Here is a 60948-nt window from a genome sequence, read left to right on the forward strand (position 1 = left end):
GGATTTATGCTGCTTTTCAGATTCAGAATCTTGGTTTGCATATACAATGTATGTATTGTAATTTATAAATAATCAGAAATAGTCATAATTGCACAACATCAAAGTGCAGCATAGTGCTCTGCAAATCATTGTCATCACTTAGTAATTTTCATCAAACTGACCTACTGTATTTCAACATGTCTCTTCTCTGAGATCACAGCCAGGGGGAGCCATGGTGTCCTTGAGGGATATAAGAGACTGTGTCTGTGTTACATATACTTTAATGTTGTTAAAGACAGTGGGGCATACATACATTAACTTCCTCTGAGCATGCCGCTTACTGTATCTGGACAATTCCTTAGTGCATCTCATCAGTGATCACACATCAGAGGTTCGACTGTGTACAACCAACTCTGACAGTTATGTCCTCATTCCAGTGAGCACACACCCTTCTGGGCATTTCTGAGTTATAAAAGACGTTAGCATGTGATAGAACAGACAGACATAGAGTGTTGGCAAAATTTACAAGAAAGGGATGAAAATGTATAAGGCTTACACTGACCATAGAGAGTGTGTGTAAATGTTGCTCTGATTCTCCATTAACTCCTAAGAATATTAAATCAGTGCTCCAAGTCACTTTATTATCCAGGAAATCCACTTCCCATTCTCTCATCATCGCCTCATATGAAAACAGCACCTTTCCCCCAGCCTTTTTCAGATTGTTATTTGTACATATCCTGCAGGTTTAAGATACATCACAGTTCACATGCTGAGGTTGAGGTGAGATGTTTCAAACTATTAATGCTCCAGACATTGACCCATCCACCATTAACATAAATAATAAATGACAACACAGTCAGAAGTAACAGATTACATGTAATAGTGTTATGTAAACAGGATATAAAAGATGGTAACTGTAATCTGTTTCAGTATAGGGGGAAAATGTAATCAGATTACTGGTATGTTTTATACAAATGGGGGTTACTGGGCAGGATTACATTTTTCAAATGAAATGCAACAAGTCCCAGACAGGATAGTGCACAAGCAATGCCACATTTTACAACACACTACAAACTACGACGATCACCCGCGTCATGCTATCCATGCCACTGGACCATGCCCATGGGTCTGGCATGTACCCACACAGCCGATGCCCGTGAATCAGCATCACTGAGCGTATGACCACGGCTGATAAAACTTCGCTCTGACTAGACCCTTGATGCTACTTGGCTACTTGGCACTCTAATTAAGTCAAAAGCTTCCCATAGCAGACTCTGACATATACAACATGCAAATCTCTTTTCTCTCTTTTTTCCCTAACTGAATTTGGAGCCAAGCCATGCTGGTGTGCTCTAAGGACCCAGAAAAGTATCAATCAGTTCATTGTTCTCCAGGTGACAAGTCAGTCTCTGTACCACAACGCTGAAGAACACCTTCCCCACACCCCCTTTAGGCAGACTGCCTATGAAGGTTCTCAGTCAACCAGGTCATGGTAATCCAAAAGGCGTTAGAAGAAAGGCAACTGGATTATCTTCAAAAGAGAGCCCTTTGTCCTTTAAGTGGAGCGCCTTACCACTTCTTGAATCTCTTTCTCCCTTGGTCGGCTGTCATAGCACTGACTGCCTATTTCCCCAACAGGTGGAATATCAGAGGGAAGTGCCAACTTTCCTTATCTTTATGTACCTCCTTTTAGTACTGCTCAAGTTCCTGTTCGGTACCGTCAGGCTACCAATCTTCTCCTTACCTAATAGCAACTTCACAGATCTAAATGGATCCCAACAGGATGCTATTGTAACCCGCTCTTTCCTTTTCCTAATTTACTAATATTCTCCACACTTCTTAATGCTGCCAACCAATCCTACAATCAATGCCTTTTTTCTCCTCTCCCGTCCTTTCTTCCTAGATCTAATTTCTTATGTTTCTCACCAATAAATACACTGAGCTGATGACATCTTCTGTACGCTTTTGTCTTTATTTGCATGTTTGGGATTTAAGTCATCCACATGTAACTAAAAGTAATCAGGTACATTATTTTTATATTGTAATACTTGTAGTAAATTACCAATTACATTTTTAAGTAATTGTACTGGTTTACAAAGTAACCTTCTCAACCCTCGACATATTCTAAGTGATTTGGTTGTTATTAAAGAGTCCAATCTGCCATTTTGGTTAATGTTCAAACATCTGACACTATCATGTATATCATGTCTATATTAGTATTCAAGTCAAAGACCAACTGCTCTCTAGTTGTTGAGTTTCTGGCTGAAGACTCAACCACTTCCCTTTTGTCTGAAATCACATCCTATTTGAGATTTGTCTGCTTCTGTGTGCGCTGTGTCTGTATGGTTGCAACCAGCAGCACACACCTGAAAACAGACACCTTCGCTCTAAATATCAAAAGAACAAACTCCACACATCAACAAATAATAATAAAAAAATTCTCCATTCATACCAACACAATGAAAAAATTCCCTAAAAAACACTAAAAGAATTCTTTAAATGTTTTGTATTTTAAATGAGAGTGTCACTATGTCTTGTATGTATCAGTTTTTTCTAACTGTGGTACAGTTGATCAATATATTAGATAAAGATCTCTTCGGTGTTTTGTTTCATTTGACAAAAGCGAGTTTAACAAACGTCTGCCTTTCTGTGGCTTGTTCATGTGCCTGGCTTCTGGTCTTGTGGTTTCCTTGAGAACAACCTTTTTAAAAAAATCTCAGAGCCACAGTAGTCAGACTACAGAGTAGTGTAGTCCATCACATAGTTCAGCTTCATCATGGCTGGGAACCTGCAGCTACTCATCCTCATGTGTGAGTTTAAACTTATTCTCTGCTTCTTTTCTTGTTAATGTTGCCTATTGTTTAATGTAGGATACTCAGCCATGTGATGACACTCATGTCACTGACTTCTGTTACTGACGTATTTTCTTACACCACTATAACAAATTAGAGTTGCTGATGAACTATTGTTGAATCTGTTTTGAATTTTTAACATTTCCTCCACCAGGTTTCTTTTTTGAGCTCAAAGCACAAGGTCAGTCTCTGAGTTTAATGTTTTCTCTATTCATTTTTAATTGGAGCAGTTTGACTTCAATGTATTTTTTTAGTATATTATGAAAAGCCATTGGTTCATCATGTAATTCATGTAACATCCATTTACCTCTAACATTTCAGACCTTCCTCCTCCTGATTTGATGGTGAATCAAACGGAGATTGAAGAAACAGACTCAGTGTTTCTCAACTGTCAGACTCCATCATCTGTTAATGTGTCTCAATGTTATTCCAAGTTTTTAAGAGACAAACCAGCCAAACTTTTGTCCTGTCAGGAGACACTTTCAGCAACTGAACTTCTGTCACTGACACAGCAACGTTCACCTGCTACAGTTGAAGTGACATGTTTTTACCTTGAAGGGTTTTCATCTCCAGAGAGTAACATGTTGACCATCACCATAAACAGTGAGTCCAAACTACTGAGAAGTTAATTATCGACTAACTAACTAACTAACTAACTAACTAACTAACTAACTAACTAACTAACTAACTAGCCCATCAACATTATGGCCGTAATATTAATATGCTGCATTATAAATAAATTTACGTCTTAGTGTTCAATCTTCAACTAAAATCATATCATCAGAAAATACTTCAGATACATCTTAGTTTAGTTTAAAATCTGTATCTAATGTACTTTTATTTTTCAGAGGTTCTTCCACCTAAACTGACAGTGACTCCACAGCTGATCACAGAGACAGACTCAGTCTCTCTGAACTGTCAGCCTCCATCATCAGTTCCTGTGTCTCAGTGTTATTTGTACACTTTTATTGCATCTAAAGGAATTATTAAAGACTTCCCCTGTGTGAAGACACTGACAGGAATTGAGCTTCTGGACATAATACAAAGCCTATCACTTGCTGTGGTTAAAGTCAACTGTTTTTATGAAGTCCAAACTGAAAGGTCTCCATACAGTGACTCCAGCACCATCACCATACAGAGTGAGTGACTTTAATATGTTGTTATATTTTTAGAGTCAGCACAAATCAGTTCAATTTAAGCTGAATTTTAGTTAAGTTAATGTTGGATGTATTGTAGTTTAAACCTGTCTAAATAATATTTGTGAATAAATGTTTGAATGCTTCAACTTTCAGATCCTCCACCCAAACTCACCGTCAATCCACCAGTGATCACAGAGACAGACTCAGTCACACTGAGGTGTGAGCCTCCATCGTCTGTTTCTGTGTCTCAGTGTTATTTCTACACTGTGAGTGGACGAAGAGTCAGAGACTTTCCATGTCTGAAGACACTGACAGGAAGTGAGCTGCTGCAGATGGCAAATCTCACATCACCTGCTGAAGTCAAAGTAAAATGTTGTTATACTGTAAAGCGTCAATCTCCATACAGTGTTATATCCTACATCACCGTACAAAGTGAGTATCTGTCACTTTCATCGTTTTATCTTGACATCAGCACATGAAGTAATATTTTATTCATGAATTTGTCTTTAGGAACAAACAGAGACAAAGATAGAATCACTGATTTAACAACATCCACCCCCAGTAAAAAGTCACCTGCAGGCAGAGATGAAGCAGGTATCATTTTTATTGGCTGAATATGATGTTTTTTTTTTTATGGCAGAATATGTGTGTGTGTGTGTGTGTACTTGCACAGCTATCCTTCTGAGAACCAGTTTAAGTTTTATATCAGCAGATTGAGGACATTTGTGTAAAGTGAGGACATTGTTGCCTGTCCTCACTTTTTGGCTGTTTTGAAGGCTAAAACTCAGTTTTAGGGTAAAGGTTACAATTAGGTTAGGGTTAGGCATTTAGTTGAGATGGTTAGGGTTAGGGTGGGCTAGGGAATGCATTATGACAATGAGTGTCCTCACAAAGATGGTCATTCAAGAATGTGTGTGCGTGTGTATGTGTGTTTTTTTCAAAAATGGCAGTGACCCGTTCATATGAATATTAAAGTTGCACTGATTTTGGATGATTCCTGATGCATATTGTGTTTATCCACCAGATCCGACTGCTGCTATGCCACATAACACTGTGAGCTCCACCACCTCAGCTTCCCAGACAACAATGAACCCAGCATCAGGTAACACATTTGCTAAATTTGACTCATGATTCACATACATTATTATACAAAAAGTTTAAATACAGACTGTGTCATTCATTGCATGGTGTCTAATATGAAAACGTACTTTGCCCCGACAAGCCCACTGATACAGCGGGCAAAATAAGTATTGAACACATTGCAATTTCTCATAGTAAACACATTTCTAAAGGTACTATTGACATGAAATTTCCATCAGGTGTTGGTAACAACCCAAGTAATCCATACATAGAAACCAAAACAAATAAGTTCAGAACTGAAGTTATGTGTGATAATGTTAAATAACAGAGGGGAAAAGTATTGAACACACACAGAAAGGGAGGTGGAAAAAGGCATGGAAAGCCAAGACACCAGCTGAAATCTATCAGTGATCAGAAAGCCATCCTGCCCCTTGTCAGTGCAAATGAACATCAGCTGGTTCAGTCCAAATTGATGGCCTATAAAAGGTGTGTCATTACCAAGGTGTCACACAAGGAGCATCTCATGATGGGTAAAAGCAAAGAAGACCTGAACTCTCTGAAGACCGTCACAACCTTATTGTTGCAAAACATTGTGATGGCGTTGGTTACAGAAGGATTTATAAACGTCTAAACGTTCCAGTGAGCACCTTTGAGGTCATAATCCAGAAATGAAAAAAAGAACATCATTCGACCATAAACCGGCCCGACCAGTTGCTCTTTGCAAGATTTCTGACAGAGGATCAGAAGAGTGGTCCTAGAGCCAAGGTCCACTTGTGGAGAGCTTCACAAAGACCTGGAATTAACAGGTACAATTGTTTCAAAGAAAACAATAAGCAATGCACTCAACAGCCATGGCCTGTATGCAGGCTCACCACGCAAGACTCTACTTCTGAAGAAAAAGCATGTTAAAGCTTGTTTAAAGTTTGCTGCACAACATTTGGACAAGCCTGTAAAATACAGGGAGAACATAGTCTGGTCAGATGAGAGCAAAATTGAACTCTTTGGATGCCATAACACACACCATGTTTGGAGGACAAAATGCACTGCACATCACCCCAAAACACTGTGAGACAGTGAAGTTTGGAGGCGGGAACATCATGGTATAAGCTGTTTGTCTGCATATAGTACTGGCAAACTTCATATAACTGAAGGGAAGATGAAGGAAAAATGTACTGAGAAATTCTTGAGAGAAATCTGCTGCCATCTACCAGAATGAAGATGAAATGAGGATGGACATTTCAGCAAGATAATGATCCCAAACACAGAGTCAAGGAAACTCTCAACTGGCTTCAGAGAAAGAAAATAAAGCTGCTAGAACGGCCCAGTCAATCACCTGACTTGAATCCAATGGAAAATCTATGGAACAAACTAAAAATTTAGCGTTTCCTTTAGAAATGTGTTTACTATGAAAACTTGTGACGTGTTCAATACTTATTTTACCTACTGTATGTCATGTCCACAAATCCATTTGGATTCTTTTACCTAAACTATATTGTTTTCCTTTCTCATTCATGTCCTGTGCTCTAGTATTTGTAATACTGAAGATTTAAATGTCATCAGCTTGTGTGAACATTGTGTTTATGTAAATGCTCTGTTGTTCAATCACATAAAACAGATACAAGGAGAAGGGTCATGGTTGTGATCATGACTGCTTGTGGAGTAACTGTTGGTGTTGTGTTACTGGGGATTGGACTTGTGTGGAATCAACAGAGAGAAGGTGGGAACAATGCTTTTTAGTTTGTTTTTTACTAATTAAACCTCAACACATTTATTGAGTCTGTAGATTACTTTTTTGGCAAAAAATATAAAACCTTTACAGGATGTACTTTCACAATCATTGCATCTAAGTATGTAAAGTCAAAGTGTATACGTGCACTCTGACTATGTGCAGCTGCAATAGGAAACCAACAGCTCAGCAAAGACCAGGGTTAAAATTAAACGCAGACCCATTAGTGAGAAACCACCTCTACACTGATGTAGCAAGTCTCTCACATGTTTCCCCTGAAAGCAAGAGCTGCTATAATTGGCTGTTTTCAAAAAAAAGCATGAGAAGCAGCTTAGGTATCTGACATTATTAGATTCTACATGTTTAATTAAGTCAGATGTACAGTGGTAGAAAAAAAGTTTTTGGACACCCATACATTTGTGAAATATTGCATTAAGGATCACTCTTAGAAGTAAACAGCCATTAAAAACTTAAAATTGACTGATTCCATAAAGTACTGTGCTTCGTGTCAATTTAAAACCAGGACATTTGGAAGTTCTTCAGAGACCAAAATGGCTAAAACAAGAAACCTAACGCAGGAAACACGCCTGAAGATACAGATTCTCAGACAGGAAGAGTACAGCCAGAAAGTACAGATACAGTCCAGTTGGATCCACTCTGCAGAAATACAGACAAACCTTCAGCTTAAGGTCCTACAAGTGTCACCGACCAGAATATCAGTAACCGGACACAAACAAGGGGACAGGCCGTAGACCGTTGTTGTTTACAGAAAAATAAAGAAAACATCCACCCAAAAGAAAATACGGCAGTGGGACTGATTATAAAAAAAGACAAATATCAATCACCCACTTACATAAATCATCATGACATCAAAACAGTACATTGAATTAACATAAACTTAGACAAGATGCCATGTAACCTAGAGCTGGCTGAATGGGACTGATGCCTCCTTTTATATATCAGTTAAACAAGATAAAAAAAATAATAATAAAAAAAAAAAAAAAATCATCCTTCATCCTCTCCACATTGATGCTCGAAAAGTGTAGCAATTGGCTAACACTGTTAGCAGTACCTTATACACACCGATGCACACTGTCGGACGGCCACCAAACACCTCACAGCAACACTACACAGAGACAAATACACTCAGACACAGGAATGGCTTGATTTGCGATCGCCACCTGGTGGCCACAGTGCAAGACTACAACACATAGTGAAACTGCACAACATAAGTATTTCTTTAAAACTGAAATAACCGGCTCAACCATCCAGTCTCAGAACTATTATACTATAACTAACTATTATACTATACTTTTATACCCGGTTACTATCTTTAATCTCTTCCTTCTATTATCTCTGGCATGTACAGTACCTAACGTCAAACATGGTGGAGGCAGTATCATGGTTTGGGGCACATTGAACTCTGAAATATTGTGTCATTCTCCAAACCCACATGCTCCTTTCTGCACATGCCGCGTTCGAACGAGGTCCAAACTGGATGTTTCAACAAGATAATGCCCCTTGCTACACATCCAGGGCAAGTAGAACTTGGCTGCAGGAGGAGCAAAGTATCCAAGTCTTAGAGTGGACAGGTCAGTCCCCATTGAAACTCTGTGGTGGATTCTCAAAAGGTCTGTTTCAAAGTGAAAACCAACGTATTTAGAAGAATTAAAAGTAACAACAACAGTGTTAAAGGTTTATGAAGAACATGGCAGCCAAGATTAGAGCTCTACTGTGTGAAGAGGTACTAAATATTAATTTGGTGATGTGATGGTTTATTTATTTTTTGTTCAGTTTTGAACACAATCTCTGTTATTTGTTGATACGAACAATGCTGAGAACTGACATATTGAAACTGTTAAGAATTTCATTTTGTTAGTTTTCTTGTAAACAATAAACAAGATAAATATAATTTGTTTGTGTCTGTCTAAAGCAATTTATCTTTTAGATGACTGGAAATCTTTGGTAAGTCTCACAACAAATTGTGATGATGGTGGCAGGTTTATCTTCATACAATAACTATTCTGTCTGTAGATAAGACTGTCCTCACTCTCCTTTCCATCTAACATCTTAATAAATCATTTGCAGGCTGATTATGATGAAACCTACAGTACTGTCACCTATGAGTGCAAAAATGGTGAGTTGCTTCATTCTCTGGATGTAACAGTCAAGGAGATTATTCACTTGGTGGTGAAACGTTTGCTGAAATTTACAGTGGCTTGAAGTTAATCAGAAACACATAACATGTCATTACAGCTCCAAATCAATGAAATGACTGAGGGCACTAAAGGAAGTCAATTTATTTGTCTTTGTTTCTTCTCTGTAGTGTGACAGCAGCAGTACCTCAGACCCTCTGCCCTTTGGACCAGCTCCAGATTTATTGCACATCTCTCCAAATCATTATTTTTCTTGCATGCTAGTTCTTAGAATAGTGTAATGGCTTTACATAACTGCAGTCTCAGTCAATGCCTACGTTTGTATCGACAATATTTTTCCAGCCCAGTTTAAATAATTCTGATCAGAAATTACAACTGAAGTGTTACTTGGATGCTAAATAAAATAATTTAATGAAATATACTGTACATGTTTTTATTTACCTGGAAACATGAGAATATATTTGTGGCCAGGCAAGAGGCAGCACTCTAAAATAGAAATAATAACAAACAGACACCACCAGGGATAATTAAAAGGGCCCTTGGACTTTGTAAAAAGGCTCATAGTTTTTTTTTAAATCAGGGGACAAGAGTTAAGAACCAAGCAGGAGACAGAACTTCCAATTAAAACTAGATATACTGCGATAAAACATGGATGGTACCACCCGAAAATAAATTTACAATGAAACACTAAAAACACTACAGTTGTTGAAAGTCATGTCAACTGCAGCGTGCTGCTCCCATCTGCTTGTACTTCCTCAAACGTCCTCATAGCTACCAGCTACCTCCGAGTCGGAGCGATGAAGCCCATGTGGAAGTACAAAATTGCAGTTCATTAAGTTAATTCTCCAAAGGGAGAAAATCCTCATAGACCTCAATGTTAAGAAAAAAAAAATTACAGCAATATTAAACATGTTTACAGCCTGCTACAAAAAACACAGTTTTGGCCTCAATTGTTTATTTCACTATTCATGACAACTGTACAGAGTTTTTTTTTTTCTTCTAACTCATTAGTTTATTTTTTAAGGTTTAAAGTTTGTCATAATTAAGGGAGCTAACAGGTAGTGGAGAGTGGGTGGACAGGTCTCAATGTCTGACACAAAACCTCCATGTCCATATTTGAAGTATCCAAGTATCCAATGGGTGACATCATGATGGGTTTGTCCACAGTATAACAGTCAACGGTGGCAGCTGACTGCTGGTCCAGGGTGACCTCCTTCTCTCACCGGCTCCATAAAATCGTGCCAGTCCTTTGTCCCTAGTGTCCCACACCTGTCACTTGTTTGGTGATTAGTTCCTGATTGGGGGTGGGGCTTCCCAGGGGTCACTGACAGTTAAAACAGCATGCGTGACTTAAAAGCACAAAATAAAAATAAAAATGTATAGTAAAAACACACAGCACTCAGATAAAAAAAAACATTCAAACTTTTGACCGTGTTGTGTTCCCACTCTCTTTCGCCCATGAGCAATGGTGTTGCATTGTCCCTGTGGACTCAGCTACCAAGATCACCTGTCTGCCAGGGAGGTTTTCAGGCCACTTTATGCTGTTTTTCTGCTGCCAAGGTGTGAAACACATTCAACCAGGTCACAAGTCACAAAGTTGCTTCATCAATTCAGATTCAAAACTTGGACATTGGTCTGGATAAAATGACGCTGGACAACCAAATATTTGAATTGTATGGGACCAAATTGCACGCACAGTGGGGTGAACATGTCTGTCATAATGAGGATATTCTAGTAGATGTCACTTAGCCAGTGCCACTACCTACCTAAGAGTATGTAACCTTGATGGGGCACAAGGGGGCTCAGCCCTGGGCTCAGCTCAGCTCACAGGGCTCCTCCCTGAATACACAGTCACTTGTATCAGTGAAGCAGTCCAGCCACCCCAACATGCAGTGTTTTCCTGTCATTTCCTGTCATATAATACATTATGCTCACATACTGTATTGTTCACTGTCTGTGGTCTAATAAAGCACAGACAATGTGTGTCAGTCTCACTCTGGCTAGTGTGTTTCACCAACTTTATTTTGTTTACCTGAACTAACCGCACCTTAGCGCACGTTGCCTACGTCATCATGTAGAGGACCCATAGCAATGCCCAAAATACTACATCTCCTTTCTTTTAAAGAACAAAAGACAGCTGCAAATTTTAAAGCAAGGTTCAAACATTCAAACCCGGTTCAGTTACTTTAAGACAGTTACTCCTATTAGGTCTGCATAGGCAGTGTATTACTGAAACAGAACATGTCAGCAATGTATTCAGTTTTAAACATTACTGGGAATCTTAGCAGTACTAAAATAACATTTGTAATATTGACTTTGGTATTTTCTTAAGTGCATTATCAGAACAAACAGTTTACCATCAATCTCATATTTTCGAACATTTTCAACATCTCTTTTTTCGTTTTTTTTTTGTTACACGTCTAGTACAGCTCTTGGCTTCACTATGCGACCTGCTTTAGTGGTGATAAATGACTGTTAAGTCACTGACTCATTCTTCTCAGGATCAGGGTCACGAGCTGGTGTTTCTTTGTTGGTGTTGTTCTCAGTTTTAAGGAGGTGACGCCGGTTGCGTCTCAGCATCTGACCTCCTCCTGTGAGGATGCTGTGTGGCCTTGGGGCACCTGCTGAATCTACAACTGTTGCAGGATCCCATTTTCCATTCCACTGTTAGTTTTTTCCTTGCCTGACAAACTTCCCTCTGGCTGTGAACTGTGCTGCGGCAGACGAGCTCTGGTTCAAGTTGTTTCTCGGGAAACACATGGGAGGATGGAGCGCAGACGCCTGCTCATCAACAGCTGCAGTGGCGACTTAAGTCCATTGACCGGGTTGTTCCTATATTCCAATAGATCCAGGTAGAGGTCTGTCCGCTGTGCATGTGCTTTGTCCATGAGGGTATTTGGCTGTTTGGACAGTCTTTTCAGCTAAGCCATTGCTCTGTGGGTACAGTGGGCTGCCTGTGATGTGCTCAAAGTCCTACACATGAGCAAAGTCTTTGAACTCCTGTGAGCTATAACAAGGCCCATTGTCACTGATTAGTGTCTGTGGTTTTCCAAACCTAGCAAAGATAATCTTGAGTTGTTTGATGACTGTGTTTGATGTGAGGCTGGTGATATTTTCCACTTCAAAATATCTGCTGAAGTAGTCGACAGCAACGATGTAATCTGTGTTGTTCCTTGTGAACAAATCTGTGGCTATCACCTGCCAAGGTCACTCTGGAACAGGATGTGATATCATCGCAACGCATCTCGTTACCCATCCCAGGCCAGAACAGTACATCTCTCACTCATTGCTTGTGTAACCCCGGTTAGATATAGAACACTCAAAAAAAATAATAAAAAAAATACTGGTTTTATTGAATGCATCGTAGTCTCTCATATGGTAGTTTTCTCGTCAAGCAATTAAATTTTGGGAACTCACCCTGAACACATCACCTGCAGCTCTCGGTGTGTGTGAAGGTGGGGATGGAGAGGAAAAACCAGGAGGAAAAGAGAGGCATTAAGCAAATTGCTCTCCGGTCACCATATGATAAGAGAGTTTTAATGAACATCGGTGAGAGAACTGTTGTTGGCAATGAACCGCGAACGAGCACCTACCTCGTGGGCACAGAATCCATCGTCGGAGTGTCTTTCAGAACTATTAGAACTATTCTGACTGTTTTCTTGTTGAGGGACGATTCAGTCTGTGCCATGTAAGAAACTGCTTCATCGTGGTCCAGGGCTTCATTGCTGCTTGTGGATGTCTTCTGTGTGTCAGGATATTGGTGTGTGGATGTTTGCCGTTCCAGGAGGGCGGTGGGAACCAAACAAAAGGGAACCTATCTGAGGGCCGCTTTATTAATTTTTTTTTGCACTTTCTTCCTCCTGAGATTCAGGTTGCTTTTTGTTCTCTCTGTCCAAGATAACGCAATAACTGAACTGACATAGCAACCTCAAGGTTAGCAATTGATAAACATTGAGAACTGTGAAGTAGTGCCACATTCATTATTTTTTCATTTCTATAACAAGGTGCACTTCTCATAATTGTCGGGGTATTGAGATATTTTATTTTTGTTTTACATTCATTGAGTGTTAAAATTATTTTTGTGGTATATTTGAGTTAATCATTCTACACGAAGATATTCCTACTTCAACAAGATAAAAAGCTAAATGGAGCTGAACAGGATATTTACATAAAGATAATTTTCCGTTTCATAAACCTGTGGTCCTGTGCGTTGTGTGAGTTAGAGGTCTATTTACTCTCTTGTTTTCCTGCATAATTAAGGGCGTTCCCGCTTTGAGTGACAGGCGCTGCCAGAGGCCGCTAGCTGCTAGCTGCTAGCCTTGGTCTCTCTGCTAGTCCTCACCTGAGCTAATGACAACCTTTCGGCTGAGTTTGAGGTTTTGGTCCATTTGGATCATTTTAAATAAAAAATAATAGTTGTCTGCTTTGCTGCACCTCCCACAAGATCATCTGGTAAGTGAATTTGGAGAATTATTCTTATGGTCGGTGTCGGTGCCCAATATAGTCAGTCCGGTAGCTGAAGTTAACTATCTAATTAGCCAGCTAATGAATAAACCTTAGGCTATAAATATAATAAAAATGTTATATTACAGTATGGGTTCATACATAACGTTACGTTTGAAACGACGTTTATATGTTACTAGCAGTAGTTTACTGCAGTCACGCCATCTGAGCTTCGGCGAGGCACGGTCCATCTACACCTGAAAATCGAGTGCCCGTCTACATCGCATCGGACGGTAAAGCGTTTGAGCGGTTTTGTGGTGCATTCAAGTGCATACCGTAAACTCAGAAGTCTATATTTTTCTTCTTATTTTCATTTGTTGAAATTCATATATCAGTCATTACTTTGTTGTTATTTCACTACAGTCTATTTAATGATTAAAACTAAATGATAGAACAAAATTATTGATGAACATTCAGAATCCAACTCATTTCTGCATAATCAGATTTGAAAACTTAATTAAGAAAAGAATCAAATTGTTTTCCGCATACTCTACAGCTACCACTGTGGTGATTTTCAAGTTAATTCACTGCATCATTTTCTGATAATCTGATGATGAAATCATACCCAATGAATGATGTATATGGGCAGATTAAAAAAATAATTAAAAAAACAAAACAAATAGTTTTCTGCAAACTCCACCAGATTCTTTTTCTACAAGCTATTACTGTGGTGATTTTCAACTTATTTCACTGCATCATTTTCAAATAATCTCGTGTTGAAATCACCGTTGACGTTATTAGTTGAAATTTTTTGATAGTAAAGTGATGTAATATGCATATTCAGTTCGATACATTACAATGTTTTTATTGAATAACTTCTGAAATCTTCCAGAAACAACTTTCAATATCAGAACATCATCATATAGCAAAACTGAAGCAACCAACAACAGCAAAAGGCAACACATGAACAGAAGCCCCATGAACACACCACACCACACACACACACACAACACAGAGTGAACAACTTATCTGACCAGGGCCAGGCCCCACAACTTTCACTCTTGATCTCTGCATCTTTTACAGTTCCACTCTTCTGCAGTACTGTCCAAAGCTTGGTGTGGGACAGACACACAATTGGGGTGGTACCAAGCACTGCAGTTGCTGTACTGCACCATCACCTCTCTGTTGTGTGAGGTCCTGAACTGAGGCCCTTTCAGGCTTTGCCTTTATGTTTTTATACAGAAAGCCTGGAGCCATTTCGTTCAGCAAAGCTCTGTACAGTTTTTGTCGCATGTTGTTTTCTTGAAAGTGGCACTCCTCTGGCCTGACTCCCTCACATAACACTGCTGCTGTCATCAACAGGTGAGTCCCCAATGGTTGTCAGCATCGTTTGAATGTTGTTAAAGTGCTTCTCAACATTGTCTGAGCTGCATGGGCTGGAGAAGATGACAGTGCAGCTGAGGAGCATTTCGTCTAACTCACCGATGGAACTTGCTGATGTCAACAGTCCAAACACATGCATGGCCAGCTTGTAGTTCTTGGGCACAGTACTAGAGAAATGCAAATTATTGCATTGTCTTAATAAGCCCCTTGACACTAGTAGTATAGATATTTGCATTCTAAAAAAGGGTTTCACTTACTGCTTTTTGTATTTTTCATCTTGGCTGGAGTCTTGAGCAGTGCCTCTCCCTGTCAGTATGTTATAATAACTGTGGAGCAAAGCATTCAGGTTTGTTTTGCAGAAAGCCATTGTTAAGGCCTGCATGAGGACCATGGAGCCATCACATATAACCATGAGTGGACTGATGTTTTTTGGTCCATACTGTTTGGCATGATCTGTCTGAAAGGAACTAAGAAAATAAAGAATAGAGGTCGTTGTGTGGTCACAGGTCACATACGTAGCGACAGGAAAAGGAGACGAACCCTTTTTTGTGTTTCTGACCACCAGCTCATACACATAAAAAGGGCCCTCGCTGTGTTTTGATTTCTTAAGAATGCTTCCAGTTGCATCTAGGTACACTATGTCCTCCTTAGATCGGTTGTGGAATATGCTGATGCTTCTCTTAGACCAAGGCATCAAACCCTTTGGATGAAGTATTACTTTCTGAAGCACTTCATCCGGTTCATCTTTTTTTTCTTCTACCATCTTCAGTAGACTAAGAGTTTCATTTTTATGTTTCCTTTCCTTCCTTCTTTGTCTATAGGAAATGGATTTAAGAAAACCTGATGATGGTGCTTCATCTCTACAACCTGAGTCAACCACTGATTCCTCAAGCTTTTCCAAGCTTTCAAGATGAAGTGCCCTTGGAAGGGTGTTTTGAAGTTGCTGGTATATTCATCTTTGATTGTCTGCTCTGACAGGTCGCCTTTGCAGCTCTGTTTTACTATGCACTGCTGTTTCGCCTCTGAAGTACACATGTACTTTAAGTGTGGTTTCACTGTGCACAATGACATCAACTTCCACTGGGCAGTCACTGAACAAGCAATGTGCAGAGCATTTAAAAAGAGGTGCATTCCTTCTTGATCCACAAACCTTGACCCTGTGTCCTAAAAATGCAAAACTGCAATGTGGATGGATTTTGCGTATACCGGCTGAAATTATGTTAGTCCACTTCAGTCCCTTTAAGAGTTCCTTCTTTTGAGTTTTCCCTAGTTTTGTCCAAGGAACAGAAAAAATGAAGGTGGTGCTGGAAGACTCTGTACAAAGAATTCCTCTTTTTTGTCATAAGTGTCATGATCTTCATTGTCACTCCAACTGTCATTGGTTTTTTTTTGGACCTGCAAGACAAAACCTAGTAAGTTAGGAAACTATGTTTTGTTTGTGAGGTAGTTGCCAGTTGAGTAATGACTTGAGATTAACCATTTGCGATGGTTTTGTAAAACCAGCTACTGGTGGTATACATTGTAATAAATGTGTACCGTATGTATTAAACGTAATTATAGTGTGTATATAATGAATTATACATCTTCCTCTGGCTGTGCATATGTCGTCTCCTGTGCAACTTCCTCTTTTAAGTCTTCCTCCTCTTTTATTAAGGCGTCCATCTGTGGTGCATCTTCCTCTTTTTGAACGATTTGTACCACCTTTGATTCCTCTTTATTTCCATCATCTTGCCCAAATTCTTTCTCTTTTAAAGCTCTGTTCTTTTTCATTATCCTCTTTTTTGATGTCCTCATAGTGAAAAACTCTCAAGTCAAGCGCACCTTCACATTCTTGTGTTAAATTTTTTTTTCTTCATCCTTTCCTGTCATATCCTTATTATTTTGGACATTGCACATCTCCTGTTCCTCTTCCTCCTTTTGGTACAAGTTCTGGTACATCATTTCTGTCTACAACAGTGTCAGACTGTGTATCTCCACCTGTAGCCTGATATTTGAAACATGACAAACAGTTTAATATTAGATAGATAGATAGATAGATAGATAGATAGATAGATAGATAGATAGACATACATACATATACATACATAAATATATAGAATAGATTTGACAGATCTTAATACTTCTGATGTGTGCCCTCTTCAGTCGGTATCTATTTGTGGATGTGTTCATTACACCTAAAACAGTGCAAAGTTCTGGCCAGAAGTTACGGTTGCTTGTTGGACATTCCCCTGTTTTATGCTCAGAGGATGTATCCTGACGTTTTCGGATGTGCTTTGAAATATCCTCATGTCATACATATTTTCTTTTGGACTGTTGAGGCAAAAGCACATTTTTGTACCAGTGGTAAACAGGTACGTTTTACACACAAATATTACACAGAAGAAAATCATTTGCAAGCTTAAAACGTTATGTTATTGTCAAAAATTCTTTGCCTCTCTTAGTGCATATTAAAATTTGAAAATGGCTTGGAGTCTTTTTCTTACCTTTCTGAATGTTTTGAAGACAATTCTAGATGGAAAATGTTTGAGAAAAAAGTACAATCAAGTTCATTTTCGACATAAGTACTTTAGAACAGTTAATAATAATAGTTAATTTTTTTAGTCCATTTCATGGGAATATTTTCCCAGACACTAACGTTAACAAAGCTACGCCTATAGGATTGTGTAATGCAGTTAAAGGGATGCGTTAATCATGTGGGCAAATAGCAACTCTCTCTAAGATGGCCTCTTAGTCTTTCTTGTTTAATTTCATATTAATTGTCTGGTGAAGTTTTCTCAAAATTACTGCCATAAACAGTAACGTACTCCTTGTGGTCTATGTAGTCAAACGTTGCATAAAAAATAACAGTGCCATGTGATAATCAAAACGGGCAAATGGTCCATTCTGGGGAATTGCAGCATAAAAATTTATAAGAACCCTGTCATAGTGGCCACTTGCATGGAAGATTTTGTTCATAATTAATACATAATAATAAAATATCTTCTCAGATTCCCCAAAAAACTGGATATTGATAAATCTGATGTAGCAATTCTCGACATATTTAAAACTTATTTAACAGAAATATGTATGAGTGAAGATCACATAACGAGGACATTACATTTAAGACCTTTTCTATTACTATTTTTTTTAGTATTATTTTGCTATATTTTTCATCCTAATGCCTACACTGAACTGTCGATATAGTGTGGCTCTAAGGTTATGGGTATAGGTGATCTATGTAGCTGTGTAGCCTACAACATAATATTGTTACCAAGAAATATTTTATTTGCTGTGTCACATGAATCCAAAATGTTTCTAAAAAGCTGGAAAATTAAGTGAAACATTGAGATGTGAAATTTAAAAAAGGAAAATAAGTAAATAAGTACCTGCAGCAAGGACTGTAGCCTCTACACATGGGGTGGGTGCTCTACCCACTGAGCTAAACACTACCGTGGGTCCTGTTCTGTTTGGCAGTAGTGGACTGATGAGAGGTGCAAACAAGATAGAGATTATCAGTTGATTTGGGCTGGTGCAGGGAGGGCTGGATGTCCTATAAGGAATATGGTCACACACACACATACATGCACACACACAAGGACATCTAGCAAGAAAAAACAAAAATAGTGAAATGAAACCATGTTCTGCAAAAGGAGAGTGATAGATAGAGATGAGGGGATGTCACAGATGATTTCAATATCAGATTATCAGAAAATGATGCAGTGAAAGAAATTGAAAATCACCACAGTGGTAGCTGGGGACATGTATAACAAGAATCGGAGTTTGCAGAAAACAATTAGATTTTTTTTTTTTTTTTTTACAATTTTTGTAATCTGCTCATATACATCATTCATTGAGTATGAATTCAACACGAGTTTATTTGAAAATGATGCAGTGAAATAAGTTGAAAATCACCGCAGTGGTAGCTGTATAGTATGCGGAAAACAATTTGATTCTTTTCTTAATTTAGTTTTCAAATCTGACTATGCAGAAATGAGTTGGATTCTGAATGTGCTTCAATAATTTTGTTCTATCATTTAGTTTTAATCATTAAATAGAATGCAATCATGCAAAGTAATGACTGATGTATGTATTTCAACAAATGAAAATAGGAAGAAAAACATAGACTTCTGAGTTTACGGGATGCACTTGAATGCACCATAAAACCGCTCAAACGCTTTACCGTCCGATGCGATGTAGACGAGCACTCGATTTTCAAATGTAGATGGACCGTGCCTCGCCGAAGCTCAGATGGCGTGACTGCAGTTTTCCCACGTCTGTGCGCGGAAGGAGCATCCTCATCTGTAGTGAAAGGTGGATATGTACAGAGTTTGATACTCACACCCTAGCATCACAGCCGTATCGCGCAGCAGGAACTGATGCCGTTTTACAATGCGTCGGGAAACAGATTCACTTCTGTGGTGGAAAATTAATGAGCCAACCTTTCCCCCTCTGTGCAGTTTTTAATGTTTGTTATTACATTGTTGCTTTTGTTTAATTATTTGCTCAACTAACTACTATTACTGACTTAATTTTCCATTGTTGTTGTGTTGTTGACATTGTTATATTTATATTCTTGTTACATTGTTCTTATGCAATTTGGTCAATAATTCAAACCATTGTGAGTTACGGTGTTTCAAACACCGCGTACTTTAACAGATCGCTGAAGATCCGCTGGGTTCTGAAGGGCTAAAAAAAATGTTAGACGCTCATGAAAGTAAATTCAGACACACATATCAGCATGTCTTCTATTTTGCCTTTCGTGCTGGCCTGCTCACACACTCAGCTGACGGCTAAAACAATTGTATGTAGTAAAAGGTGAATTATTTAAACTTTGTACTCTTAAGTTGTTTTTATACTGTAATTGGTTAAGAAAAGCTGTTTATTTGCCTTAATATTTGTCCTGTATTTTATTATAATTGTAATCAACCAATTAAGGGCAAAATTACGACTTTACTCAATGATGTTTCAAGAAAAGTATCGGTATATGTATCGGTGATTCTAGCGTAGTATTTACTTGGTATCGGATCGATACCAAAATTTTCACTAACACCTGGCTGAACCACTGTGCGTAAAATACAGCGGGAATGTTCATTGTTTGCAGATCGTTTCATGATGATGCAGCCGTCTATGTTTTTTGCAGCACGTTTTTTTTTTTATTTGCACCACGTCCCTCTTTCTGTACCTCGTCTAGAATTTGTGATTTTGCAGCGTTTCTGTATTTGAATGTGTTTTCTCGAACTGAGACGTATCAGGTTGGTACCGTCTGTCTGGCCCTTGTCGACCACTGTAGTGAGCGGCATAGGCAAAAGTTCAACGGGGAAAGGAGCCGGTGATGTATACAGTTTGCACCTCACTGAACGTAATGATGCCAACTATCGATTATATCTCAGGTAACCAAAATAAAGTTGGTGACACACGCTCGCTGGGGTGAGACCGACACACATCGCCTGTGCTTTCGTGACACATGCATTGTTCACTGACCACAGCCAGTGAACAATGCATGTGTCACGACCAGACGAGGACACAGGACGCAGATGCAGGAAATTGATTCTTACCAACAGTCTTTTATAAGAAAAGTCAGAAACAAAAACTCAAGGCAAGGGAAATAAAGCGGCTCTGAAAAAACAGTCTAAGAAAAACCTCTTCTCGGAAAACCAAACTAAAAATCGCTCCGAACACATGGAGGTAATGGACTGCGGTCAAGCCAGCCGTCTCGTGTTTTCGCGTGGTCAAGCCAGCCGCTCCAACATTTTCAAGTGCGCCCTCATTGCCGACTTTATGGCAAATACTTTGAGAGAACTGGGAAAGTCAGCGCTTGCTTACTGCAGCGTGGGTATTAAATGTATTAAACGTTTATTTAAAAAATGTGAAGAATGTTAAGATTTGATTTAAAAAAAAAAAAAACAGAAGAAGAAAAGAAAATAAGAGTTGTGTTTGAACAGCATGAAAAAAATGACGAATATGATGAAAACTCCAGCCAGTAGGTCACATCACCTGGAAGGAATGCTCATAATTACATGATGAAATGTATTAAAAATTCATAAAAAATATGAGAAGTTTGAAAATGCTGGGTGTGTGGAGGTGTGTCTCATACTACAAGTGTAGATCTACTGTCTGACACTGATTTTGAGCCAATGGGTCACATGACCTAGAAGCTATTGAGCTTTAAAGGTCATATTTACATTAAGAAATGTGTAAAGATTCATATAAAATATGAGAAGCGTTAAAATGCTATAAAATGAGGTGTGTGTAGAAAAGCCCACCACCTTCCACCTCACCTCACTCGAGGGGGGAGACCTGGAGTCTATTCAGACAGCCAGCTCACCTGTGTGAGGTCTTTTCTCCCTGCCTGAAAACAAAGGAGCTGGCCTCAACCTTACTCATCCCTGATTGTTGAGCTGTGTATTTGATGTGAGTTCACGATTTTTGGATCAACATGTACTCTTCCTCTGTCCAAAAGACTTTTTTTGCTGATTTGTCATGCTTAAACTATGTAGCTCACCATTTTGAGAGAAATGTGTGCGACTGCGTGTGTAATTTACTGTGTTTACTGTAAACCATTAATATATGCCAATTTTGCGTGATAATTCATAATCACAATTTAAAAAAAAATAAAGGGGCTAAAGAGCTTATGAGCTTTATGAGCTTTAGTTGAGTGTACAGGTTCCAGATCACAGAGTTATCTTTTATAATTAAATAGTTAAATACCAGCATCTTGAAGTTATTGATAGAAGTATGTGGCACCATTGGATTTCCTCTGCTTTAGAACACGGCATTATTCCAATAAAGATTTGAAAGCTAGGGTCTCTATCTGCATTGAGGACAGTTCTGGCAAAGTCAACCATCTCAACCTTTACTGTCTTTTTCATGTATTGTTTTTAGGAATGTTGGAAAGTTAGGTGTCCCATGACATCGCTTATAGTGAATCCGTAGTTTGCTTAGAAACACACCTCTATAACTATACAATAAACCCCAAATCATAACTAATAAATAATAAACAGTGAAAAAAAACACCCAACGAATCATTGGAGGTCCTGATCTAGGGGCCTTTGAGGCACAGCACATCATGCAGTTGCTGTCCAGGTCTAACACTGAAATAAAATAATTTTTTGTTACTGTCATATGTACACATTACATACTTAATTGACAGCTGTGTAGCTATCAATGTGGCTTGTTGGCTGGATCACTTATTGTCATGAATACTGAAGGAGCTGTACCAAAGTAATTAAATTGTTACCATTATGGTTCCTTAGTGAAGAAAATAATAACAATAATAAAAATTCTACACCTAATTGCTAATTGTCATTTGCATTTGACTGTAGAGAAGTTTGCATAGAGTTATTACTAATTCTGTGATAGGATTTTGAGTTCATCTGAGATTGATGTGAATTTTTTCATAAAATCTATGACACCTTTCACTAAAATAAAATGTTTTGTGTGGAATATGTTTTAGGATGTAGATAATTTTGATGCGTTCTATTTCTTATCTTTTAACAAGATGAAATATTTAATTTTAAGAAAAGAGAACAATGACTTATTTACCTGAGTCACTCAGTAATACCAGGGCAAACTTTGTCCTTTCTGATAAAGTAGTGGTCCACCTGACTAAAACTTATATTTTTGAATGTTCTATTTAAATGATGTTACTTACAAAGACAGAGATGGAAGTGCAGAATAAAACAAAGCACAAAGCGTATAAGGGCACTAGCCAAGAGATAGGGACTACAGGCTTACACACACGTTTGGAATGTTGTTGTTGTTGTGTTTTTTGTTTTTGTTCTTCTTTCTTTCCTTTTCTTTTTACTTCTCATTTTGCATCTTCACTTAGGCCTACTTTTGAACGGATATGAATAGCATTCTCAATAAAGGGATGCACAACACCACTAAGTTCATATCCTGGAATGTAAAAGGAGCCAACAAATCAGTTAAAAGACAAAAAATTATATCCCATCTGCAACAGTTGAAGGTAGATGTTGCATTTTTACAAGAAACGCACCTCTGCAATGCTAATGTTTCCAGCCTCAAACGAAACTGGGTTGGGCAAGTGTTTCATTCCAAATTCAATGCAAAAGCGAGGGGAACGGCCATATTAATAAACAAAAACATCTCTTTTCACTCTCAAGAAATAATTAGTGACCCAAACGGACGGTACATTGTTGTTGTCGGACAACTCTTTGACAACCCTGTAATTTTAGTGAACTTATATGCTCCGAACTGCTCGAAAAACTATTCCTGACAATACCAAGGATTGATAGTGGGTACCTCATATTAGGAGGGGACTTTAACCTTGTACTGGATGTCACCCTTGACAGGTCATCAACCAACCCCCAGAAACTTACAAGGTCAGCAGGAGTTGTGAGAGACTTTATGGATCGTTGTGGCCTCTCAGATATTTGGAGGTTTCAATTTATGCTCACCAGAGCTTATTAATTTTTTTCCAATGTGCATCATACTTACACCCGCATAGACTATTTTTTACTTGACAACAGACTGTTACCCAAGGTTAAAACATGTTCATATACCAGTATTGTAATATCAGACCATGGCGCTATTGTTTTTGACGTGGACCTCCCAAACTGCCATCCCTCAAATAGGATTTGGAGGCTCAACCCTCTTTTCCCAGCGGATGAGAAATTTGTTGAATTCACTTCATCCCAAATTGAATTTTTCCTGGAGACAAATACTTCTCCAGAGATTTCACAGGCTACATTATGGGAGACTTTTAAAGGATACATTCGAGGACATATCATAGCCTACTCCTCCACACTAACAAAAGAAAAAACATCAAGATTACAAGATATCTCTCTACAAATATTAGACATTGACTCAAAATATGCTCAAAGCCCCACCCTAGACTTGTATAAAGACTGTTTAAGACTACAAACTGAATTTGACCTTTTAACCACTGATGAGGCCACACGTCTCATTATGAAGGCTAGGCATAACACCTATGAGTTTGGGGATAAAGCGAGCAGACTACTAGCTATACAAGCGCGACAAGCAGCTGCCACTCGCTCAGTTACAAAGATCCAATCTCATACGGGTGAGATGCTGACAGATCATAACGACATAAATAACACTTTTGTGCGATTCTTCTCTGACCTTTACACGTCGAATGCAGTAATGACCCTGACCTCTCTCGTAATTTCTTTGAAAATTTTACTCTCCCTGAGGACCAAAACACCAAACTGAGTGCAGACATCTCAATTTCTGAAATTGTCATAGCTATAAAATTTATGCAAAACAACAAATCGCCTGGCCCTGATGGGTTTACATGTGAATTTTAGAAAAAGTTTGTCCTGCAACTAGCACCGACTCTACAAGCAATGTTTAAGGAAGCACTTTCTCTAGGGATTCTTCCTATGACACTGAGACAAGCCTCAATCTCCCTACTGGCAAAGAAAGATAAAGATCCGCTTTCATGTTCTTCATATCGACCTATCTCTTTGCTAAATGTGGACTTTAAAATATTATCCAAGGTCTTTGCTAAGCGCTTGGAAAGTGTAATTCCTGATATTGTCTCGCCCGATCAAACAGGATTTATCCTAGGCCGGCACTCTTACACAAATTTGAGAAAGCTATTTAACGTAATCCACTCGACCCAGTCAAAATGTCCTGAGGCTGTAATTTCGCTCGACGCTGAAAAAGCTTTTGACCAGGTCGAGTGGAACCACTTAATTTTCACTCTCCGTAAATTTGGCTTTAAAGAAGAATTCATTGCCTGGATCAAATTGCTTTACTCCTCCCCCTAGCTTTGGTGATTTCTAACAATACCCAGTGTGCTTATTTTCCTCTTTCAAAGGAGGACAAGACAGGGGTGTCCTCTGTCCCCCCTCCTATTTGCAATAAAGGACCTCTCGCAGCAAAACTGAGACTCTGCAATGATTTTAAAGGTATACAGGGGGATGGCATGGAGTTTAAAGTATCTTTATATGCAGACAACTTACTTTAATACATTTTTGACCCTGCCTTATCACTTCCCTCCATTCTAGACATTCTGAAACAATTTGGGAGAATTTCAGGATACAAGTTAAATCTGCAAAAGAGCGAAATGTTCTCCTTAAACTCTGAAACAGATGCAACTTTTTCTAACCCTCCACCCTTTAAAAGGGTCCCAAATGGTTTTAAATACTTGGGAATTGAGGTCACCCATACTCTATCTACTACCTTTACAAAGAATTTCACTACTCTCCTAACAAGTGTAAACAGGTCATGAATAGGTGGGCCTCTTTGCCATTATCAGTAGCTGGATGTGTTAATGTTATTAAAATGATAGTACTACCTAAACTCTATATCTTTTCCAAAACATCCCAATTTTGATTGAAAAATCTCTCTTTAAAACACTTGATAAAATCATTACATCTTTCATATGGGGGAGTAAACCCAGAGCCCTCCTACACGTTGTGGTCTTTGGAGGTGGCTCCAAAGACCACAACGTGTAGGAGGGCTGGCCCTGCCAAATTTTCTTTTTTATTATTGGGCATGCAACTTTCAAAAAATAATCCACTGGCTTGAAGATAAACCCGTCACAGAACGGACGGACTGGGTGCAACTGGAACTTTCATCATGCCGGTATCACTTAGGCTCAGTGATTTGCGCAGCCTTGTCCCTTGTTTGTAATAATTTGACTCCCAATACAATAATTAATCAGTCTGTGAAAATCTGGGCTCAATTTAGAAAGCATTTCGGAATACAAGGTCCTTCTACCCTCTCCCCTATAAAGGTGAATGGCATGTTTACCCCCTCTTGTACAGACCCTACATTTACCCAATGGTTTGATAAAGGGATAATCAGTCCATAGCCTATATATAGCAGATTTGCATCTTTCTCTCAGTTATCCCAAGCCTGCAATTTACCTAAAACCATTTCTTCCATTATTTGCAGGTCAGGAGCTTTGTACAAAATACATTGCATTTGTTTCAAAATAAAACCTCAAAATCACACATGGACTGTATCCTGGAATTAAAATCAGACAGCAGATTGACCCACACTGCATGGCAAACTTACGAAAGGCCTGGGACTCTGACCTTGGAGCAGTTCTCAGAGATGATCAATGGGACTCCATCTTAGATCTGATACATACTTCATCTACATCTGCTAAACACAGCCTAATCCAACTGAAAGTCGTACACAGAGTCCAATTTACTAAGGCTAGGTTGGCAAAGATTTATCCGAACCTTGACCCATCATGTCCCCGCTGTAGAGGCCAACCTGCAGACCTAATACACATGTTCTGGTTATGTTCGAACCTCTCTACCTTTTGGGCAAGTATTTTTAAAGCTTTTAGTGAGATGTTTGGAACCCGATTAGATCCTGATCGTATCTGTGCCCTCTTTGGTGTAACACCTGAGGAATATCGAGCGGTCCTACCAACTAAAGCTCATGTTGTCTTAGCTTTCACCACACTTCTTGCTAGACGCCTGATCCTTTTCAAATGGAAGCAACACAAGCCTCCTTCCTTTTCTCACTTGATCAAAGATGTTATGTACTTCTTAAAATTAGAAAAAATCAAGTACACACTTAAAGGATCCTCCCAGTCCTTTCTCAAGGTATGGAGACCGTTCTTGGATTATTACGATTCTTTACAAGAACCCCTTGATAACAACTAGGTTGGAATGCATACATGATTTATTTATTTTTTTTCTCTTTGACTTCAATGGAACCTACCCTCTTTCACAATTTAAATATTTACTTCTTTTATTCAGTTTTTTTCCACTCTTTTTCTTTCTGTGTGCTCAGTAACCTGTAGCTCTATGGGTGAGTGAATGGGTGGGGGGGTGGGAATAGGGATGACAATGGCGTTCCATTGTGAGGTGGGATATGTGGATGGATGGGATGGAATGAGAATAAGTAAATAATGAACAATGCAGAAGATGACTGTAAGTTGAAATGACATGTATATGTGCTGTATCCCTGTGGGGTAAAAACTTTTCAGAAAATCAATGAAACATATTCACAAAAAAGACAAAACAAAAAAGGCAAAGAACAAATAAAATGTTGTAACTAAATAACAAAAAGAACATACAACAAGGTGAGGGAATTTTTAGGAGCGTGAATGCTATGCATGGATGAGTGGTCTGTGTGCTGTGGAGGTGTTGAAAGTGCTACACCAAAACCAAAGGATGTCAGCAGGTGGATGAGAAAGTCAGAAATCACATGGCCAAGCTTTTATAGGGTGGAGGTCCCAGGTGGATTTAATGAGCTTATGACCCTCACACTTACATCAATTGGCTGCCAGGATTGCCACGTTAGCCTATAAGTCCATGAGAGGGTTGTTCTTTACGAGAAACAAAGATGACCTACTGTATTCTTTTTGCAGCATCTGCTGACTCGGCTTTCTCAGATTTATTAACCATTGGGTCCAGTAAGAATACGGCACTTACATACTTAAAAGAATACATTAATGTTATTTCAAAACAACAAAATAAAATTATATGCACCACAAAAAGATTTCAGATGAAGTAACAGCCACTGACCAGTAACTTCCAGTGTACTCCTCCAACATTTACAAAAGACAGTATGGCCTCGTAGTTGTTGAAGTCGGTCTGTAATGGAAATATAAACACATCAAGTTATTCTCACTAAAAATTACTTTTCTCTGTAATGACACATCCTATTCTTAAAACTGATTAACTTCAGTTCTTACATTACATTAAAAAAAATCCATCAACACACATAATTAATTTCAAATATTTTAGATAGGCAAGTCAAAATTTTGAGGTCTGACCGGGACAAAGGAATGAAAATGAGCATTACCCTTCGCAGGCTGTGCTGTCTGACTCTGTCTGTTGTTCCAAAGGGTATCACACCAGCTGTGTAATGGTTGAGGAGGAAAATGGCCCTTCCAAGGTTGAGCTGTTTGGCATATAGATGGAATAGATCCTCCATAACCTAATATGGAAGAAGACATGATATACAGCTGATCAAACAACAATTTTAAATCCATAACAAGTACTATGTAATTGACACACACCTCTTCTTATAGCATTTTATCACTTTGCATATTTATTATGAAATTTTAATGCATTTCTTAATGTAAATATAACTTTTAAAACTCAATAGCTTCCAGGTCGTTTGACCTATTGGCTCAAAATCAGTGTCAGACAGTAGATCTACACTTGCTGTATGAGACACACCTTTTTATAGCATTTTAACACCCATATTTCTCATATTTTATATGAATTTTAATACATTTCATCGTGTATTAAAAATTCAATATGAGCATTCCTTCCAGGTGATGTGACCTATTGGCTCAAAATCACTGCAGGATCATACTTTTTCATCCTATTCATTTTTCTTTTTTTTCATACTGTTTTATGAGACAACTCAAAACTTTTAAAATCAAATCTGAACATTCTACACATATTTTAAATAAACGTTTAATACATTTAATATCCAGTTGTCTCAAAGTATTTGCCATAAAGCCGGCAATAAGGGCGCATTTGAAAATGTTGGAGCTGCTGGCTTGACCACGCGGAAACAAGAGACAGCTGGCTTGACCGCAGTCTTGGACAGAAGCTGCGCTCACATGAATTCTGTGATGAGTAAATTGATGATGACTGATGATGGCCTTGGTATTGATACTGTAGCGTTCGTGACAAATAATGAGGCGTTATTAAACAAACTTGCCTTTATTGCAGAACATCTTGGTTACTGTCGGCCGTAACCACGCCAAAACAACAACACGAACAAGCACAACCTCAAACTTCAACTTCACTCTTCAGTCGGGCTCCATTTACTCACACTCAGGCAATCCCCCCTCCTCTTCGCTCCCATGCCCCCTCCCTCTCACACTCATCACAACACGTTCACAGACCATGGGAAAACACAGAACTCTAATATGGACATTAAAACTTTGGGAACCTTACTGCAGGACTGCCCAACCCCCCCCCTATAAACCGGCATCTCCCTGCAGACAGGCCCTTCGCTATCCTGCATGGAGCCTTGTTCCTCCACATGGAGCTGTTTCTCTCGGACCTCTCTCTTTTCACAGTATCTGCAGCCGTTGAGAGCACAGGGGCGCCGGGACATAGCATCAGCATTGGTGTGGCAAGCTCCAGCCCTGTACTCCACCTGAAACATGTACAGAGCCAGTTCTTCCAGCCAGCGGGCAATCTGCCCTTCCGGCTCTTTTCCTACTTCACCACAGTAGGTTCCAGTTGTATCCCCGCTGGGACCAGGTCGGGTCTCATCAGCGTTGCCGTGGAGCCGGTGTCGATGAGAGCTAGACATGGGGCCCCCGCACGGGTGATGGGAACATGGCAGAAATCCCCCATGTGGGTCCAGCCCACCACTCTCGCAGCCTCGGTGATGTCATCTGCTTCTGGGGGAAGTAGAGCCCCGCTCCCCCGTCTGTACAGTTGGGCTCCGTCCCGAGGCAACAAAGCATGGTGGGACACAGGGACAGGGGTCTGTGTCGTCCCGTCTACACAGACACCGGAGCGTTTCCCTGGACACCAGCCTGCTTGGGGCACCTCACACTGATATGGCCGGACTGACCACACACCCAACACACAGGAGGGCCTCGACAAGGACGGTTGTTGCTGCGCGGCGATTGCAGTGACGCAGCACGGATCAATTCAGTCAGCTCATCTGCCCTTGCCGGCTTCGATTGGTCTGGGCCCTCCTGTACCGCAGTTCTCACCACAGGGTCGTCACTGATGCCATTACTGGTGGTGTCTCCGATGATCTCTCTTTCCAAGGCCAGCTCCAGCGCCTCTTGCGGATTATTGGGGCACGGTAGTTGCGTCTGTATGCGCAGCTCTCTGGGAGTTATGGCCCGGATGAACTGGTCCCTGGCCAGTTCACTCTGTACTTCAGGGGACATGTTTGCATACGCTCTCCTTGTCAGGGTTTCAATGTCATTAGCCAATGCCCGGAGCGGCTCCCTGGCCTGCCTCTTCCTGTTTGACAGTTCTGAGGGCAGAACACCAGGCTGGTTGCATTGTCCAAAACAGCACTGCAGAGCTCCCACTAGAGCTCCATAGTCCTCTTTTTCGGCTGGGCAAAGCAGCAGCAGGCATGACAAAGCTTCATCTGTAAGGCACAGGGCTAGCTGGAGCGCTTTAATGTCCTATGACCAGCCTGAAGTCTGTGCTAAGAGTTTAAATTGGGCGTGGAAGGCCTCCCAGTCCGCCCTACCGGAGTATTTCGGCGTCTTCACTTGAACCTGGTTATAGCGGGTGTTCCCCGAGCCGAGACCAGCCTCCTAGCTGACTGCTTTATGTGAGCAACATGCTCTGAAGCACGGTGAAACTCCGCCTCATGCCCTGACATACCGGCATAAGCATTGTCCATCGGCTCCTCTTTGATTTTCGGACGAGCTTTGGTCATTTTCCGCTGTTCTGTCATGAATTTGCCAGGTCCGGGCTAGCCGCACTAGCGAAGGTTAGCCAGTCAAACTTTGGCGGTTTTACTTCTGACAATAATCGTGACAAATAATGAGGCGTTATGAAACAAATTTGCCTTTATTGCAGAATGTCCTGGTCACTGTTGGCCGTAACCACGCCAAAACAACACGAACAAGCACAATCTCAAACTCCAACTTCACTCTTCAGTCGGGCTCCATTTACTCACACTCAAGCAATCCCCCTCTCCTTCGCTCCCACGCCCCCTCCCTCTCACACTCATCACAACAAGTTCACAGACTGTGGGAAAACACAGAACTCTAATATGAACATTAAAACATTGGGAACCTTACTGCAGGATCGCTACAATACTATCGATATTTAGATCGATACGCTCAGTCCTAGTTTGCAGACTGTTTCATGGTTTGCATAGTGTCTCTTTGCAGCGCGTTTCATGACGAGGCATCCGTCGTTGTTTTTTGCAGCACGTTTATTTGTTTGCACCATGTTCCTCTTTTTTGTACCTCGTTATAGTTCGTGAGTTTGCATGGTTTCTGTACTTGAAGCTGTTTTCTCGAACTGAGACATACTGGTTTGTTGCCATCCGTTTGGCCCTTGTCGGCGACCGTAGCTCCCAGTACCTGGTTGCATGCATCTATGCACATGACAAAAAGTATGGATAACAGGCCAATATAGTAGCCTGTGTCAGTAGGGATGGCTATCATTAAGATTTTATCTGATACTGGTGACAAAGAGATACTTTTGAAATGGTGCCAGTGCTTAAACGGTGCCCGAACCAGTGCTTAAAGAATGGAAAACATACAAAAACGGTGCCATTTTATTTTTAAGGTATTTTGTGGATTTTGTGAATTTAATTTAAATAATATAAATACAAGACTAAGAAACAAATTAACTAATATAAAATAAAATTCGCAACAAACTGTCATAATCATTATAATAAAAACTGTGGCGTGGTTGTGCGTGTTGTTTTGCAGTTGTGGGGTCTGGCCAACCAATGACGGACAAGTGACATGTGCTGAGTGGTCTGGTTGCTATTAAAGTGTCTAATCTGCCATAAATATTTTTGGTTAATGTTCAAACATCTGAAACCACCAGCCTCAGCTGCTAAGATAATAAACATGCTAAACATAAAACTGCATTATGTCACTGTGTTAGTGTCATCACTGTGGCCACATTAGCATGTCTATATTAGTATTCAAGTCTCTAACTGTTCTCAAACCCCTTCACTGAGGTAGAGTTGATCAAAATATATTCGGTTAAGATCTCCTCACCTTTTTTGCTCACGTCTCAAAAGCGGCAGCAGTAAACGTCTGCCCTTCTGTTGCTTGTTCATGTGACTGGCTTCTGATCTTGAGGTTTCCCTGAGAACAACTTTTCAAAAAAATCTCTTAGTATAGATGGTGTTCACAGTAGTCAGACTACAGAGTAGTGTAGTCCATCACATAGTTCAGCTTCATCATGGCTGGGAACCTGCAGCTACTCATCCTCATGTGTGAGTTAAAACTTATTATCAGCTTCTTTTCTTGTTATTGTCGCCTCATGTTTAATGTAGGATACTCAGCCATGTGATTTTTGAACCTGTTTTGATTTTTTTAACATTTCCTCCACCAGATTTCTGTGTTGGGCTCAAAGCACAAGGTCAGTCTCTGAGTTTAATGTTTTCTCTTTTCATTGGAAGAGCAGTTTAACAGTATTTTTAAATTATATTTTGAAAAACTCATTATATCTCATCATGGATCATTAGTAAATGTAATTCATGTAACATCCATTTACCTCTAACGTTTCAGACCTTCCTCCTCCTAAATTGATGGTGAATCAACAGGAGATTGAAGAAACAGACTCAGTCTTTCTCAACTGTCAGACTCCATCATCTGTTTCTGTTTCTCAATGTTATTTCAAGTTTTTAAGAGACAAATCAGCCAAACATTTGTCCTGTCAGAAGACACTTTCAGCAACTGGCTGGACTTCTGTCATTGACACAGCAACGTTCACCTGCTAGAAATTATTCATAGTTTATTGCTTATATATATATATGTGTGTGTGTGTGTGTGTGTGTGTATATAAAGAACCTAGGTATAAGATAGATATAACCCAAGTGCCCCCCCCCCCCTGAAAAAAATAAATAATGATGACAAAAACCGAGAAGCTGAAAAATCTGAAAATATTTCAAATACATCTTAGTTTAGTTTAAAACCTCTATCTAATGTACTTTTATTTTTCAGAGGTTCTTCCACCTAAACTGACAGTGAATCCACAGCTGATCACAGAGACAGAGTCAGTGGCATTGATCTGTGAGACTCCATCATCAGTTTCTGTGTCTCAGTGTTTTTTGTTCTTTATGAGAACAAACACGTCCAGAGCTGTCTCTTGTCTGAAGCCACTGACAGGAACTGAGCTTCTGTCGATGTCACAGCAGAGTTCACCTGCTGAGGTTGAAGTAACATGTTATTATACAGTGGAGCGTAGAGGACAACAACATCCATCTCCACACAGTAACAGAGCCTCCATCAGCATACTGAGTAAGTGGCCATGCTACCATGTTCTTGGTTGTATCACCAAGTCAATGTATTGTCAATGTTGCAAACCAAAGATCATGGAAAAAGTAAAATGGCACAAGTAATAGGAAGTGATTCACGGTTCACTACTGTATTTATTACCACAGAGAACGAACAGACGTAAGTCCATCCACAACAACGCAGGAGACAACAACTCAGACAGTCACATATTTCACCTGACCACAGATGGGACACATTTGTGTTCAGGCCGCGATGGCAGCAGTTGCAGCAGACAGTCCAGACAGCCTTCTCCCCAGCCACTTCCACCAGCTCCTCTGGAGAAATCCCCAGGCGCTCGCATGCCAGACGAGAGTTGTAATCTCTCCATCATGTCCTTTGCTGACCGCAAGGCCTCCTCCCTTTGGGATATGCCTGGACTGCCTCTAACAAAAGGCATCCAAGAGGCATCTTTACCAGAACCACCTCAACTGACTCCTCCTCTCAAATCTGAGCTCCTCCTGTGTGACTGAGCTCCTTACCCTATCTCTAAGGCTGAGCCCGGCCACCCTACGAATGTGATCTTTTTCTTTTGGTCATTACCATTACCCAAAGTTCATGACCATAGGTGTGGGTTAGAATGTAGATCAACCAGTAAATTGAGAGCTTTGCCTTTCGGCTTAGTTCTCTCTTCACCACGACAGACCGGTTAAGTGCCCACATCACTGCAGATGCTGCTCCGATCTGTCTGTCGATCTCCTGCTCTATCCTAGCCGGTGCGAACAAGATCCCAAGATACTCCTCCACTTGAGGCAGGACCTCCTCTCCAACCCCAAGTGGGCAAGTCACCCTATTCTGACTGAGGGCCATGGCTTCAGACTTGGAAGTGTGATATTCATCCCAGTTGATTCACATCCAGCTGCAAACTGCTCCAGTCAGAGGAGTCTGGAGGTTGTAATTCGATGAAGCTAAGAGGACCACATCATCTGCAAAAAGCAGAGACAACATCCTCCGGCCACCGAAATTAACACCCTTCACTGCCCGGCTGTGCCTAGAAATTCTGTCCATAAAAGTTATATAAAACCAGTGACAAAGGGCAGCCCTGGCCGAGACCAACCCTCACCTGGAACAAATCTGACTACATGGACTCCATCCAGCTACATGGACCAAGCTCTCAAACATGTGGACTGGTTGGGCAAACTCCCATTTTTCCTCCAGTACCTTAGCAAAGTTAAAGAGGGGGTCCATGGTTCCACGCCTGGGACAAAAACCGCATTGTTCCTCCTCATCTCTTTGTTAGGCTTAAATTAACTTTCATAACATTATTACAAACCACTTACTGAAAATGTTATTTTTCGTAACATCTCTTTACATGCACTAGCTCCGACTCTCAAAGGGCCAAGAAAGACTATTCAGCCACACTCTGCTTCTCTTACATCAGTAAAACCAACATCAGGTGACAAAGTTTTCCTTTAGATGGTGGTAATATTGATTCCTAAAAAAAATATCTTCTTAATAATCCAGGAAGTGAGAAACTGTTTTCTATCTTTTTATTTACATGATAACATTTTACTTTCGCAATGAAGTGTGATTTGTTCTTTCAGAAGATCCGACTGACAGACAGATTTTGGTTTTCCGCAATGACACTGTTTGTTCTTCTGTAGCTACTTTCCTCTCAGACACAGTGAAAACTACAAAAGATCATGTGTCATGTTGCCGGTGATTCTTGAAAATTTTTATGTTTTTTGTCTTCTGTGACCCAACATGTTATCTGTGACTGCCCTGAAGAGAAGTTTCATAGGTTTTATGCTGATCTTGTCAATGGCCTTTTTTTCTTAATCAGGTGAGATAGTGTGGACAATTGGAGCAGTTGTGACCCTGAGTGTTGTCTTTCTTGGATTTGCACTTCTTTCTAGCCAGAGCAGGATTGGTAAGAGTAAAAAAACATACAACTAAATTCAGTTTATGAGCCTTCATTATGTATATCAATTAAATTGTTCTCTGGTAGTGAAATTAGTCTGTGTTTCATGGGGGCATCAATTAAGTGTTCTTAATATCATTGTTTTTATTTTATTTTATTTTATTTTATTTTATTTTATTTTATTTTATTTTATTTTATTTTATTTTATTTTAGAGAAATGTGCTTCCAAGGGGTAAACGCTTCGTAAATACATGAGTGCTAGTCTGCAACTTCTTTTTAATATTACTCTGCTTTGCGTTGATTATTTCATATTATTAATTCCCCCAAACCAACCACTGTCATCTAATGATGACAATGTCTTAAGTGACTTAAATGTCTTAAATGAAAAGAAAATCAGTTTCTCATAAATGTGTCTATTGTACTCTATTGCTGGATGGTTTGGGTGTTTGAAATGACTCATCCAAACATTATATTCATTTCTAAAGCTGTAGGAGGCTTGTGCACCTTCTGTGTTCTCTCATGAGTTCTCATTGCCTTCCTTTGATACTGCCCAATATGCATTTGTTTCTCTATATGTGAAATCTGCTTTTAAAAGACACAAGACTACTAATAAACTATCCTTTTTTTTCCCCTTTAGAACAAAAGTCAATGTCATAGGTAAATCAAGACGTATGCTTCTCATCTGCATTCACTGCTCCCATTCTAATCATGCCAATGCATTATGTTGTCTATGCATTGTATATTTAATTCATATGTAATTATTAAAGATATTTTGTTTATCTTTTAGATAACTGGAAATCTTTGATCAGTCTCACAACGAGGGGTGATTTGGGTAATCTTGCTTCTACTGACAGATTTACCTTCATACAATAACTATTCTGTCTGTAGATAAGACTGTCCTCACTCTTCCTTCCATCTAACATCTTATTAAATCATTTGCAGGCTGATTATGATGAAACCTACAGTATTGTCACCTGTGAGTGCAAAAATGGTGAGTTGCTTCATTCTCTGGAGTCAAGTACATTATTCACTTGGTGGTGAAACATCTGCTGAAACGGAAAGTGGCTTAAACAGAATCACATAACATGTCATTACAGCTACAAATCAATGAATGGAGCATATGATGTGAAATGACTGAGGGCACTAAAGGAAGTACATTTATTTCTCTGTTTTTCTTTTCCGTAGAGTGACAGCAGCAGTACCTCAGACCCTCGGCCCACTGGACCAGCTGTGCATCTCTGCAAATCATTATTTTTCTTGCTTGTTTATATTGGTGTTTGCATTAGTATCGCATTAAGACGTTCATAGAATAGTGTAATGGATTTACTTAACTGCAGTCTCAGTCAATGGTTACATTTGCATCAACAATATTTTTCCAACTCAGTTTAAATCATTCTGATCAGAAATTTCAACTGAGGTGTTACATAGATGCTAAATAAAATAATTTAATGAAATATACTGTACATGTTTTATTTACCTGGAAACATGAGAGAATATGTTTGTGGCCAGGCAAGAGGCAGCACTCTAAAATAGAAATAATAATAAATAGACACCACCTATGGATAATTAAAAGAGCCTTAGGACTCTGTAAAAGGCTCACAGGTTCCCCTGATTCAGTAAAATCAGGGGACAAGAGTTAAGAACCAATTAGATAGAACTTCCAATAAAAACTACATTTATTACAAAAAAACATGGGATGGTACCATCCGAAAACAAATTCACAATGAAATACGACAACCTGGCCCATCAGTTCGGTTTTCCAGGGTGGCAGCCAGGCAGCAACCTCCGGGTCTGATGCATGGAAGTGCAAAATTGCAGTTCATCAAATGACTGCTTGAGACTTCCTGGCAAATCCCCATAGACCCCCATGTTAAAAAGCCAAACTGCACAGCAAAATAAAGACATGTATTGTAAAAACACACAGCACTCAGATAAAAACCATGGCTAAAGGTTAGCAGTCTCTGCGACAATTCAAGTTCTATAGTGAGCTAGTGGGATTGACCTATATTTGGCCTAGCTGAATGCCTTAGTTGTACCTCACCCTCATCCCCGTCTACTGCTGTTTGATCTATGCCAGGGATATACTCTACTCAAAAAAATAAAGGGAACACTAAAATAACACATCCTAGATCTGAATGGTGGATGGAACAAGACATGATGTCCCAGATGTGCTCGATTGGATTCAAGTTTGGGGAACGGGAAGTCCATAGCATCAATGTCTTCATCATGCAGGAACTTCTGACACACTACAGCCACATGAGGCCTAGCATTGTCATGCATCAGAAGGAACCCAGGACCTACTGCACCAGCATAGGTCTGGCTGCCATTAGGCTGCCATGTACCTAATGGCAGCCAGAGTAGCTCTGGCTATCACATGAAGGACTGTACGACCCTCCAAAGACATGCCTCCCCACACCATTACTGACCCACTGCCAAACCGGTCATGCTGGAGGATGTTGCAGGCAGCAGAACGTTCTTCACACCGTCTCCAGAGTATGTCACGTCTATCACATGTGCTCAGTGTGAACCCGCTCTCATCCGTGAAGATCACATGTGGCGTATCTGCCAATCTCGATATTCTCTGGCAAATCCTAATCACCCTGCACGGTGTTGAGCTGTAAGCACAAGCCCCACACATGGATGTCGGGCCCTCATACCACCTTGTGGAGTCTGTTTCTGACACTCTGAGCAGAACCATGCTTATTAGTGGCTTGCTACTCTGGCAGTCCTCCTCCTGTTCCTCCTTACACATGGGAGGAGGTAGCGGTTTTGCTGCTGGGTTGTTGCCCTCTTACGGCCCCCTCCATGTCTCCTGGTGTACTGGCCAGTATCCTGGTATCTCCTCCATGCTCTGGACACTGTGTTGACAGACACAGCAAACCTTCTTGCCACAGCTCGCTTGTGCAATCCTGGATGAGCTGCACTACCTGAGTAACTTCTGTGGGTTGTAGACACCGCTTCATGCTACCTCTAGGGATGAGATCAATGACAAAATGCAAAAGTGACCAAAACATCAGGCAGAAAGGATGAGAACAGAGAATGGTCTGTGGTCACCACCTGCAGAACCACTCTTTTATAGGGGTTGTCCTGCTAATTGCCTCTAATTTCCACCTGTTGTCTGTTTCATTTGCACAACAGTAGGTGAAATTGATTCACAATCAGTGAATCAACTGGACAGGTTCATTTCACAGAAGTATGATTGACTTGGAATTACATTGTGTTGTTTAGGTATTCCCTTTATTTTTTTGAGCAGTGTAGTAGAATGAGAGTGCTGGGGTTTGATCTTCTTCCCTTGGCTTAGCTACTGGGATCTGGACCTGAAGGGGTGTGCAGGGTTTAAGTCCATTCCTACGTAAAACCTCTTTGCCTCCCCATTCTGGCCTAACCTTGTAGCAGGGCTGGCTCTACCTAATTTAGTGCCCAAGGCGAGATTACTCTCCACCGTTTACAGAGTGAACGTATTACATTACAAGCAAAAACAAGTAATAATAATAATAATAAAAAAAATGCTGCAGCTTGTATTTTCATCACTTGGCTACTGAATTTCAAGACAATATCAAAAGTGATAAGACAGTAGGAGAACTAAGCACCACCAGCAGGGGCGGACTGGCCATCTGTGTGATCTGGAGAATCACAGAACGGACAGTACTCCAGGACGGCCGGAGACCGACCACCCACCATGCAGTCATCACCTGTTTTTTTCCACATGCTAATCTACTGTTTCACACTCCAGTACAGTATGTGGCAGCAATGCACCTTTAAGTTGGATGCCAGCAGCCCGTCCGTACCCGCCAATTAAGGAGAAGAAGAAGAAGTGTAGTAGTAGTAGTAATAGTAGCAGCAAATACGTTCAAGTATATCTGACCAATGACCATAGAAACAATAAGGATAACGCTGGTAAAAAAAAAAAATGGAAAGAAAAGGGTGGGGCTGAGAAGGCGAGGGGGAAAAAATGCAACATTTAGAGAGTGAAGCCACTAAATGTCACAAATAAACTGAAATGTTCAGCAGCACAGCCAGCAGCAGCACCACTGAAGTTCATTTTAATATTAGCAGCATCCAACATGAAAGGGCCTCCTGTGATGATGAGCTGGTTCCACAGACAGATAGAGGGCAAGTACGTATGGAACATGAGAGGAAGAAAGAGAGTTACTTGTGGTACTAGGGCTGATGTTAGGAAATGTTATTCAAGTTGTTACATTTTCACTTATACCCAGTTTGTGTTGCTCAGTATAATGCAAAACTTAAATGAAATAATGATTACAGCAGTTAAAACAGCTAAACTTAAACATTTTAGCTGTAAAATGCCACATGCAGTAGTAAGTAATATTAAGAAATGTGTTGTGCTTTCACTTTTCAAAGTTTTAGTAATGTTACAGTTAATGCTTACAAACTTTGAAGACTTTGAATACAGAAGTTACATTTGTAAGTGTTAAGATGATTAAGTAATGAATTCATTTTAAGATTGCATGGAATAGATTATAATTAATACGGCATAATTAAAAAATGGTACAGCCTAATGTTACCTTTATACTGCAACTTCCTCTTCTCCTCCTCTTTCATTTCTGCCACCCGAGGGCTTGGATGTCCTTTTCATCTCGTAAATAACAAAACCAACACCTGTCTGTGACCTGAGCTCTGATCCCTCTGACCCTGAGGTGCACACCCGTCATGTGACTCAGCAGCACCACATTTTAGGAACATCTTTGTTTATTTATCCATTAATATTTATAATTTTTAAGAGAGAACACACAAAGGAGGGCAACTGGGCATTGAAAATTATTTTTGTTTTTATTGTTTTTAATTATTATTATTTTTCCTTGAGGCCAAGGGTGCGTGGTGGCGCCCCTCCAGCAGATGGCGCTCTAGGCGACCGCCTACATCGCCTATGCCAAGAGCCGGCCCTTGTAGAGAAGACCTGTTTCTCCAACTGTCTGTGCACCCACACTCTTTTCCCCATGAGCAATAGTGTTGCATTGGCTCTGTGGTCCACGAACAGTGTTGTTGTAGGCTTGTAACAGCTCAGGGAGGTTTTCAGGCCACTTATGCTGTTTTTCTGCTGCCAAAGTGCACAACATATCCAACTGGGTCTGATTCATGCACTTCACTATGCCATTACCTGCTGGCTGGTGTGGAGCAGTGTAGTGCTTTTTGAGATGCCATTGTTGGGCTACAGTAAGAGTAAGGGCACAATTTGGTTCCTGACAATCAATATTGATAATAAAGGGAAATAATCTATATCTATAAATAGTTACTACAAGTAGTGAACCTCGGGGCACCACTCTGTGCCAGGGACCAAGACCAAATTGCCTAATAACTATACAGTCATAAAAGGTTTTGAAGTGTGTGTTCAAGTACTGACACGAATCCAGCAAATATCAGTGTATAACCACAACAAACAACACAGTGGCAGATTAAATTATAACAGGATGGAGTTGTGTGACTAAGATGGTGAAAATGATACGGGAGTGACGTGACTAAGATGGCGACGGAGTGATGTTTCTGCGGAGCCAAGATGCTTTTCTCGTTAAGAGCCAAGCTGACGGCAGATGCAGAGTGGTGCGTGTGGAGGATGTGTGTGTGTGTGTGAGAGAGAGAGAGAGAGAGAGAGAGAGAGAGAGAGAGAAAGAGGTAGACCAAAAGGGGCCCCACCTGGTCACCAGGGGCCAAGAGTCAAATTGCCTAATACAGATACAGTCACAGAAGGTTTTGAAGCATGTGTTCGAGCACTGTCATGAATCCAGCAAATATCACAATGTATAATCACAACAAACCCCACAATGGCATATAGTAAATATAATTCAATTATAACAGAATTTATCTTACAATAACATTTCTTCCTAAAAAGACTTTCATAATTATACAGAATTAGGTATTTACTACGACAGGCAGCACACATGTAAAAGCAATAGCATTAGTGATGTGTGTAGCGGTGTGTGTGTGTGTGTGTAAAAGGGGGAAGAAGATAAAGAGAGAATGAGGGAGTGACGTGGCCAAGATGGCGACGGAATGATGTAGTCTGCGCTGCTTCTGACGAGCCAAGATGGCGTCTTGTTAAGAGAGAGAGAGAGAGTTGTCACTTCAGCTGATAATCACAATATTTCTATACAACAGCAGAGTCAGCGAACCAGAGTTTGCCTGACCGAGGTGAGGTTGGTTTGGATATTCGGATATTCGACAGATGTTCAAAATAAGGAACGGTGTCTTTTTTTCAATACCTCCTAAGCCATGTGACCTAGTGACTCCAGAGCAATGCAGAATAGTTCTCCTATGTAGTACCGACCACACACACCTTTTTCCACATCCATTGTATGCACACTCTATTTTAGGAAATAATGGCTTTTACTTAAAAAAAAAAAAAAAATCATATAAAATAGAGTCACTAGGTCACATGGCTTAGGAGGTTTTTTTTTTTTTTTTTTTTTTGAAGACACCGTTCCTTATTTTGAATATTTGTCGAATGTCCGCATATCCAATATCAAACCAACTTCACCTCGTTGTTTGCCTGGTCGGGCACTGGTCCTTGTCCAGTGATATTGGTTAATCAGTTGATCGCGGTGGATGACCGATAATAAAATAAGTAGCACTCACAAGTTTCACAAATACAAATTAACTAGAACTAATTATCTCTGCCCAGGCACTAAACCTCTAACTTGGCTCGCTTCGTTAAGCGATAGGGCGTTTCCTCATCATTCTGAGTTTCGACTGAGCTCCTTATGGCTCTAACAACAGCGGCTTTTCCCTGTCGTTCTGGGGTCCGGCTCGGCTTCTTGCAGCTCAGACAACCATGGGTCCGTAAACTTACCAGCTGTTGTTGATCCTTGGCAGGTGATGGCTGGTTATGCAGCGTCCTCGATGTGAATCCAAAACGTTAGACTGAACAAAAGAAAAAGAAAGGGAACGTCTACGAGCTCTTCCGGCAAGATAGTGAACATGTGGCCTTGTTAAAATAAAGAAAAGTAATCTTACTAGTGTACCTCAGATGGTAGCGAGAGTTACATTTGGAAGCAGCGAGTGGGTGGGCGTTTCCGGTAGTTATAGCAACGGTGACTTCACGTCCTGTGGCTCATTCAGTAGATACAGTCACTGGTGAGAGACAAGGATTTGACTCCACTGGATTTCACACATAGGTGTGAAGGCCGCAGTGAATGATGGGAAAGGGAGTCTTTTTTAGGACTTCCTTTGTTTGAATTTTTGGCGCTTTCCTGTGGTCAGGCTGTAGTCAAACCAAACATGCTCCACTCAGGCTTGTAGGCCCAACATCATACTAGTCACAAAGTTGCTTCATCAATTTGGATTCAAAAATTTGCATTTGTATTTGTACCTTGGTCTAGGTCAATTCAGGCCAGGCAACCAAATATTAAAATGATAACAGACCAAAGCCTAAGCTGCTAAGATAATGAACATGCTAAGCATAAACCTCTTTGATGTCACTGTGGGCACATTATCATGTCTATATTAGTATTCAGGTCAAAGACCAACTGGTCTCTAGCTGTTACTTGAGTCTCAGAAATGTGTTAGCCTGGCTGACGACTCAACCACTTCCCTTTTAGTGGTGTCTAAAATAACTTCCTAAATACGATGCAAATATGCATTACATATTTACCCTCTACTATTGCCTCAAATATTTGAATGTCTAACTAAGTGAAGTTACCCACTATGTCTCTATCCATTATCTTCTTGTTGCCTCCATATTTAAAGAACTGTCCCCAGTGATTAAGATTATTAAAAGTGAGCCCTGGAGGACTTCACTTCAGTTGACTCTTGTCAGTTCAGGCATAAAAACGTTTGACTGTACAGAAAAGACTTAAGTTTGCATTGTTGCTATAAAGGATTAGTTCTGTGTGCGCTGTGTGTCCACGGTTGATATGAAGTTGCAGCCAGCTGATTTAGGCTTCGCACAAAGATTGGAAACAGGTGGAAACAGACACCTTGGTTCTGAATCTAGAATCAAGAATCATTTATTGTCATTATTATATATACATTTTGGGTGGTAGCTCCTTGCTTAAGTAGTACATGTGTAAAAACATTAGAATGAGTGCTAAACTAAAATAAAATGTTAATGTTTTCAATGTGAGTGCCACTGTGTCCTGTATGTATCAGTTTCCCTGACTCATCTCAAACCCCTTCATTGTGGTAGAGTTGATGAAAATATATTCAATAAAGATCTATTCAGTGCTTTGTTGCACATCACAAAAGTGAGTATATCAAACGTCCGCCTTTCTGTGGCTTGTTCATGTGACTGGCTTCTGATCTTGTGGTTTTTCAGAGAACAACTTCTCTTAATGTAGGTGGAGGTCACAGTAGTCAGACTACAGAGTAGTGTAGTCCATCACATAGTTCAGCTTCATCATGGCTGGGAACCTGCAGCTACTCATCCTCATGTGTGAGTTTAAACTTATTATCAGCTTCTTTTCTTGTTAATGTTGCCTAATGTTTAATGTAGGATATTCAGACATGTGATGACACTCATGTCACTGACTTCTGTTACTGACGTGTTGTCTTACACCACTATAACAAATTAGAGTTGCTGATGAACTATTGTTGAATCTGTTTCGATTTTTTAATATTTCCTCCACCAGGTTTCTTTCTTGAGCTCAAAGCACAAGGTCAGTCTCTGAGTTTAATGTTTTCTCTTTTAATGTTTAATTTGAGCAGTTTGACTTCAATGTATTTTTTTAGTATATTATGCAAAACCATTGGTTCATCATGTAATTCATGTAACATCCATTTACCTCTAACATTTCAGACCTTCCTCCTCCTAATTTGATGGTGAATCAAACGGAGATTGAAGAAACAGACTCAGTCTTTCTCAACTGTCAGACTCCATCATCTGTTTCTGTGTCTCAATGTTATTTCAAGTTTTTAAGAGACAAACCAGCCAAACTTTTCTCCTGTCAGGAGACACTTTCAGCAACTGGACTTCTGTCACTGACACAGCAACGTTCACCTGCTACAGTTGAAGTGACATGTTTTTACCTTGAAGGGTTTTCATCTCCAGAGAGTAACATGTTGACCATCACCATACACAGTGAGTCCAAACTACTGAGAAGTTAATTACTATCGACTACGATTAAAATCATATGATCAGAAAATACTTCAGATACATCTTAGTTTAGTTTAAAATCTGTATCTAATGTACTTTTATTTTTCAGAGGTTCTTCCACCTAAACTGACAGTGAATCCACAGCTGATCACAGAGACAGACTCAGTCTCTCTGAACTGTCAGCCTCCATCATCAGTTTCTGTGTCTCAGTGTTATTTCAACTTTTTAAGAGACAAAGCAGCCAAGTCTTTCTCTTGTCTGAAGACACTGTCAGGAACTGAACTTCTGTCGCTGGTACAACAACGTTCACCTGCTACAGTTGAAGTGACATGTTCTTACCTACGAGTGCATCAGTCTGAACACAGTAACATGTTGACCATCACCATACAAAGTGAGTACACTTGTTAATGTATCAACATGTTTCATTTTCCAGTAACAGTCATTTATTCCATCCACCATGTTTTTACTTTTTTAGCTCCTCAGCCTAAACTGACAGTGACTCCACAGCTGATCACAGAGACAGAGTCAGTGGCATTGATCTGTGAGACTCCATCATCAGTTTCTGTGTCTCAGTGTTTTTTGTTCTTTATGAGAACAAACACGTCCAGAGCTGTCTCTTGTCTGAAGCCACTGACAGGAACTGAGCTTCTGTCGATGTCACAGCAGAGTTCACTTGCTGAGGTTGAAGTAACATGTTATTATACAGTGGAGCGTAGAGGAGAACAACATCCATCTCCACACAGTAACAGCTCCTCCATCAGCATACTGAGTAAGTGGCCATGCTACCATGTTCTTGGTTGTATCACTAAGTCAATGTGTTGTCAATGTTGCAAACCAGAAATAATTGAAAAGAAAAATCCTTTTAAAATGTCACAGTAATACATAGCTGGAGACTGTGATGTTTTATGAGAGCTTCAACCACTGCAGCAAATTCTCTGAATTGGGGTTTTATAATCAAAATCAAGAATAACTTATAACATATAATAAATATATTAAAAAATATTTAAACAGAGCTGTGTCAGGAGGGAAGGTTGTTAGTTTAGTGTGTGTGTGTGTGTGTGTGTGTGTGTGTGTGTGTGTGTGTGTGTGTGTGTGTGTGTAGGGGGGATTTCACAGCTCAACTGACTCTCAGGTTAATTTGTTTGTATTCACACAGAACTGACGAGCACAAATCCATCCACAACAACACAGGAGACGACGACCCAGACAATCACATCTTTCAGAAAGACCACAGGTGGGTCATGTATCTAAACATCAGTTCATTACATCAACCAGTTACTGAAACTATTCTAAAGGTTTTCTTTTATTGCACTAGGTCAGACTGTCACTATGTCACGTAGCAGTTTTGGTTCACGATCTACTTCCCTAAAAGGTGACACACAAAATGAGTTTCCCAATAAATGACACACCAGGTCTAGATCTAGAGCACATTAAAACGTTTATCTTTTTATTGTTTGATATTTGTCTTTTGTATCTTAAAGAAACAGTTTCTAGAGGAACTACCAGACCTGGTACAGGTGCTTTGACCCTGGGCTTGTTTCCTGTCACCACACCAGAGCCATCTTCAGGTGAACAAAATTTCTTCACATAGATATCATGTTTCTGTAACAATGCTCCTTGTGCTGTGTTTGTGGATTGTCATGCAGTTCAGAAACGAGTTTTGCATATTTACAATGTTTAACATAACTACCTCCAGTCTGGTGGTAGATATTATCTTGTTGGTGTGACGTCATCTGATTCTTTTGTTCTGATTCTGTAGGATTGAGACTTGTGGTCTTTGTTTTTCTGAAACAGATCTGTGGATGTGGAAGTTGGTAGTAGTTGTGCTTGGTTTTGGAGTGACTGTGGGCTTCATCCTACTGGGAGTGGTATTAGTTCATATCAAAAGAAGAAGTGGTAAGGACTGAAATGATTCGACTTGAAAGCTCCAAAGTGTTTTTCTGTGTGTACACCGTTGAAGTACCACTTTTACCTCAGTTTGCAAATGTAAAAAGATGCAAAAGCTGCTCCGTCTTTTAGACCAGAGTTCATTCTGTCGACTATAACCAGGAAATGACAACCACTAAAAATATCAACAGAAGTGAACTGATCTCAGTGGTTACTGATTGCACTTTTCATACTCTCGTCTTCTTCTTTTTCCTACATCATTCAGGGAAGTGTAGTGACAAGAGGTAAGATTTGTTTTTAAAAATGATTTACCTTGTTTAATACTGAAGTTCAGGTAAATGCTGAGTAAAGGTTCACTGGAACATCAGCTACTGAAGCAGAGGGAAAAAACATATTCACATCCTGGATTATTTAACAAGAGTTTTATTCATTCCCATACAGATCACAAGCCAGTGTTATTGGTAATGTACACGTTTACTGATTGGTCAACATCACAATATCACTTCATACATATATGGTATGATTTGCATATTTGTTTTTGGTGCATTGAGCTTTTTTTGTCCCCTGTTGTAGGCGAATCTGTGAACATGACGAGTGTTGATCCCGGAGAACTGGTAATTTTCTTTTGGTAAAGTCAAAATCACAGATCCTATACTACTGATGTGCATAACAAGGCTTATTTGGCCTCTAACACTGCTCTCCTCCTTTAAAAAAAAAAAAAAAAAAAGTTACCTGCAGGGAATATTGAGTCCTACCATGTGATCAGCTCATTTCCTGGTGCCAACTATCCCACTGCTGGTGAGCTTCTGCTTTTTCTCCTAGTGCTTATGGGTGTAGGATAAAACGATCAGATATATAAGCAACAGTCCCTGTGATGTTTAATTGGATGTTTATTTGGATAAATGATGCAATAAAACATTTCTGATTCTCATAATTTTTTAGGATTTGATCAAAGGAATACTGGACAGTCGTGTGAAAATGGGAAGGTGAGTGACAAACTTACTAGTTGTAGAACTGAGCATGATTACTATTTAGAACTAAAGAGCTCTCACTGTCTTTTTCCCTAGTCTGAAGTATACCATGTGTATGATGTAATCCCTGAGGAGCCAGCTGCAGTAGCTCTGGACAGTAACACCTACAGCACTGTAATGAAACACTAGTAAACACTGGAAGACCTGCAGGATTAGTATCAGGGAGATATAACATTTATTTATTTATGTATTTTTGGAATAATGACAAGTTTCAACATAGCAACAAACATCTGCCACCTGGTTAGTATGTTTGTAAAGGCTTCATACAGAGCCTAGTACATCATGCAGATACAGAACACATATCCTGCCCTCTGCTGTTGAACATGAGCCTTGCATGTCCACTGGTCCGCAGGCTTTATCCTGTCAGAAACAAATGTTGTCAGTAATCATCCAGGCAGAAAACGTTATTTGGGGACATTAAGTGTTATGTACAGTAACATTCATAGCTTTGTGTCTGCCTTTTTTTTATATCATGAATATGAGTTTATCCATATACTGTATACATACATAAACAGATTTTACCATTATTTACAAATTTACTTTTTTTTCAAAAGTATTGATATCTTGATTTGAGAAATCGATTTTCTGGTAACAGTATCGATATTTCAGTATTGATCTGCACATCCATCCATTCTCTGATGAGTCACAATTGTTTTGGAGTTCATAGTGTTGCTCCTGATCGTTGCATATCATATCATATGAACATGTCATGTAACATGCATCAGTGTTATCTAGTACTCTTATTTGTATCATGATTAGATGTATATGTAAGATTTAGTCAGATGTTTGTATCATTTTGTTCCTCTTCTCTTCTCTTCTCTTCTCTTCTCTTCTCTTCTCTTCTCTTCTCTTCTCTTCTCTTCTCTTCTCTTCTCTTCTCTTCTCTTCTCTTCTCTTCTCTTCTCTTCTCTCATGTTTTGTCTCTCTGTACCCATCCGGCCTCAAGCAGACGTCCCTCTCATAAGAGCTCAACATTTCTTCCTCTTAAAAATCATTTTGAGACAATGTGGATTCTTCTTCATACTGTATAAATAAACGTAATTCTGGGTGGAGTTTGCATGTTGAGGTGTGAGACTGTGTCTGTGGTTTGTCTCTGGGTACTCCGGTTTCTTCCAGCAACCCCCACAACCCTAGTGAGGATAAGCGGTAGTAGAAGATGAGATGATTGTTGTGCTGCAGTGTGAGGACATTTACAGAAGTGTGTGTCTGTGGCCTGTTGAATGCTATTATCTCTTTCTCATGCTTGCTGTGGTTTCCTGCCATTAAGTATATAACGTGTCAGTGACTTGTACGCTGACGCCAGAAAACTTCCTGGAGAGTAGTATTCAGCTTCATCATGACTGGACACCTTCTGTTTATTGTCCTCATCTGTAAGTTAAACATCTCATTATTAACGTTGGGTATTACACAACGATATTAAAGGAACACTATTACTTAAGGTTAACACATTATATGTCTCACTAAGTATTTTTATCTGCAGCGTATATTAACAGTTTTACATTAGTTGCGTCTTAGCTGCAGGTTAAATATTCCTATGCTGTGGTGAAGTTTCTTGTGAGTTACTAGTGCATCTATTTCACTTGGTTAAAAATCTTTCTCTGACAGATTCTTTTCATCAGATTGAAGGTCAGTCCCTGAGATTATCTTTTTTTTTTATAATCAGTCGTACAGTATCCGTACATATTTCATCCACATATGTTGACCTCTGTCTTTTCAGCTCTGCCTCCTCCTAAACTGACAGTGACTAGATCAGTGATCACAGAGATAGACTCAGTCACACTGAGGTGTGAGCCTCCATCGTCTGTTTCTGTGTCTCAGTGTTATTTCTACACTTTAATTGCATCTAAAGGAATTATTAAAGACTTCCCCTGTGTGAAGAATCTGACAGGAATTGAGCTTCTGGACATAGTAAACAGCCTATCACATGCTGTGGTTAAAGTCAGCTGTTTTTATGAAGTCCAAACTGAAAGGTCTCCATACAGTGACTCCAGCACCATCACCATATAGGGTGAGTGACTTTAATATGTTGTTATATCTTTAGAGTCAGCACAAATCAGTTCAATTTAAGTTGAATTTTAGTTCAGTTAATGTTGGATGTATTGTAGTTTAAACCTGTCTAAATAATATTTGTGAATAAACGTTTGAATGCCTCAACTTTCAGCTTCTCCTCGACCCAAACTCACCATTGATCCACCAGTGATCACAGAGACAGACTCAGTCACACTGAGGTGTGAGCCTCCATCGTCTGTTTCTGTGTCTCAGTGTCATTTCTACACTATGAGTGGAGGGACAGCCAGAGACTTCCCATGTCCCAGGAAGTGAGCTGCTGCAGATGGCAAGTCTCACATCACCTGCTGAAGTCAAAGTAAAATGTTGTTACACTGTAAAGCGTGAATCTCCATACAGTAATGAATCCTACATCACCGTGCAAAGTGAGTATCTATCACTTACATCGTTTTATCTTGACACCAGCACATGAAGTCATATTTCATCCATGAATTTGTCTTTAGGAACAAACGGAGACAATGATAGAATCACTGATTCAACAACATCCACCCTCAGTAAAAAGTCACCTGCAGGCAGAGATGAAGCAGGTATTATTTTTATTGGCTGAATTGATGTTTTTTTTTTTTTTTTTTATGGCAGAATATGTGTGCATGTGTTTGTACTTGCACAGCTATCCTTCTGAGAACCAGTTTAAGTTTTATATCAGCAGATTGAGGACATTTGTGTAAAGTGAGGACATTTTGGCCTGTCCTCACTTTTTGGCTGTTTTGAAGGCTAAAACTCAGTTTTAGGGTAAAGGTTACAATTAGGTTAGGATTAGGCATTTAGTTGAGATAGTTAGGGTTAGGGTCCTCACAAAGATGGTCATACAAGAATGTGTGCGCGTGTGTATGTCTGTTTTTTTCAAAAATGGCAGTGACCTGTTCACATGAATATTAAAGTTGCACTGATTTTGGATGATACCTGATGCATATTGTGTTTATCCACCAGTGCTATGTCACATAACACTATTAGCTTCACCACCTCAGCTTCCCAGACAACAATGAACCCAGCATCAGGTAACACATTTGCAAAATCGGACTAATGATTCACATACATTATTATACAAAAAGTTTAAATACAGACTGTGTCATTTATTCCTGAGAGCCACAAGTAAGATACTGAGATGGTTTTTAATGTTCCTGATTTAGTTCTGAACATTGCCACAATTTTTACACTTAATGCATGGTGTTAATATGAAAATGTACTTTGCCCGGACAAGCCCACTGATACAGAGGGCAAAATAAGTATTCATAGTCATTTATACACAGGATGAGATGTTACAATCCTTTGTGCCATGACCTAAGGCAAAACTCCTTTAGAAGCCTGGTCCAACTGGACAACCAACCAGCAGACCAGTGGTCAGCTACTAACTAACCTAGCCAGCAGCAGTAGGTAATAGAGATGATGGGAATGCGACTACATTCGAAACAGACATCTCTTCCTTCTGCCTTTGTTAGAAACGAGATACAATTAGCCTAGCCACAGAAATAAAACACCAGCTAATTAGCCTAACCACCAGCAGTAAGTAAGAAATGATGGCTTCAAATAACATTCCTCCCCTCTGCCAAGATCAGAAGTTCAGACAAGACACACCAGCAAACGAGCCTAACTAGCAACAGTAGGCAGTGTGCAGTGTGCCGCACATCATTGGGGTTTTCAAGTGGGCACCTCCCTTCACCGATGTTTTGTTAAGTTAGGCCCACGACACCTCAAGATTGCTTAACAGTGAGCTCCAGCAACCCGGAGTCACCTCACTCAATGCAGCCAACATGCCACCGTGTGCCTTTCAACCGACAGATTAGATTAATCTAACTACAACTGCTACCTAATGTTAGCACATAGCTAGCATTATCTTTAGCATACTCCCAAATTAGCATGCTTCCTCCGTAGCCACAACCACTGATTTGCTCGCTCTGCTGCCAAGGACATATTCTTGAGAAAAATCTGCTGCCATCTACCAGAATGAAGATGAAGATGCTTGTTGAATATTTTGCTGAAGTATGCGACCACTTTCTCCTCCTCCGCCACCACCTGGCTCAACACCAGCCCCATACCAACATCCTGGACGAACAGCAGGTTGGGGTCCGGGGAAATGATGATAAGCGACTCTGTCAAGACTTTCTTCAAAGAGCTGAAGGCCTGCTCCCACTCAGCTGTCCAGGAAAAAATCACTGTCTTTCTGCTGCAGGTGGAACAGGGGCTCAGCTATGCATAAGAAACCACACACAAACTGCCTGTGGAAGGACACCAGTCCAGTGAAGCTATTCAGCTCTCACTGGTTGGTGGGAACTGGCCAATCCCTCACTGCCTGCACTTTCTCTCTCATGAGTGTGAGAGTGGATGAACCAAACTTTAAAACGCACTCTCCAAAAAAAAAGAGGATGATGCACGTCATCAAACAGTGGGTCTGTCACCGGTTCTTGCAGGGGAGGCCAATGTTCCAGCCCAAGTACTTCCTGAATCACAACTGTAACACTAATCGTAAGAAGAGGTCACTGTCTCGCTGCCATGATCAGTGCCTTCGAGGAGCCAAACATTGTATCTGGGGTCAACATCAAAATGCGTTTACCAAATGGAGAGCTAGAACCGGGGGAAGGAAGAGGTGTTTTGCGAGACTGTGACAGAATTTTGGATGGATTTCTCTGACAGCTGCACACTGGGAGTTGAGATGAAAGTCCCCTTCATCAGGCGTGACTTTCAGTGTTAAGAATAGCAGGCTGTAGCTAGAGTGTTTGTAGTAGGATGGAAACAAGCTGGTTACTTCCCAGTGAAACTTGCAGTACCATTTCTGGAAGAGGTGCTGTATGACTGGACAACCAGTAGCTTCAAGGACTCCCTCTTACTGTACGTGTCACAAGAAGTAAGATCTGTCCTTCTGAAGGCTTTGCAGGACTTTAATTCAGTGGACACAGATGAATTGCTGGATGTACTCGATGCACATGAGTGCAAGCAAGTCCCTACCAAGGACACACTGCTCCCTGTTTTGGCACAGAACTGACACAAAGTAATCATTCAGGCCCCTATGTATGGAATTAAGTGCTGGCATCCTGTTGTGAGTTGTGTAGCTAGTTTACTACCACCAGAAGGATTACATCATTTCATTGCACAAAAAAACAAAAAAACTGCAAAAACAGTGAAGGGGCTTCTAAACTTTCCAGAGGAGGTGACAGCAGCCCAGTCCACAGTCTCTCCTTACCTGAAAAGATACATCGGCCGAATTGATTGCGACAATCTTCAGCTTTTCCTGTGGTTCTGTACAGGATCTGATCTCTTGGATAAGGCCATAATAATTGAGTTCATAGAAACCACAGATTTCCTCCGCAGACCACAATCTCACACATGTGGATGTGTAACAAAGCTGCCCATTTGTTACCACAGCTATCCAGATTTTCACAGCAAATTTAACAGAATTCTCACAAATTCAATATGGGTAATGGATGTGGTGTAGGTGATAATTCAAACAACAACACGAAGGATGTGACAGCTCCTTACTAGACTGGATGGTTTTGTTATCTTAACCATGTCTTTTATTTGTGCGGCATTTTATTTCTTCTGCTTTTAAAGTGGTTGCTTTGTTCTTTGACAATTGAATGGTAAGCGTAAAGGAATAGTTTGTGTTTTTTGAAGTGATGTTGTTTAGTTTAAATAACATTCTTTTGTAACTGTCAGTATGATGCTGGCTAACAGGACCTTTGAAAAATGTTCTTATCCTGTTATTATGTACAAAATATAACCTGTTCTGTTTTTGACTATGGTGTTTTTTTATGGTGTATTAAAAAGACCAGTAAAACATTCAAATTTGATACAAAATGTGGATGTCCTCTCTGTTACATTCTATACATCTTTATACTTTATACATTTCTAATGACACCACCCATAGTTATTTTACACTCACTCTCTAGTGTTATAAATGTGCTTTGTTATGGCTCAGAAAACACATCGATATATATATATATAAAATACTGTCATTATACAGTATACAGTAGCCTACTTGGTCTTCTTGTCTAATTGATCATAACAGCGGTTATGTCATTGTGGTTGCTGTCCAGGGTGCTATTTCCCTTGTTAGAGATGGATACATTTTTTGTGTTACCAAAAAGGTGATGCCTATAAGAGATCAGTTAATCTTTGTTTGAACTTTACCCTAAAGCAAAATATCAAAAACATGTAACAACCAAACAATAATTAATATATAATATAAAACTAGCTATCAATACTTAATGAGTTAATTTACTGACAAACTGTAAAACAGTAAGTTATAGAGTGTTTTTCTGATTATTTTGGTTTAAATAAAGACAACATAACCACACAAACATGAAAAGTAATATGTATTATGATGTACAAACGTACCAAAGTACCAAATTCACTACTCAATTTGTATGCTTGTGTCCATTTAAATAACTCGGCGAACCGTGTCCCTCAGATGAAAATACAAATCAAGTGCCTGGGACATGGTAGATGAGAACTCCAAGTTTGATTCCTCCATTACTATCGTGCACAAATCAAACACGTCCACATCACATGGAATTGAACTGACAAATGTGCAACTGTCTTTACATGTGGTCAAATCTTCAGTCAGTGGAACAAGGCAGTCTTCTGCACCCCAGAGGTGAGGGGCCATGTACATGACATCAGGTATCCCACCGGGCACATTGGTGTTCTTGGAGGGCTTTATACAGTGAGCATTTCAAACACCCAATGTCAGGCCGAGACTCAAAGCAGGACTCAGGACTCAGAATGCAGAGATGACAAAAAGGCTTTATTTGGATTCCTCAGAGATCCCTCACAGAGGGACAAACAAATGGCCACAAAAAACCTAGACGCTAATCTGACCAGTGAAAACAAAAAACTCTCCAGAAGGAGGAAACTCAAATCAAAGTAACAAATCAAAAAAATAACACAAAACACTCCGAAAGAAGGAAAACCTCAGGGCTAAGGATTTAACTAAGAAAAGACTAAACAAACAAAAATTCTCTCTTCGAGAGGATTCACAGGCTTACTTGAAACTTCTTTGGTTGAAGACATGAAGCAAAGCACGAGAACAGGTTGAAGACGATAACACTCTGGCACGAGACAAGGGGAACACAGACTACTTAAACACATGGAGGGAAATAGGGGACAGGTGGACACAATCAGGAATCAGGGAAGACAATCAGACTGGTGACACATGAGGAAGGGCAAGTGACCTGAAACAAGAGGAGAGTTACTTTTCAAAATAAAACAGGAAATGACAGGACAAAACAACCCCAAGACAAGACACCCTCGCCACGGTGTGACACCCAAGATGGCATTCAATACCTACTGCTGAAGAAACAAGAACAATAAAGTCACGGCTGGTATACAGTTCACAGTGATTAGGGCCTTTAATAAGTGAAATATGGTCTTCTTTGTTCTCTGCCTTTGCAGTGGGTAAGAAAAAAAAAAGTCTGTGTAACTGCCTCACATCAGTTTATTTAATTCTCATATTCTCATCTCTTATTTAATATCATTTCACTTTCGTTCGTATCTGTACTGTTAATTAAAGGTATTTTTTTGTTCCTACACGGCACCTTTTAGCGACAATAAAAAGTCTCTAAGATTACTGATTGGTTGTACAGTTTATGGGATTCTTGCTGTGATCGTAATATATAGGTTATTTACCTGAACGATTGGCATGAAACAGAAGAGCTTTGACGATGAAATCTCCAGCGAAGAATCCCTCATCCTTCAGTTCTGCCAGAAGTGTGATCTACGGTTCGATGGCTTCTTCTCTCATCACTCCCCACCAGCTCTCAATTCTCTGGTTTGCAGTGCTCGCTCCTGTGACATAACTCCTCTCTGCTGCTCTGTCATCCATGTCATCGCTCCATAAATACCGCTGAAGGTCTCTTACCAATACGTTCTCAGTACCCATGTCAGTTCGTACGAGCCTTGGGTAGCCCCCACAGCGCTCCACTGCTTCCATAAAGTACCCCCTGATAACTTTCGGGTCGCTGTTAGTGAGGGCAGCCCGCAGCCAAATGATGTTGCGTGAGAACCCGTCAATGCAGCTATTTATTTATAATCCATATGGCTTCAGTTTTTCATATGAGTCTATGTGCCACACAAAGTTAGGTCCCTGAGCAAAATATTGTCTTCTTCTGAGACGTCTGGTCTGGCGAACTTCCGATGAGGTTTAGTAGAGTGAGGAGGATCCTGGCGTTTTCTTTTCTAATAGAAATGCAGTGTTGTTTACACTTTGTGTACATCCACCGGTAGCCGTAATCCTTTCCAGGGCCTTACAGTTGGTCAACAATGAAGTTTATCCCGGTCTCCAAGTCCTACCTTCGCCAGTAAAGCAACCTGGCTCTCAATATCCGTTTTAAATGGCTCTCTGTAATGATGATTCCCTGCAATGCCAGGCTATTCAAAATGTCTTGTAGCTCATTCCCAGCCTAAAATAAACTTCTATAATACTATCGCTATTCATCGTGCACCTCTAAGAAGAAGAGGATGACGACAACGACGAAGAAGAATGAAATAGACTACCTACTTCGTGGCCACGAATCAGTATTTCGTGCGCACGTTTTACTTATTTCGTGGCCACCAATTAGTACTTTATGCGCCCGTTATACTTATGTCAAAGCCACGATTAGATTTTATTTGACCATGTCACGTCCCGGGCTCTGTTTTAAAGTGTGGGAGATAGCTATACAAGATGTATATAAACACAGTCGCCGTTCGCCTATGCACGCCTATGCACTTAACGATCGTGTATTGACACATTTGATTTGTTTGATTGACAAAAAGGGGCAGAGATCAGTCCTTATGGGAGTAGACCAAGACTTGTTTTTGAGCTGAAGGTTCTACAATGATACAGTCTGTCAGGCCGTCGATCAGAATTTTAACAGGCAGATGCAACAACATCAGCGCGAAAAACCCAGCTTTGCAGCTCCCGTGGCTGAGAACCAAGTTGGATGATAACAGAAAGCTCTAGTTTGTAACACGCCCCATTGTCAGTAACGGAAAGGGCGTTACAACGATGGAAACAGTAATTACTTAGATTACCCCGTTACTGAAAAAAGTGACGCCGTTAGTAACGCCGTTTATTTTAACGCCGTTATTCCCATCACTGGTAATTTAAAGTTTTTTCACCTGCCTGATAACTGCCAGCAATTGACTGATAAGTGACCGTACAACCTTTTGGAAAATAAAAAGAGTGAAAAAAGGAAAAACGGACTTGTTATTGAGAGTGAAATCCAGTGTAAACTCTGGGTTGATGCCATCCCCCTTTCAAGTGGGGAGTTGCACGTAGAACTAACTTGACTCTGTGCCCCAGAAACTCCAGCTCTTTTCTCATGAAGCAGCACTTTTTGGGCTGAAGCTTCAGACCAACCACTGATATCCTCTGTAGAACCCTCCAGAGGGCCCCCAAGGCTGCATGGAAGGAGCTTCCATGGGCCAGTATGTTATCCAAATAGACCAGACATTTTTGTCAGGGAATGTCACTCAGCACCTTTTCCATTAGCTCTTCAAACTACGTTGCAGAGGACTCGTAACTACCTCAACCTTCTGCTGGTACAGAAAGCAGTCTTTGGCTTCAGGGCTGATTGGCACCTGTGAGGAGAGCCAGGACAAATCAGACACCAAGTTCAGAGACTCAGTGGGTACAAGTCTCTCGTGGTAATGCTGTTTAGTGGTCTGTGGTCAACACAGAACCTCAACCTATTTGAACTATTTTTCTTACTGACCATCACAACTCCTGAAGGCCCATGATCGAACGAATCACTAACTGATTCGTACACTAAGTGACTTGAGTCAGTGACGCAACGTGTATCAGTAGATCAGTAGCATCCGTAGCATTCACTGACTAGACCACTCTCCTTAATCACTGACTATAGTTGGCATTACACATCTTCATAATGGTAGCAAAAATAGCTATACTTAAAACGTGATTACTTTTGAAAACAACAATATTACCTATGTACAGAAGCTTTACAATTACATGTATGCATTTAACAGCAAAGCGACTTGGTCAATTGGCAGTTACTCTAGTCTCCCCTAAAGGTTACGTGCTTTGTTCAAACGTTGGCAGCTGAAATTCAAACTTAGAATTGGCAAGCCAGGCATGATACTGCATGCTACTCAGAACTGCAACAGGCCTCCTTGGTATCGCTACTAGCGTCCTTGGTATTACTACTAGCCTTTGCATATTTCTAATAATTTTTCTTTTTCTACTAATGCAGATGGGGTCATGAAATGTGATGAGGCAGCCACTTTGGACTTCATCTGGGTGTGTGCTTCAGAGCATCTGAACCATCCACCACAAAGAGGTGGAGGATACACACCACTCAGGACTCTTACTCCATTGTTAAGTTTCTTGACACATTTTTTCCATTAATTTCACATCAACACTTTCAGTTTAACATGTTAATTTGTTCAAGAATAATGATAAAGATAAATAAAGGCAAAATAGGTGAGTGGTGATTTATTTGTAAATCCTCTAAGTTCATGTGCTTCCAGAGGGTGTGGACCACATAAAAATAACATGAAAATAAGACGTGGAACTAATTGCACTTTGTCTTAAACAGAGCTGGACAGTAACAGAGTACATTTACTTGAGTACAGTACTTAAGTACAATTTTGAGGGATCTGTACTTTACTCTAATGTCCTAATATTGCAGCACTTGTTAGAATGTCAGAAGGACCTAAATACTTTGCTGGTCCACGTAAATTAAAGTTAGTTGCATCAGTAAAACCAATTTAAAAAGTTAGTCTGGAGCCATTGGAAAATTATGAACAACCAGCACTTCATAATTGATAATACTGCTATGTAGACTACGTGATGGGTATCTTTTCTAATATTTATTAGTTTATTATAGTGTAAACTGAAATATTATACTGTGTTTTACAGAGAAGGCATGAGACACATCTGGAGGAATACTGTCAACTGACTTCAACAGCCTGCAAGAGGCCATCAGAAGGTGGAACAGGCTTCAAGGCGAAGCTGAAGCTGCTGGAGACCAAGCAGGTGTCTCAGAAAACGGTTGATCAGGCTATCCTCGACTTCATCGTTCAAGGTCTCCAGCCCTTCTCCCTGGTTGAGGAAACCATCCTTCCAAGACCTTATTGTAGAATTACAACCGAGTAGTGCTGTCATGTCTGGGGGCGACTATGGCTCAGTAGACAGAGCGGATTGTCCATAAACTGAAGGGTTAGCGGTTCGACCCCCCGAGTGTGCCATATGCCGAAGTGACCTTGAGCAAGACACTGAACCCCCAGTTGCTCCCAGTGCAACTGGCACTGGTATGTGAATGTGTGTGTGCTTGTGTGAGCGAATGGGTGGATGCGTCTCTGACTGTAAAAGCGCTTTGACTACCTTTGGGTAGGTAGAAAAGCGCTATATAAGAGCAAGACCTACTGTGCGATGTGAGATTGATTAGCTACATCTAAAATGAACGAATGTCTCAAGAACGAAATGAAAAAGGTACATTACATTGCCACCACTACTGATTGTTGGACGGCCAGGAGAAGGAGGTTTATAGGTGTAACAGCCCACTGGCTTGATCCTTGCAGTTTTGAACGCCGTTCCCTACAACTCCCACACATTCGATGCCTTGGCAGCTGTTTTGACCGACATTCGTGCAGAGTATGAAATAGGTCTAAAGGTTTTGTAGGTATTGAACTACAATAGACAACGGGTCGAATTTCGTCAAACGAGCCGTGTCATTGGTCAGCAGGACGAAAATAACAATGAAGAGTTAGTTGCAGAAGGCACAATCGAAGAAGAAGAAGTAGGAGAAGATTATGATGCATCTGATGGTGAAGAGGAGGTGGAATCCATGGATGTGGAAGCCATTCTGGAGGAAAATGATGGGCTACGGTATCAGCTGCCGAAACATCATCGGTGTGCATGCCACTTACTAAATTTAGTTTCCACAGTCGATGTTGATCGGGCTAATAAGACAGAAGCTTACAAAAAATTGTCCAGATCAGCCTTTTCTAAGTGTCAGGAATAAAGCATCAAGATCTCCTCAAAATGCAGAGCTTATAGAGGAACACTGTAAGCTTCACTTGGTACAGCCTAATTCAACTCGATGGAACTCCTCTTTCATGGCCGTGGAACGTGTGGTCAGAATCATCAGAGACCAAGGACAGGGGTCTGTGAGAACGGTCTGTGCTGCACTCAATGTTCCAATGTAAGTAGATTATGTTAATGTATAATTGTGTTCTTAATTTGTTAGAGTAATGCTTACCACATTATCTGCTGTAGGTACATAAACAAATAAATAAATGTTCAGCATTGCACACTGGTTCTGTATACATTTTGTTGAAATATGTGTTTGTTAATTTTCTTCTGTTTCTGTTAGGTACAGTCCAGCTGACATAGCCTTTTTAGGAGAATATGTCACCACCATGAGTCCAGTTGCGAAGCCCTTGAACATACTAGAAGGAGAAGTCAACGTTCAGATGGGCTGGCTGCTCCCGACAATCACCACCCCCACAACCAAGCTTGAAAAGTCCAGACTGTCACTCAGATTTTGCAAGCCACTTGTTGATGCTCTTCTTGAAGGTTTAAGGAAGCGGTTTGAGAGCATGATGTCAGAGCCATAATAACAATAACTAATAACAGCAGCCATACTTGCTCCAAGGTTTAAAACCTCCTGGACCAGCAATGACACAGTCCTACAGCTTGGTAAGGACAATTTTTTTTGTTGTTGTTTTTGTTTGTTTGCTTGTTTTTACAAAAACCTTTACATAAAACAATTATTCTATGCAGTTGTTTACTTACAGAGTACTAATAACAAAAATATGTGTTTGTTGTTGTGATTCTGTGTTTCTAATCAAGACCTTAGTAACATCAAGACACATCTGCCAGAACACGATGAAGGTCTTCGGTCTCCTGATACCACATCAACCTCTTCTGATGAAGATGACTTCTTCTCCAATGTCAAGCAGACGCATTCCCATGAGATAAGTAAGCAACTCGATGGATACCTAGTCGCTACGGCTGAAGGAGTGAATTCACTGGCCCCCTATCCGGCTGTGCGTAACCTCTCACTAAAGCTCAACACAGCCCTGCCAGCTTCAGCAGCGTGTGAAAGGCTTTTTAGCGTAGCAGGTTTGCTTTTCACCCCAAGAAGGGGATCAATTCATTCACAGAATTTTGAGAACCATTTTCTCCTCAAGTTGAACAAGGACTGGTGTGAGAATGGTGCTATTCAGCTGAAAGTATTTTCTCCTGCCTTTGCCTGTGTGTCAATGTGAGAGGAAGGGGCTTAATACTGTCACCCAAATGAGCTAATTTTTTTTTCCTTCTTTGTACGCTGACCTAAACACAGCTGATTTTTCTTTGTTTTTCTTTAATCATTATTATTTTCTCTTCTTTGCTATGCTGTGTGTATAACACGGTGAGGTTCAGAGGTGTGTCAGAACATTGCTATATTGCCTTCTTTGCTGATTTAGGTTTATTGATTTGATTGATGAAAAAACAGAGAAATTCACACATACATACAATTATTAGCTGAATTTTCTTTTCTGATATTACATATTTATGTAAGCTGAACATTTGTTTTTATGTTCTTGAGTATACTGTGTTTTTAACACAGTCAGGTTCAAATGTGGATGCAAATCCATTAACACTAGCAGAGGTTTGTCAGAGCGTTGCCATTGTGCTATTGCCTTGTGGGCAAGTGAGAAATGTTAAATAAAGCAACATGGTAAAAAGATGAAAATGACTTGATTTTACTTTCAATTCCTTTTACATTCTCCAAGGTATTAACATTAACATTTTTCATAACTCCATCTAGGACGTTTCTATACATAAATGTAAGCACTGTGGCAGTAGTAATGCAATATTTAGAAAATGTACTCTTGTACTCTTGATACTCAAGTACTTTTAAAAACAAGTACTTCAGTACTTTTACTTAAGTAGACATCTGACTGTAGTACTTTTACTTGTACTTGAGTAAAATTTACTAAAGTAAGGAAGCTGTGTACTCTGTCCGCCTCTGGTCTTAAAAGATGTCCAGTTTATTAAATATAAACACTTTCATAATGTTATTTGCACTAAAGCAAAGGTACTCATTTGGAGCTGTCATTATTTATAGGGTAATACAATATTATGTTACTGGTCCAGCCCCCTTCAGATCAAATTAAGATTTTTATGTGAAATAAAAGGAGTTTGACCCCCCTGCTGTACCAGTTGATTTTCCTGTAGCTTCGTTTGGCTCAGCAACAGGTTTGATGTGGAACTGCATTATATCACTAGTATACGTTTCCAGTTATCTGCCGCTGGGACGATTAAATGAAGCTATATAGCATCAAAGCAGCATCGAACCGATGTCCGAAATGAGTTTAAATTTGATGTAGAAAAGACGTGTACAGCGACCACATTTGGATTAGAATTAGCCCCTATATATAGGTTTGGACGACTCTGTGGGAACACAGAGTAAGCAG

At 40.1% G+C, this 60948-nt stretch overlaps 1 protein-coding gene and 1 long non-coding RNA gene across 2 annotated transcripts; one reads left to right on the forward strand and one right to left on the reverse strand.

Moving 5' to 3' along the window:
* The first annotated feature begins 42381 nt into the window (after positions 1 to 42381).
* LOC125006371 lies at positions 42382 to 47808 on the forward strand. The gene is made up of 16 exons (XM_047582336.1): positions 42382 to 42435; positions 42810 to 42904; positions 43101 to 43127; positions 43268 to 43549; positions 43674 to 43955; positions 44040 to 44333; positions 44721 to 44798; positions 44880 to 44936; positions 45046 to 45132; positions 45359 to 45460; positions 45717 to 45735; positions 45893 to 45912; positions 46025 to 46065; positions 46180 to 46249; positions 46394 to 46437; positions 46519 to 47808. Exons 2-16 carry the CDS (start codon positions 42871 to 42873, stop codon positions 46609 to 46611), a joined length of 1530 nt encoding a protein of 509 aa, XP_047438292.1. The 5' UTR covers positions 42382 to 42435; positions 42810 to 42870; the 3' UTR covers positions 46612 to 47808.
* Positions 47809 to 57163: 9355 nt separating this feature from the next.
* On the reverse strand, positions 57164 to 60493 carry LOC125006385. Its single transcript, XR_007112568.1, has 3 exons — positions 60057 to 60493; positions 57994 to 57995; positions 57164 to 57496 (listed from the first exon to the last, which is right to left on the reverse strand). It is a non-coding gene; the product is annotated as an uncharacterized LOC125006385 (long non-coding RNA).
* Between the last annotated feature and the right edge of the window lie 455 nt (positions 60494 to 60948).

Source organism: Mugil cephalus, chromosome 4 (genome assembly GCF_022458985.1).
Source record: "Mugil cephalus isolate CIBA_MC_2020 chromosome 4, CIBA_Mcephalus_1.1, whole genome shotgun sequence".
Classification (NCBI taxonomy): Eukaryota; Metazoa; Chordata; class Actinopteri; order Mugiliformes; family Mugilidae; genus Mugil; species Mugil cephalus.

Coding starts and splice junctions, on each gene's coding strand:
- LOC125006371 (XM_047582336.1), top strand. CDS start 42,871: ATGGCTGGGAACCTGCAGCTACTCATCCTCATGT. Junction 43,550..43,673: donor GTTGACCATCACCATACACA/GTGAGTCCAAAC, acceptor TTTATTTTTCAG/AGGTTCTTCCACCTAAACTG. Junction 46,066..46,179: donor GTGTTGATCCCGGAGAACTG/GTAATTTTCTTT, acceptor AAAAAAAAAAAG/TTACCTGCAGGGAATATTGA.